Here is a 72,089-nt window from a genome sequence, read left to right on the forward strand (position 1 = left end):
GGGTTGCATCCAGATTTATTTATTTGTTGAAATAAAAGAAGAAAAGCAAGTTAAGCAAGTTGAGCTGCGATGTGGTGCAGAAAAGCTGGGTGCGCTCCATTTTCACATCAGCCTGTTCTTCTCTGAACTTCAGTCTGACTCTGGATCAGACAGCAGAGCCGTCAGTCGTCTCTATCGATCCACATCCACGCCAAGAGGCCGCGTGAGGTGAGAGGATCTGATGAGCCGACACAAAGCCTGCTCCACGCACGGACACATCGCCGGCTTCCTCCTCATCCTCAGCAGAGTGTGGCTTAATGAGGAGCTTATGTCACACCACTGTTTGATAGGAGCATCAGATCCCGTCAACCCCTCTCCTCCCTGCACCATCCAGCTCCCATTCCCGCCCTCCCCACCCCCACAACCTCTCATTTAACCCCCCCATCCTCCTCTTTTCCTCCACCAGCGACAAGCAGAAAGGCCACGATGAATTCTTGACGTCCCTTCGTGTTAATTACACAGAGTGCACATGTACTGCTGGAGATGTGTAATTATCACACCTCGGCATGTGGCAGGGCTGCGTTTTATCCTCTCAGAGAGAAAGAGCTGCACTTCATGCAGAGCATGAATGGCACCATCTCCATTTCACATTTTGTGTCAGCATATGTGTGTGTGCTGCGCGTGTTTACAAAGCTTTCCCATGAATAATGCAGTATTTATAGCCTGCTGGTGGAAGACACGACGGCACGAGTTGCATGTTTGTGTGCAACAGATCCTTGTTGCTGCAGGAGGACACCAACAAGTCACTTTGCCTTTCAAAGTGAGCACATTTAAATGTCTGAGAGAGAAAAGCAGGAAGAAGATCTGACACCAACCTCAAGTGAGATCAAGATCTGCCTTTCAGGGACTTTCTTCCTGCCTCTTCACACAATCTTTGCTACCATGCTGTCACACATAACTGGTTTAGGGGAGACACTGGCTCTCCAAACTAACACAGCCCTGAATAAGCATCGCAGAGAGAGCCGAGCGGCGTGGTATAAGCAACTCTCACCCGCCCACCGAGCCAGCATGGCTCCTAACACACGCGGGCTGCTCATCGCATCTGTTCACAAGACACCCTCGCCAACGGAGAAAACAGGGTCTGTGCATCCTGCCTCTCTCACTCCGTCTTTCTTATCTGCATCATCTCAGCTGCCTCCTCTTAAACGCCCTGCTCATGTCACACAGATCAGAATAAAGCAGGATGTGAGACGCTCATTTGCCAGGTGAAGAGCTCACACACTGATCTGGAACCATGAAGAGACCAAACAAAGTGAAGCCTGGAACTGCAGCAGCACCATCACCTCTTCCAGCCTTACAGCGGATGCTTGTCTGTCCAAAATGTTGCATTTGACCAAGCAGAATCATAGCTAACACACTTCCAGACCTCTTACATGCAGGTACGGCTTGCCTTCCTGCAGGGGCCTCAAAAGAGACACAAGTTTTAAACTTTTTAAGTTGCAGCTTCTAAATAACTGCTGCATGTAAAACATGTTTGCAACCTGCCAGGATCTGGTTTTAAGGAAAGCTTGTGTTTGTTACTCACGGGTGCCATCAAAGCGGGTGGCTATGGTGTCCAGGAAGGTGTTCTGCGGGGCCAGCAGCCCTCTCATCACCGGCATCCTGCTCCTGGTGGACTGGCTCCTCCTGGCGCGGCGCCCCGGGGCCGCGCTGGACTCCTGCTCAGACCTGAAACTCGGCAGGAAGCGGGAGGTGCCCGGTGCGCATCCCAGCCCCTGGAGGAGCGCACCGATCCGAGATACGCGCGGCGGCTCCACCTTGGCACCGCAGGGCTTGTGACCATAATCAAGTCAGCAGAGCGCGAGCATCAAGCGCGGGGTGCACCTGTGCACCCTGCACAAAATCTCATTAAAAGGTGTCCGTGCGCGCGCGCTGGAGAGAGAGGAGGAGGAGGATGGATGTGGAGACGCAAGTTTTGGTGCTGATGGTGCGTGGAGTGAATCTTATATCAGAAGCTCCTCCTCACCTCTCTCTCCCTCTCTCCCTCCCTCCCTCCTTCTCTCCCCGTTGCGTGGTTATAGTGCCACAACTGAGAGTCACGTGACGCCTTTCAGGTCCTGCCAAGCCGTGGTCCCGTTTCAAAGAGGAGGTGGGAGACAACAAAGAGATTCAGATTTGGAAGCCAGTGGCCTTTTCCCTTGATGTGACGCACACGACTCAGAAATCCCACGAGACCCAGGAGCTGCTGCAGAGGAAGAGGAGAGTCTGCATGGATGAAGAAAAGCCCAGATAAAGCTGAAGAAAGTCTCAGTCAGACACATTTCAGTCCGACTCAGTTTAACGCAGAAACACAGGAAGTCAGACAGGATGTGACTTATTACTCACTCCATCGTTTCATAGACAGACAAAGCAAAGGAAAAATACCAGAAGGTTTATTTTCTTCTTCTTCTTCTTGTTTTCTTCTGGACCACATGATGGATGCGGACTCCTGGACTTGCAGGGAAAAGACTCGGATCAATCTGCGCAATCACGTTGCGCCATCTTCTGGTCTCAATGCGCAAAATACAACAGCTCCGCAGCTCCAAAAGAAATGAATTAACGCTCTATCTATATATATATATATATATATATATATATATATATATATATATATATATATATATATATATATATATATATATATAGATAGAGCGTTAATTCATATATATATATATATATATATATATATATATATATATATATATATATATATATATATATATATATATATAGATATAGATAGATAGATAGAATAAAAAATCTATCTATTTTTGCTTCACAATTTTAAAGTCTTTTTTTTTTGTCAAAAAAAAATAATTTTTTTTCAAATAAGTAAAAATAATCCATTATAAAATTATTGTCATTTTTATTATTTTTATTGATCTTTTAACTTCTTGGGCGTTATAGCAGCAGAATGATGGTCTGGCTTATTGTGTTGTTTTTTTCCTCATTGAAATCAAGAAAAATGACGAGCAAAACAAAAGTTTTATATATTTCTTTTTCTTGTTTTTAATCTACAAATATCAGCAATTTCAAAGAATTGTGAGAATCGCAATTTATATTGAATTGGTACCCAAAAAAATCGGAATCGAATCGAATCAAAAACATATTGTCGCAGCCCTAATAAATAGATAGATAAAAATATCTATCTATCTTGCTAACATATATATAGATATATATAGATATATGGTATACATATATCTATATAGCCCTGCGATGGACTGGCGAGCTGTCCAGGGTGTACCCTGCCTGTCGCCCAACGCCAGCTGGGATAGGCTCCAGCTTCCCCGCGACCCTGAATTGGATTAAGCGGTTCAGAAGATGAATGAATGAATGAATATCTATATCTATATATATATATATATAATATATATATATATATATATATATATATATTTATCTCTCTCTCTCTCTATATATATATATATATATATAGAGAGAGAGAGAGAGAGAGAGAGAGAGAGAGAGAGATAGATATATGTATGTATGTATACCATATATCTATATATATATATATATATAGAGAGAGAGAGAGAGAGATAGATATAGACATATATATATGTATGTATGTATACCATATATCTATATCTATACATATATATATATATATATATATATATATATATATATATATATATATATATATATATATATATATATATATATATATATATATATATATATATATATATATTACCTTAGATATTAGATAGTGTCTTTGTGTCGGCTGCTCACAAGAAAGAACGTAGAGATCCTGTTTAAAACTGGTTCTTTAAAAAAAAAACTTCATAAGACTTCCAAGGAGTTGACGAACACAATCACTCAACATTTACAGGTGTGGCAGAAAGTTTGAAGCCAGATAACGTTAATCCAAGCAGTGCTTTTCTGCTTACTGAATAAATATGCACATAATGAAACAATTGCCATCAAACTGAAGATTTTCTGTTTTCTCCCAATAAAAAATCCATTTAGATGCGTTCACCACAGACAACTTAGCAGAACAGCCCTAACTTTTTATCTTGTTAAAATAACTGTACTTACATACCTAAATAAAAGCATAAGGCAGGGGTGTCCACCGCCGGTCATCGAAGGCCACAAACCTGCAGGTTTTCCATGTTCTCCTGCTCCAACACACCTGAATGAGTCACTGTGCAGAACTTCATTGGCTGTTGGATCTATTTAATGTGAGCCAAATGTGTTGGAACAGGGACACATGGAAAACCTGCAGGAGATCCGGCCTTGGACACCCCTGGCTTGAAGCACATCGCTCAGGTTAAAGGAGTCATAGGAGAGATTTTGGGGTTAATGTTATAAAGATTTTTTAAAAGACAACACTTTTAATTTCAAGGTTCACGGCTCATATTTAAAAATCAGGCTGTTTACTTTATCTTGTTTAGCTTGTCCCTTCTCTGCCTTATAAGAAGCTTAGAGAGGCTTTACTGCAAAGCTTTTCTCATGACTCAGATACCAAGAAACATCAGAGTCCTGATACAGATCACAATAAACCTGCTATATGTATAATAATTCATAGAGTTTCTGAAACCTTTTGCATGACTTTCTGTGTAAAATTAACTTTGCTCAAAACTCTGTTGTACACAAGCTGATGGTTGTATTCTGCCCCCTGGTGGATATCTTGTGTACTACTACTATGATTTCAGGTCATTATATTTATTCACGTTGTGTTAAAATCACAAATAAAGACTTTTTCTTGAGTCAGGCTTTAAACGATTTAGAGGTAAATTAAACCACAGCTGAGCAGAGAAGAAGACGTTTGTCTGACTCGCGCTCTGTTTTATGGGAAAACTTCAGGTAAGCAAGTCCATCCAAGTCCTATTTTTTAAACTTTTCATGGAGTCATTTATAGGCATAATATTCAAGACATTCAGCAGCACATTTTTTACAAATGAATGTAGATTATATGTTCAGCAACGCTCTCAAATGCTGCACATTCAAAGACGTGAAATTACAGATCAAGATGGATCACTTTTCTCTTGCAAAATGATCATGGATCATTGGGACTCCTCAGGGGGATCCTAAGATAATGGTAAAAATGTATAACCTATATTTATCTAATTAGTTTGGCATTGCTTTCAGGGTTTTTTAAATTAAACCAATAATTGAGAGATAAATCTGTGAAATTAACACCTCTTTTTAACAGATTACTGCACTCATATTTAATATATAATTTCTTAGCAGTTGGGCACAAATGTGTCATCACTCATAGCAGGTTGCTCATATGTAGTTCATTGTCGTTTTCTCTCTTAGCTTGTTTATATTTCAATGTTTTTTATTCTTGTTTTTAGTTTATATTACTTTTCCTACTAATATTTCTTTTGCACCTGTCCGTAATGTTTTTAATGTTGTGCAGCTCTGGATGGGAGATTGGATCAATGTTGAGATTGGATGCAATCTGTTGGTTCTAGGCTATTTATTATGAAATCAAACTGATGTGTTGCTCTGTAAGTGCCCTAAGGTGACATTGTTATTAAGTGGCGCTGTACAAATAAAGGTGAATTTAATTGAATTAAAGCCCTTTAAGTTGTTTTGTACATTAAATGCATTGAATAAATAATTTAAAACCATACAGTCTATGATCAAAACATGACAATTTTAATGTTCACTTGTTTATTTGTACATTTATTGTAATTTATTGTAATACTTTAGCAACTTTTCTGTGTTTTAAATTCTAAATTAATTTACTAATACAGCTGTGCTCATATGTATTCATCCCCTTTCATTAAAGAAAAGGCTGAATTTACAACAGTCACTCAAATAACTGGAGACTTAAAAAAGGAACAATAGCTAAAAATTTGCAAAAATATAATTTAGTAATATAAGACACTGTTTTTTCATTTAATTGTGTTGAAGAAAGAAAGAAAAAAAAACAAATGTGTCCTGGACAAATTAGAGCACTTTTCTGTTGAACAGTGGGACAAAATACCTGTCAACAGGTGCAGAAGTCTGACTGAGAGGAACAGAAAACACCTGACTGTAGCGGAAACATTAAAAGATTGTTCAACTAAATATTAGTTAATGAGTGATGTAATATGTAATAAATGATCTTATCTGTTTGCTTTTTTTTTTTTTTAAATGTTTCCATTGAACCAGAATTAGAAAATAATGTAATGATTTTCATAAAATCTTTATTTATTATTACTTTAGTCAATTTCAGCTTATTTTACATGCAGCTGTTTTTTTCCTTCTTTGATGAAAGGGTGTGAATAAATATGAGCACAACTGTATTTTAGTTAATTTTCTGTCTTTTAATGTCACTGCAGGCATTCCGTAGAACAGAACCAAAAGTGTCACTGTAAGGGTTTTTTTTCCTCCCAATTTTTTTTTATTACACAAACAAAACATACAGAACATAAACTGATAAGTCAGGGGGTCAAGAATTAAATGAAAAGAGGTACGAAGAGAATATAAAAGCTTTGGAAAATCCATATAAACTGAGTATCTTCACCTGTGCATACAGCCATACACATACACATCAAAGTATCAGTGAAATAAGAATTCATCCCAAATGCACGTAGTTTTTAAGGCCTTTGGATTTTCAAGCTCTCTAATGAGGGTGTTGTGTTCAAAAAGTTCTTGTGAAAACATTGCAAAGCTCAGCTTGTGTGTAAGACGTTCCAGATCCGCCATTATACGGTTTGTGGGCGGGCGCACTGCACCTAAGCCAATCAGCGAGTCGCGTCTGCCCCTCCTATTGTGTGAGCTCATCTGATTGGCGAACAGAAGTAAGCTGCTCTCTGATTGGTCGGCCGTCCTGCCAGAGCGCTGTGGATGTGGAAACCGGCTCTGCTGCAGCCTGATCCGCTGTCAGGTCACTCCGCTTCCTCACCTCGTCGCTGACAGTTTAAAGGAGCTTCACATAAAAAGGTAAGCGGTTTTTATTCCCATTTCTTCCTGCAGAACACCAAACAGGCAACGTACACGGCATTGAAGTGCCCGACAACCTTATCTGGATGCGTATCTTTGTGTTGTTGGTTTTCTGCAGTCTGCTTAGAAACCTGCAGACATTTAAAAACAAAGCTGGTTTATTTTTCTTTCTGTTCCTGCCTGTTTGTGTGTGAGTAAACAGATGTGAACATCTGCTGGGGGTTGTATGTGAGAGGAAGTGGCAGTAAGCAAACGGTGGGTCTTCAGGCCCTTTGCAGGAAAATCCTCTTCCTGGTTTCATGTTTCAGGCTGATATTTACCAGGAGATTTCTGCCTAGATGCGCCAGACAAAAGGCACATATGAGAGGTTGTCCGTGCGCTGTGTGTGCGTGGTCTCCTCTTCATCAAACCATGCAGGCAGAACAGTGTGTAATAACCCAAACCAGGGCAGAAGTCACTCAGCAAGCAGATCATACACACACACCAGCAGCAGGGTTTGCAAGTGTGTAAAATGCCTTTTACCCTCCAAACAGTTCCCCTTTCCAAATGCATTTATATATATTTATTATTAATATTTGTATATTAAACCAACATCGGCTTATGTTTGTCATATTTATTTACTTTATATTGCAGGAAACTGTTGCACAGGTCAGTTTAATAGACTTTCCATTTAAGAGGATTGTTTTGTAGCTAATCTTGGATATTAAACGCTGAGTCATTGCTCTCTACACACACACACACACACACACACACACACACACACACACACACACACACACACACACACAAGTCCATGTGAATGAATTCATTCATTGAAAGAATGGGAGAAAAACCCCAGTGTGTGTGTGGTGCTGTGTACGAGATAATAATCGTATTAGTCAAAGGCAGGGAGGAAAATCTGTGCTAGTGTCATTATCAATAATTTAGTTATTTAGTTTTAAGCAGAGGTAATCACATCAAATCAAACTTTATACACTGGAGAAACAATATAAAAATATATATTTTAAAAAAGGCAATAATATGTAAATAAAATAAAACAAAATCCCCTGAAAAATAAATAAATTAAAAAATATATAATAGGTTAAAAATACAGTTAAATAAGGTATAAAAGGAGATAATTAAATAGTAATTATAGTTTAAAATAATAATTAATTAAAAGCTTTCCTGAAACAGTAAGTCTAAAGCTTTTTTTTAAGAATATCAACCCTCCCAGGTGTCCTCAGGTGGTCCGACAGGCGGTTCCACAAAAGCTAAACCATGTCTCTCCGTACGCTTCAGTCCTCCCTGCAGGAATAAGTAACCGACCAGTCTGCGACCACCTGAGAGGTTCAGAAGCTAAAAACAAGCATGGTGAATACTGAGGACCTTTTTGACCTTTCAGAACTTTAAAAACTAATAAAAGTCTTTTAAAACCAACTGGGAAGCAAACAGGAAACCAGTGCAGACTGGTATGACACACAGTTTCTCTCGTCCGTCTCTGTTCAGGCTGGAAGATGTCTCAGAAGATCAAGGCCGGCTCTGTGGTGGAGATGCAGGGAGATGAGATGACTCGGGTCATCTGGGAGCTCATTAAGGACAAGCTCATCTTCCCATACCTGGAACTGGACCTGCACAGGTGAGGATGCGTCTCCATGCAGATCTCTGACATGTGCAGTCACCACATCATGCTGCTGTTTATTATAAAGCTCTAAGATCACGACCAAGATCCCAAGTTTTAGTTTGACTGATGCAAACGATAACGGTGGGAGGGGAAAGCAGGTGAGAGGTCCTGCAGGTTTTGTCCTTCTTGTTCAACTCGTTTATCTTGTATTTGCTCGGCGGAGTGTGTGAAAAGCGAGTCTAGCTCAGGGAGGAACTGAGAGTTGCACAATAAAAGCGAACTGACAGAGATTCTGCTGTTTTTCTTCTGTGGAAAGGAAAAGTTGCAGCTGTGATGAGATGCACCCAGCCGGGACGTTTCCTCACACACCTTCCTTTCTTTTTTTTTTTTCTTTTTTTTTGTCTTGTCCAGCATTTAAGCAAGCAGACTGATGTTCTGGATGCTGTGTTCTGCTGAGCAAATTTATTTTGCCAAGGGGAACTTTTATAGATGTAATGATCCCCTTGTATTTCTTGATTCTTATTTTATTTTTCTATTTGCTTTGGATAATAGTTAACTATTATTAACTATTATTATTAACTAACTATTAAATAGTTAATAGTTAGTTACAGAGTTTATGCTGCTGGACCGGAAAGGACAGGAAAGGGGCAGAAAGAGAACAGAAAAGAGAACAGAAAAAACAAAAAGAGATCAATGCATACATGTATATGCACATACATACCCACCTACATATATATGTATATACACTCGCACATACAGTATATACATACATACATATATATAGATAGATATACATACATACATACATACATATATATAGATAGATATACATACATACATACATACATACATATATATAGATAGATATACATACATACATACATACATATATATAGATAGATATACATACATACATACATATATATATACACACAAACATACATATATATACATACATATACACATACATATCCATGCACATACATACAGACATATACATACATACATATGTACACACACATACCCACCCACACACATAAATATATACACCCACACAAGAAACTAGCAAGTTAAATCAAAAAGACAGAAAGAGAGGTACCTGCTGTTAGTGAATAAACTTGCTGGATGACTCAGTGACTGTGACACATGCAGAACATTCATGCAGAACATTCAGAGTGGAACGTGTTCAGAGAAGAGTGATCATGCCAATGTGACCCCGCCCGCCTAGGGCTAGAGGCAGGCCAGGAGAACCCAGAGACCCGGGTAACCGACAGTCACCCCCAGGTACAGATCCCAACCCCCCCACTCCAGAGCCAGCCATGCATCTGCCCAGGAGGTGGCGAAGGAGGTGCCCAACCAGAGTCCCCCGCAGTCAGGGGGAACAGGCCCCAGCAGGCCCAGGCCGGCAAGGGCCGATCCCGCCGGGCACCGGCCACCCAGGGCAGACAGAGCGCAGGCCCCAGGGCCCCAAGAGCCCGTGAGCAGCCCCCCGCCCCCGCAGGCAGAGGGCACAGCCCACACCGACGGAGGACCAGGATCCCCAGACCGCCACCTAGCGGCAGCCAGGTCGCACCCCAGCGCACCAGCTGCGCTCCCTGGGTACAGGACACCACCCCACCACCACCAAACCACACACACATAAACATGCATACCCTCCCTCCCCCAACACGCACTCCCCTCTCAGCCCCCATCCACACACCCCTCCACAATCCACACACATCCCCCATCACACACACAACCCCACCCCACCTCTACTCACTCACCCATACCAAGTCACACGAACCCCAATCGCCCCCACACACGCTCACACCCCGACACCCCATCCCTCTACTTCTACCCAACCACACATGCCCCACCAAACACCCCTCCACCACCCACAGACACCCTCACTCCTCCAACACAGGCACACCCCATTACATACAACCCACCCACCAACATACCCCTCCACACACACACACACACACACACACACATCTACTCATCCGCACACATCCCTATCCCCTCACCCCCCTACCAACCTATATCCCCAACCCTAACCCCCCCCCAGCCACCGCACCATCCATCTGTAACCCCATACACCCACTCCCACACATCCTCACCTCACCCCTCCATCATGTCCCATGTGAGATGTCCCAGAGGGGGCAGAGGACAGGATGGCCCCGATCAGGGCCCCCATAATTACCGCCCACCACTCCCAGCGTCCCCCCCACCACTCCACAGATGCAGCTGACCCAGCACCCCCCCCGGGCCGGCGACAACCCTCCTACAGCCAGGTCAGCCCAGACTCAGGTCTAATGGATGGCACTCTTCCCCCACCCGTACCCCCCCCCAGTAAAGCCCCGAGAATAGGGGCATGAGAGGACCCTATCGCCCCTGCCTCCCCCCCGCTTATGACTGATTGTGAAGTATGTATTAGTTGCCTCACACACCTTCCTAAAGCAAACTGCTCCAGTCACTGACTTAACGTGTTTTATGAACGAGTCACTGCTATGTTTTTATGACTTCTGGACTTAACCTTCTTCCTTTGACCTCTTCTTATCTCCTCCATGAACTTCACCCTGACGTGTTATTTACACGACCTTCCTGCAGATCGCCACTCACTTACTGTACCTTTCTCTCTACACGCGTTCTTCCTTTTCACACATTTTAATGCATTTTGTTCACAATTCCTGCATGAGATCATAAAAGTTGATTTCTTGTGCAGCTGATTCTGGAGGCACACGTTCAGTTCTGCTGGTGTAATAACACATTTCTTACATGAATACTTTAGAACTTCGTGTTACACACCCTTCCAGTCACTGGAGCTGCTCTCAGTTGAGCGCAGAGTGATAAAACACCCCCGTGACGGGGTCTGATGCACGCCACGCTGCCCCTTCCTGACCAGTGATTTTAAACATTTAGACGCTGATCTTTGCTGCAGATGCACGAAAACTCGGCAGTCTGATATGTGCAGCTGTTTTCATCCACCTGTCTCGGGTCCTGAGGTGCATTTCTGTCAAGCCTTGGGAACATTTTCTGGAAGATTGCAAAAAGTTGATGTTATTCTGAGTTTTTAACAGCAAAATGTCTTCATTATTTTGCTAAATAGTAAAAAAAAAAAAAAAAAAAAAAGTAATTTTGGTGAATCACAAACTTCAGGTTTTCCATCTTCTTTTAGTTACATCAGACATGAGATTTCAGCTCAGATGAGGAAACTGTAGAAATATGCTGTTGTCTCACCTTCATCTCGTCAGTTGTGCAGACAGTTTCAACCTAATTCAACAGGTCCTTCCTACCATGACTTATAGATGTACAGTAGCAGATGTCTGAGGCTGATGCTCTTCTCTCTAACAATAAATATTTATTCTGACATGAATGTAATGACAGTACTGTTACATGATGCAGAGACAGAACCTGAAAGTTAATATTAATATTAATAGTAATAATAAAACATTTTATTGTAAACACCTTTCACCTTTTTTCCTGGAAACTTAAATCCGGTTCTGCAGTTTGATCTTTACTGCCGGGTCTCTAAAACTCTCTCTCTCTAAAAACCATGGGATTTTTACAAGACTTTTCCATGAGGTGGTTGAAAAGTAGTGCTACATAACGCCAGATATGTTGCTGGTGGTAGACTCTGATAAACTGATGAAATGATCATGTGAAAAACTAAGTGATCGTATTTGATCATATGCTCTGGACAGGTAAACAGAGATTAATTTTAGTCTTATGTTCTGTTCTTCTAGTCGGCCATACCTGTTAGAGTTTTCTTCTCAAACAAACATAATTAGAGAAAATATATTCCAGTCTTGCCAAATGCTTATAGGGTATTTCACAATGATTTATTAAAAAATATGACCCATTTTCAGAAAATCTATAGCTAGAAACTGGGAATAAGCTGGATAGTTTTTGTATTAAATTTTGACACTTTAACATTCTTTTATATCCAAATTGCAGTTTTAATTTTGAACATTTATTCTTTCTTTATTCAGTTATATTTGTTTATTTATAACATCATAATTATAACTGCTTTTCAAGTAACACAGCTGATCATAGTTTATAATTATAGTAGTATTACTGTAACAATAACATCTATCGATCCATTGTGCAAATAAAATACTTTGTTATAAATAATAAAATGTATAATTTATATAGTAATATAGATATTCTATTATTTAATATTTGCTGTTTTTAATTCTGGTTATACTAATGTATGTTAAAAGTATTTTTAGTAAAAAAAATTTTATTCTTAAGTGTTTTATAATGTTCTAAACTGTTTATTAAACCTGTTAAACCATCATGGACAGGCCAAGTGACTATTTTGGATCACTTGGTTTTCTTTTATTTTCAGTATGAAACTAATTACTTTTAAAGAACGTAACAGAATGAAAGTCTTGTTACGCACCAGAAGGACACTTTAAAGTTCAAATTTCTCATGTTAAAGTATTTCATTGAGTGCCTTACAAAGGGTAAATTAAAGGTTTTTATAACGTCCGAAGTGCAAAAAAACGATGAAGTTAGTCCAACAGAGAAGGGGGTTTTTACCTTCCCACTGTCGCCGTGTGCTTGCTCAGGATGGTAGATTGAGTTGGAGCCTCCAACTCAATCTGTTGGTTTCCTTATATAGGCTATTATGAATTGGCTTTCATTATGTTTTTGGTTTTTTTTTTCCTGTCTGTAAAGCGTCCTGAGATGGCATTGCCGTGATTTGACGCTATATAAATAAAGTTGAATTGAATTGAAGTTGAATTGAACAGAGGACGGTGCGTTCACAGCTTTTCCTTATGATGCCAAACTTGACTGGTTTTCTGACAAACATGGCTGGTTAGACGTTACAGGATCCACGTCCTACACGTTCAAGATCTTTACACAAGTTAAATAACTTCTTGCTTTGTCCGAATTTCACATCCTGCTTGAGTTTCATGAAACTTTTCACCAGTCTTGAAGCGACACTGGAAACTGGCCTCCTGGGGATGAAAAGTTCGAATGCTTTGGTTAAATCTGCGTCTTCCGCTCTGTTCAGGGTCCAGGTAGTCCTCGCTTGGTTTGGTTTCAGCTTTCTGAGGCAGGGAGGGAGAAAGTAGTCGAAAGGTGACCGGTGCTTTTAAACAAAGCCGGCTGACCCACACAAACACACCCGGCCTAATACCTGAAGGGAACGATAAGCACGTTTTCAGTCGGCACGGGGGATGTCAGCAGACAAACCAGTGTCAGCGTCTGATCGCCTCATTAAAGATGTGAATAGTACAGCACAGAGGATGAACAAGCGGTGCTGGGGAGAAAGTGGAATAAGGGCGCTGTGGCCGGTTGGACCAGAAGTGGAATTAGCTTCAGTCTGGCAGGAACAAAGTCCCAGCAGCAGTTTGACTTATTCTGGACTTTATGCAAGCTCACACTCTCTCAGCACTCATTAATGTGTTCTCTGACGTTCCACATGATGGTCGTTGCACAAAATCAGCCTTCGAGCCAACCAAAGCAGTGTCATATGTCCACTTCAGTGCCCGGTGAGTTCCTGTTCCAGGGCTGCTGCTTAAATAGCATAAATAATCTCATTAGCTAAAGCAGAGCAGCCCCCTTCAGGCCTCTGTTGCTGGGATTATTAGGGGTTTTTTTTTGTCTTGTGATTCAGCCACATTTTGCTGGAAGATGTGCAGTAAACCCACATCTGCCTCTCCTCAATCCCATCATCATCTCTGCATCAGTGGTAATTTAACGCATGGGAAGTCCTCAGTGGACACGGATGTCCTCCACACCAGCACAGCTTTCTGTCTCGTCTTTCCAACGTAGAAGCAGACGTCCCTTTTCCCCATAAGAAGCTGTTTCAGCACAGCGTTCCTGTCTGTTCTCCTCATGTTCTCCAGTTTCAGGTTCTGGTTCTGGATCTACTGGTGGACTGGTAGTTACAAGGCTTCTCCAAGGTCTTCCTGAGTCATGAAGGTTTTTCCTGCAGAGCTGCCTGAGGCTTATTGGTCCCGACCATCCAGCACTGGTTTCTGTCCTCATCCTTTCCACTGGGACATTTCCACACAATCCCAACATCTTTGGCCAACATTCCACACACACACAATTTGGCACACACCACAAGCCCGGCAAAAATAGTGATAATCTATGGTCCGCATACATTCCAATTTAAAAACTGCTATATAGCGCCCCCTAGATATGAAAAAAATCCCCCAACGAACTGGGTCTTGAAAGTCTAGTTTGTCGTATGGCAACAAAATTTGGCACACAAGTGTAATACCCCAAGACAAGCAAAAAAGTCAATCAAACATCTATTGCTATGGTGACGGGGTGTCCACCATCTTGGAGTTTAAGCTAGTTTTTTTTACCCCATTTTTCTACTTCATGGCCTTGTGTTTTGGTGAAGTAGTCTGAGGTGATTCATGTGATAGACTCCAAAATTGGCAGGAAGCTTCATGACAAGTTGGGGACCAAATGTTGTTGAAAACTTTCTAATAGGAGAAAGTGTATTACCATGGCAACCATGGAAAAAGGCTGGCTTTTATTATTATCATTAAAATTATGATTATTATTATTGATATTATTATTATGATCTTGTTCATATTCAATATAAACACTTCAAATGAAATCTAGCTCATCAAAGACCAAACCTTTGGCCGTTGCTTTTTTCTTTTTTTATACCCAATCCTGACACCCTCACTGCTGTAATCTCATTATAAAAACATCTTAGAAAATTTCCAAAGTTTTTAAATTTCCTTTTGAGTGTCCGGATGATCCAAAGCCTGTAACCGTGTACTCATTGAAAAGGTGTGTCAATCACGCCTTGCATAACAAGATGCAAGGTTTCTAGACAGTTTTATTGCCTTTGACTGGGAAAATAACGAGATCTTTGGATTTTATTTATAATTTAATTGCCAGTATGTATAGGATCAGATATTTCCAGATGTAAATGAACATGATTTAGATGTTTAAGAATTACAAAAGGATAAATTTACAGCAGATTTATCAGTTTGGTGCATGAAAACTTGTTTATCTTTCTGAAATGCACCAAATATTCTTCAGCGTTTGTACAGAAACTGGATCAGATATGAAAACCACAGGATTTAACTGCTGCACATGTGGTCTCTCCGTCTGCTCCTGCACAGCTACGACCTCGGCATGGAGAACCGAGACGCCACCGACGACCGGGTGACGGTTGAGGCAGCGGAGGCTGTCCGGCGCTACAACGTGGGCATCAAGTGCGCCACCATCACGCCAGATGAGAAGCGAGTGGAGGAGTTCAAACTAAAGCAGATGTGGCGCTCGCCCAACGGGACGATCCGTAACATCCTGGGAGGGACGGTGTTCAGGGAGGCCATCATCTGTAAGAACATCCCCCGCCTGGTGCCCGGCTGGTTGAAACCCATCATCATCGGCAGGCATGCGCACGGAGACCAGGTAGGTTCCACAAACTCCACTTCCACTGAACAAAGCTGCTACTGAAGCTCCCTGAGAGGTAATTTTCCACTCAGCTGCATTTTCTTTATGAGCTCAGTTAGTTAATGGTCAAGTCAGGCAATGGGGGAGGGGTGGGGGAGGGGGGGGGGGGGGGTGTTGCCTGGAAAGACAGGATCAATAATTATGTTTTATCAGCTGCTCTTTGGACCAGAATGACAGGCTGCAGAAGCAGCACACATGTGTGTGTGTGTGTGTGTGTGTGTGTGTGTGTGTGTGTGTGTGTCCTGCTAATGTGTTTATGACTGCCACAGTTGTTGTCAGGTGAACTTCGATCTGACATCTTTCAAGGCTCGTTACTTTTAAGAGCGAATGTTCATGTTGTTGTCGAGATTTAAATACGTTTATTACGACGCTTATCAGGATACAAACTGACTTTTCGTATGTTGTTTCCCATTTTTTAGTTTAAACATAAATAAATAAAATAAAAAATACAAGTGTTGGTGTGCTTGATAAAACTGTAAACCAGGAGACTATTAAAAAAAAAAAAAAGTTATAGAGGCAAACACGGACAAATAGCAACGATTTCACAGTGAAATGAACTGTTAGGGCGCCAGGACAAGGTATAAAAGGAGCATCAACCGAGGGTTAAGTCTTTACACCAAAAACCTATTTTTTTTAAAAAATGCTTAAAATCATCAGTTCTGTCGGTGAGTATAAACTGACTTTAAAGAAAAAGTTTCTGTCATCGCGGTCGCCCAAACCATAATGGATGGAGCTTCTTTCTGCATCCATATCAGAACGATATATGTTTTGCACAGATAATGCCATCAACGTGAGCTGCTCTTGACTTTTTTTTTAAAACCATCCACTACTTCTAAGAAGCCAAGAACAATTTATTTGTCGACATACCTGTCGACAAATTTTGTAACTTTGGACTTGAAACATAAAAATGAAGTTAATTAGCATAATTTTGCTTACACTTGACCCTTGCCAATGATGTTTTATTCAGTGTAACCGTAGAGTAATGTAACCTATGTATCAAACCATGTCTGGAAATGGTTGAATAGGAATGAACTTTATCTAAACTTTCCAGTTTTCCTCCGTAACTGGTCCTTCTAACTGGTCCCAATCATTCATATCTAACTGGACATCATGTAAAAATCACACTGCATGGCGTTAAACCTCCCTCAAAAAGGAGTTTAAATTATTTGGTACCGACTGCTCGGAGTTCATCAGATTAGTCACGACAATATTTATAATCTGTAAGTATAAAAATGAAAAAAATAAAAAATCAGCTTTCAGTCACGTGAAGATTATAAAGTTCTCCTGTTTGCTCTCGTCCTGCATCTCTCCACTGCAGAAATCCACAAATGAAGCAGAAGATGATGAATTAGCAGCTCTTTCATATTTGTTCCCGTATTTGAACCGCAGAGTGAATAAACGCCTTCTTTCCTCTTCTTCCTCAGTACAAAGCCACGGACTTCGTGGTGCCCGGACCTGGACGGGTGGAGATGATCTACACTCCCACAAACGGAGAGCCTGTGAAATACGTCGTCCATGATTTCCAAGGTAAGAAGATGTCCAACATGTCTAAATATCTGATTTATTTCACATTAATATTCAGAAAAAGATTATAAATGCATATAGAGTCTGAAGTGAGAAAAAACACGTCCCACTGGCGCACCGTGGAACATGTTTTATTTTCAATCAAACCCTCTTTTAGATGGTAAAATCTTATTTAGTTTAGTCAGCAGAGAGTTACAGCTGTAATCTGTGCTTATAGATCAGTGTGTGTGTGTGTTGTCTGAGCAGGTTGTGTTGTTGCGTCCTTCCAGGCACAGGCGGCGTCGCCTTGGGAATGTACAACACCGATAAGTCCATCAGGGACTTTGCTCACAGCTCCTTCCAGATGGCTCTGTCTAAAGCCTGGCCTCTGTACCTCAGCACCAAAAACACCATCCTGAAGAAGTACGACGGTCGCTTCAAAGACATCTTCCAGGAAATCTATGAGAAGTACGGACACACAAACATAACCCCATGAGCGCTGTCGTTTCTACTGTCAGCGGTGTCTCAGGAACGGCTGGATTGTGATGGATAGTTTACCCTTTCCAGGCATTTATATCCCGTTCAGGAGGTTTCCAATCCAGCTGCAAGATTAGTGCTTGTTTAGACTTTATATGGTAAATCCACAACGAAAACATCATTATTTCTCACATTTACATCATAAAAAAACACTGTCACTGTTGCACAAAAAACTCACTTTTGAAGTTGAATGCAAACTTTATGAACCGTCGCCATGTTCACTGCACACACACAGACACTTCCTTCCGTCCTGTCTGAGAAAAATAGCAAGACTTCTCCAGCTTTTACAAAAGTACATGTATGATAACAATGAATCATGTACAGAAGTATGAACCAAAACACAGTTACTGTGTTTTAAACTTAACAAACCATCTTTCAAAGAACTTAATGATTATCTTTAAGTATTTATTCTAAACACAATACTGTATTTCAAACTTACCAGTCACTACTATGTTGCTAAGAGATGTCTACTTTGATGTATTTAATATGCTGAAGCTACTTCTTAAGACACTTTCCACCAATCAGAGAGCTTAAACTGACGGTAATGTCCAATCAGGAGCAGCCAAAAATCAACAAATGATGAAAAAAGCAGGAAAATAATTATCCTCTGTGGCTGGAATAAAGCCAAGAAGACGTTTGGGGTGCAGCTGAGGTGGTTTAGGCTACGTACACACTACAGGCTGAAGTGACTTGGATATGTGATCCCAAATCCGATATGTATCTGACTTCAGCATGAACGGTCAGGTCGCATTAATCCGACACGCGACAAACGTCATTATTCTGTGTTTTGTTATGAACTCTTTATCGGTAAATGCGCTCACATCACTCTCCCACCAATCCTGACTGCGACTCCGTACCCAAACGTTTCTCTCTACAGTTGTTGCTGCCACAGCTCCACAAAAGGCCTCGACCAAAACTTTTGCTTTCCTCTTCCGTAAACGTCTCCTTAAAACGAACCCATTCACAACGTTGTGGCTACGGTTGGACTGAACGTTTAAAGTAGCAAATGCTCTGCTGTCGTCCATATTTACTTCTGCAAACACAAAGACGTCACTGCACGTCGCCGTGTCTTCTACACATGCGGGACACTTCTGGTGCGCATGAGGTTCATACAGGAGATCACATACAAGTCACGTTTGATCGGAAATGTGGACGGACTTTTAAAAAATTCGGATTTCACAAAAAAGTCCGATATGAGCAGCAAGTCCTGCAGTCTGAACGGAGCCTTAGTGAGGATAGCAGGTAAATAGTAGCAGAAACTTTAAGCTGCTATATCTGCGTTCATCTTTCTGCATGTTATCGTCTGAGTCTGACAACGGAGGCTGAGAACGTCTGGACGTTAACTGGAATTAAAAGGGCTGAATTTGGCGTTTTAAACGTTTCAGGTGATCTGTTGTGTTTCAGGGAGTATCGCGCTCAGTTTGAGGCTAAAGGGATCTGGTACGAGCACCGCCTCATAGATGACATGGTGGCTCAGGCCATGAAGTCTGACGGCGGCTTCATTTGGGCCTGTAAGAACTACGATGGGGACGTGCAGTCTGACTCTGTGGCACAAGGTTGGTGGAACAAACTGATCACAGGTTCAGTAATGAACTGTGTAGATCATCCATCCTATAGTGAATAAACTCTGTTTGTTTTTAGGCTACGGATCGTTGGGCATGATGACCAGCGTGCTGATCTGTCCTGATGGACGCACGGTGGAATCAGAAGCCGCCCACGGCACGGTGACTCGCCACTACAGACAACACCAACAGGGAAAAGAAACCTCCACCAACCCCATCGGTAGGAGGATCAACCTTTCTAACAGTAACTGTAAAAACCTGAATGGACTCATCCACTGACGAGGATGATGATGAGGATGCCTTTTTGCTTTAGCCTCCATCTTTGCGTGGACGCGGGGTCTGCTGCACCGGGCTAAGCTGGACAACAACGCAGAGCTGCGGGTCTTCTCTGAAGCTCTGGAGGCCGTCTGCATCGAGACCATCGAGGCTGGTTTCATGACCAAAGATTTGGCAATCTGCATCAAAGGCCTGCTAAAGTTAGTCCAACACGCAGTGCACATCTGCTGTCACGGCAACGTAACAGCGGATGCCGTAGAGATGCTGTTTACGGGCTGTAATTCCAGTCCCAGATTAGACCTGAAATGTTTGGTATCTGCTGATAACAAGTCAGGTCAAGGAAGTAAAGGTGCTTTTATTTTTTTATCTTTTTTATTTTTAATAGTTATTGATCTAAATACTCCAAGGGAATGCTTAAAAAGCAGCTAAAACTTTTTTTTTACACACACACACACACACACACACACATACATATACGCGGTCAGGCTGGCGGGCCCAAACGTGTTGTGAGGGTCTGCTGGGAACTCGGGGGTGGACTCTCCTATCTCTGGGGCTGAAGTCGCTGAGGTGGTCAAAAAGCTCCTTGGCGGCAAGGCCCCGGGGGTGGATGAGATCCGCCCGGAGTTCCTTAAGGCTCTGGATGCTATGGGGCTGTCCTGGCTGACACGCCTCTGCAGCATCGCGTGGACATCGGGGACAGTGCCGCTGGATTGGCAGACTGGGGTGGTGGTCCCCCTTTTCAAGAAGGGGGACCGGAGGGTGTGTTCCAACTACAGGGGAATCACACTCCTCAGCCTCCCTGGTAAGGTCTATTCAGGGGTCCTGGAGAGGAGGGTCCGCCGGATAGTCGAATCCCGGATTGAGGAGGAGCAGTGTGGTTTTCGTCCTGGTCGCGGAACAGTGGACCAGCTCTATACCCTCTTTGGGGTCCTGGAGGGGGCATGGGAGTTTGCCCAACCAGTCTACATGTGCTTTGTGGACCTGGAGAAGGCATTCGACCGTGTCCCCCGGGGGCTCCTGTGGGGGGTACTCCGGGAGTATGGGGTACCGGATCCCCTTGTACGAGCTGTCCGGTCCCTGTACGACAGGTGTCAGAGCTTGGTCCACATTGCCGGTAGTAAGTCGGATTCGTTTCCGGTGAGGGTTGGACTCCGCCAAGGCTGCCCTTTATCACAGATTCTGTTCATAACTTATATGGACAGAATTTCTAGGCGCAGCTGCGGTGTTGAGGGGATCTGGCTTGGTGGGCTCAGGATTGGGTCCCTGCTTTTTGCGGATGATGTGGTCCTGTTGGCTTCATCTGGTCCTGATCTCCAGCTCTCACTTGAGCGATTCACGGCCGAGTGTGAAGCGGCCGGGATGAGAATCAGCACCTCCAAATCTGAGACCATGGTCCTCAGCCGGAATAGGGTGGATTGCCCTCTCCGGGTCGGGGGTCAGGTCCTGCCTCAAGTGGAGGAGTTTAAATATCTCGGGGTCTTGTTCACGAGTGAGGGAAGGATGGAGCGCGAGATCGACAGACGGATCGGTGCGGCGTCTGCAGTAATGCGGGCTCTGCGCCGGTCTGTCGTGGTGAAGAAGGAGCTGAGCCAGAAGGCAAAGCTCTCGATTTACCAGTCGATCTACGTTCCTACCCTCACCTATGGTCATGAGCTGTGGGTCGTGACCGAAAGAAGGAGATCTCGTATACAGGCGGCTGAAATGAGTTTCCTCCGCAGGGTGGCCGGGCTCTCCCTTAGAGATAGGGTGAGGAGCTCGGTCATCCGGGAGGAGAACAGAGTAGAGCCGCTGCTCCTTCGCATCGAGAGGAACCAGTTGAGGTGGCTCGGGCATCTGGTCAGGATGCCTCCTGGACCTCCCTGGTGAGGTGTTCCAGGCACGTCCCTCTGGGAGGAGACCCCGGGGAAGACCCAGGACACGCTGGAGGGATTATATCTCTCGGCTGGCCTGGGAACGCCTCGGGATCCCCCCGCAGAGTTGGTAAATGTGGCTGGGGAGAGGGAAGTCTGGGCTTTCCTGCTTAAGCTGCTGCCCCCGCGACCCGACCCCGGATAAGCGGCGGAGAGTGTCTGGATGGATGGGGATACATACTGCAGGATTTCGTTCTTTCTGGTTTCTGCAGCTCCAGGAAAGGATACGCTGGACCATCCTCCCTGCAAGGGGATAGATCCTTTCAGTAGCAACTCCCTAAAAACTTCAATTCATGCCGTAGTGTTTTGTATTTATGCAAATAAATACACGCAGCTGTTTTAATGCAGTGATGAAATGTGCCACATCTGCAGCTTTTCTTTTCTTTTGCTTTGTGTTTCAAAGCGCCGACCCTGGCTGTGATTATCTTAAACCTTCTTTCTTCTTCTGCATGTCAGTTCTTTGTTCCGGCTGATGGTGAAGTGGTGTTTTAGATCTATGCTTCTTTGATGAGGCGCCCCAGTTATCACATGCTGCTCTCTTTCATATCTTCTATCATCTTCTACAGACTTTTCAAAGGAGAAATGTGACGTTAAAGTCCAGCTTTGATAGAGCAGCACTGGAACTACACCATCGTGTTTATCAGCTGATTTTTATCTGCTTCAGGCAACTGAACATTTCTACGCTGGAAGATGACAGTTGTAGACGTGATTTGTCTTGGTTTTTATATTTTCCTTTAGAGGTCCTCCACACACGTTTGGAGTAACTTTATGACATTTTTCACAAGAGTTGTTGATGGCGGGGCTGGGCGACATGACCAGAATCTCATGTCGCTCATTTTATATCCCCACATATGAAATCGTTTGTGTAATGTTGTGTCAGACATCAGTTATGTGTCAGATGTTGCTAGGCAACAGCAGCAGTGATCTCCTTCCATCTGGTGGAACTATGGCCGTATGACGTTCCACAGGTAAATACCTGCTGCAGCGTTTGGTCTGGAGTTTATTACGAGCTTTCGTCTCCACTTGACGCTGCTTTTGCTGCTTTTGCTGGTTGACTTTATTCTTTATTCTGTATTCTTTATCCTGATTCTTGAGCAGGTGATAAAATGAGTTAGTTGTGTCAGAGTCCGTTGTTGGGACTGTGAGCTAGTCTGTTGTCGGTTCCACGTCGGTCTTTTTATATCCAAACCGCATCCATGTCACAGAAATTTCCCTCTTTTAGGAACAAGATCATCAGGTTGGGTTGGCTGCTCATCTTTTAGTGAATTATCCTCTGAAACACGTCTGCTACCGTCTTCCTCCATGTTTGTTTATGTATTGCAGCGTACCGTAAAGCGGATCTTGACGTAAAATACTGCAGTAAAGCACCTTATCGTGGCGTAAACGATAAAGTCCAAACGATATATATCGTCATATCGCCAAGCCCTAGTTAATGATTGCTTCAGCTGCTCAATCAGGCTTGTAAATAGTCTCAACCCATGAAGCTCCAGGCTGGTTCTGGGTCTTCCAGCAGCAAAACCTCCTCAGATTTAATCAGTAGCAGCTGTTTGATCGAACTGACCTGGGCTGGTCCTTCTGATAAGAGACACTCGGTCCTTATCAGCAGGATTTCAGTCAGGCTTTAGTGAAAACAGTTTTGCTTGCAGCATTTGACACTGTTCCAGCCGAAGTTTTATCTGTCAGAGCTAACGCATCAAATGTGTCAGAGAGACAAACCGGCGTCACAGAAAGGGGTTTATGAAATAAAAACACAACAAATGATTAATCCATTTAAGGCAAAGTGGTTTTCTTAATACCCTTAAAATGTCCAACCAGCTAGGGGGCGTAAATAATTATCTTCCATAGAAAAAGTTGTGCAAAACATTTTCCTGCTGCTCTCTGTGCAGATAAGACACAAAGTGGCCTTTACCTGCATATTTACACATTTACATCAGGTGTGTCGGGTCAAAAAGGTGCAAAACTGTTGCAAATGTCCACTTACAGAAACACTGCAGCATATGGAAGTCATCAGGCTTTTTATTCTGATAGATGAGTATTTCTATTAAAGGGGTGCTATGATGGTATTTGGAGTTTTCTGAGCTTTCTACAGTGTCACAGTGTTGAATCCTCATCAGACATGTGAACGGCACTGTTTTTTTTTTTTGGTTTTTTTTTATCACCTAAAAGCATGTTTGAGTTTCGGCACTCTCTCCGTTCGGTTTCCATGGTAATGAAAAACGTATCATTTTAGAGAGTTTTTTCTACTTGGAAATCCTTGTGACGTCCCGGGGGATAAGGTTGGGTGATTGGATACCTTCTACTGGTTAACAAGGGCATGTACAAATACATCAGGCGGGTGGAAAACGTGGGATAAAGTTATTTCCAACGATGGCTGGTGAGTTTACCAAAGAGAGACATCCTGCTGCATTCGTTGCTGTGGGTTGCTGTTTTCCACTTCGTTTTCAGGCTCTGATTCAGGTTCCAACATGTAGGGCTGGATGCTATGTGTTGACATGGTATTTTGTTTTTTTTATTGAGTTCATATGAGCCTAATCCTTCTGTTTATGAGATGTTACAATGACGGTGAAAGCAGGTGCGGTGCGCGCTCCCGATGTAGTGCAGTGGCGGGAGGCGGGGCTTAATGCGGAAGAGTCTCAATCCACTCGTTTTGCCCGCAGGCTGATCTGACAGCCTACGGAGAGGGTCGGTCTGAAGTAAATAAAGCCATTTGTGACAATAACTCCATCAATCCCAGCCCTTCTGGTCTCAGAAATAAAAATAAATTAACTTGAAATGCACAGAATAGTTCCACTTTAAAAAAGAAAAAGAAAAAAAGAAACGAGAAGCAACTCTTTTATCAGTCCAGGTGCTGTACAATTTCCTCGCATTGGTTTCATGTCATCCTGCGCAGAGTTGTTCAAACCATCAGTTAATCAGCAGCGACCGCGTGAAGCTAAACGTTTCTGACCTTCTCTCTCTCGTGTTCGCAGCGTGACCCGCGCAGACTACCTGAACACCTTCGAGTTCCTCGACAAGTTGGCGGAGAATCTGAAGATGAAGCTCGCCAGCCAGCCCAAGCTGTGATGTCCCCTCCCAGCTGCAGCACTAACACACAAGCACACACAGTCCGTACACACACACACACGTCCACAAAGACATCTACACAGGAAGTGAAGCTACCGCCGAAGCGCTGAGGAGCATCCCGCAGGGGGTCTTTCCCCGGCGGGGAGGGAGGAGCCTCGTGGACGGGAACGCAGGCTTCTTCCTGCTGCAGCAGCATGGCGAGAAGCCGATCCTGTGAAAGGTGAAAACACACAAACGCAGACAGACGCCGCCCTGACCCGACGGCTCGCTGTCCTTCTTCACCCTGATTGCACTTAGCTCCCAGTCTGTGCTGGAAGGGAGCCGAGAACGTCACTGCCTTATCCATCCTGTGTCAAATCATCCGTCGATCGGCCTTGTTGCGTGCCAACGAGACTTCAGGCAGCTGGAACGCCGGACGGCGTGAAGCTCGGAGCTCAGTCAGCCTGTAGGACCTCTCAGCTCTGCAGCCGCGACCACATTCCACAATGTTACATGATGATGATATATGAACTGAAAGGAAGGTTGATGCTCCTCTCCTGCAGCTGGAGCTACTTCTAAACAATCAACTAAAATCTTTTCTTTTAGTTTTTTTTGTACTCATGAAGTTGTATAACATGTTTGTGTGTGTGTGTGTGTGTGTCAGCATTAAGAATCATGCTAACAGATTATTTACCTGAAATAAAACCTTATGTGGTTGTTGAAAAACTGTTCTTCCTGGTTTTATTGTGCACAAAGAGAGTTTTTTGGTTGATTTTTACAAGTTGTTAAAAGAAAAAAGAATAAAAGCCCCATTTCATATAAACACACACGCTGGCAGTACAAATTAGGGGTGGAGAAATTAAATCAAATAATCAAAAACCGGGATTTTTTGCTTCACAATTTTAAAATTGTTATTTTTTTAAAAAATTGATTGTTTTTAAATAGATAAAAATAATCATTCAGAAATTTTTGTCATTTTTATTATTTTTATTGATCTTTTTACTTGTCTTCTTGAGCATTATAGCAGCAAAATTATGGTCTGGCTTGTGTTGCTTTTTTCCAAATTAAAAAAAAAAAAAGAATTAGCAAAAAAAAAGGTTTTATACTTTTTTTTTTTTTTTTTTGCTTTTAATCAACAAAAATCAGCAAAATCGAAGAATTTTGAGAATCACAATTTAAATCAAATCAGCACCCAAAAAATCTGAATCGAATCGGGACAAAAACACATGGTCAAAGTCCTGGTACAGATACACTCAGCGGTGATGATGAACCAGGAACACACACTTTCACACTTTGACTTTTTATTCTTCTTTATTTTAGGTCCAAGTTTTGTATTTAATGGGCTTTTAAGTGAATAATGAAATGAAAGAATATTTTGGATTTGGAATAGCAATGCACCAATACGGATATCGGCTCAATACCAAGCATGTGTACTTGGTATTAATAAAAGTGTACTGATACCACACTAGTCAAGCCAGTGCAGATGTGTTTGATGGCATGCTTCGGACATGTTTTAAAGAAATAAATGCCTTAAATGTTAAAATGTGACATTTCTGTTCCACTAAAAGCCAGATCTTTGCTCCAAAACCACACAATTATAGTTGTATTTAGGTAAAATGTGCCAAATCAGAATAAAACTTGTTGAAATAGTTCGATCTGTAATGTTATTATAGTTGTATTGGTGAGGTAACTTCAGAAAGGATGGGTCATTTATTACAACCTGATGACATCTGACACGGTTATAACAGCAGTAATAACCAGAGTCACAATAATGTTCACATAAACAGATGTGGTATCGACAGATATTCACATTTCAGATATCGGTATCGGATCAGAACTCCCATAAAGTGGATCGGTGCATCCCTAGTTTGGGTCTCAGCTTATTGATCCTGTGTGGAACTCTGCAGTTTTTGCAGGATTTAAGGCAGAGGGGTGTTCATGTCTCAGCTGTGTGTATGAGCCTGTTCTTCCAGCAGATGGCGCTGTTTCATCAAACCCTCCCACAATGCCAGAGGCTGCGCGTGCACACTGACCTCAGATCTGCTGGCAGGTGACTCATGTGGCAGAAACCTCCAGTCTTTGAGTCTACCAGTGTCCACAGGATGGATCCTTCCAACCAAAAACCCACCAGAGACCAGCTGAAGTCTAGCGGAGACCACCTGAATCCGACCCCTTCAGGTGCGACTGGAAGCGCTGGAGGAAAACCAGTAGACGACAGCAACCAGCCGCGGTAGTAAGTTCCCAGTTTAACTCCAGTTAGCTGAACTGGAGCCGCTTTTCACGCAGAAACAGCATTTATTTAAATTAAATTCAAATCACGTCAAATCTGTAGCGTCAAATCACGGCAGAAACATCTCAAGACGCTTTACAGACAGAGAAAAACATCATGAAAATCATTATTTTTATTTATTTAGCTGATGAAGTGGAGATATTTATCTTGTCAGTGTTTGTTTTGTTTGTTTATCTGCGCGAGTTTCACTTTCATTTCTCCGGATTGGAAACGGGGCGTTCACGGATCCTCGGAAACTTTCACTTCTACAAAGAAAGTCTGAATTACTTTCTTACACGTGCTGTAAAAAGTCTCAGTTTAATGCACCGAGATTCAGTCTAAAGACATTTACAAATATCTACATAATGTTATAAATAAAAGATTTTGTACCTAGAAGAAAGACTTTGGATGTTTCCGCTTTCAGATGTAGCCTGTAAATAAGTGACTAAACCTTTTAAAAAAACAATAAGAACAATTAACTCACTTTCACAACCCAGTTAGTTTGGTTTTGTTACAGCCCAGTAAAAATAAACATAAAGAAACACTAAATATATGTTTTTAAAGTCATTTTAAGGCATCGGCAGCACCGTGAGCCGTGTAGTGGTTCCCAGCTTCCCTGAAAGCTGCATCATAAATTGTGGACAAATGATAAATAATTTCCTTTTCCTCTCTGTTTATGCTCTATGGTCAGAATATATTCTTGTTCTAAGCATTAATTCAGACTTGTATCAACACGGATTAAATAACTTTACCTTGAAATACACACACTGGTTGCCATCCCAACAAGAAAAAACTGGACAAAAGTATTATGCAACTTACGCAAAAGTATTATGTAACTGTCTTCAGCCCCATAAATATCATGTACATAAGCATTCCCAGGCTTTTCCATGACAACTAACTCCCACTTATTTACCTTGAGGTAACCTTCTTAAATTATTTGGTAAGGTGAAAGGCTAACTGTCTGAGACAGATAGTCATTTCTACAGTATGCCCGCCGTTACCTCCATTAGCCATAAACGGAAGAGGCGTGGAACCTCCAGGACTCTTCCGGGAGTGGAACCGAGCCGTTAAAGATCCAGAACCCGGAGGTCCTCCTGATGGAGCTGCAGCTTTGCCCTGTGGAGAGAGAAGAAGCTTCTCTTAGCCTGAAGCCAGGCGTCACTCATCACCTGGCCGGGACCAGCCGTACAGGGAAGCACGGTGGTGGTGGCGGCATCATGCTGAATGCAGCAACATCCTGGATGAAGCTCAGAGCTGGGGACTACAACCTGAAGCATCTTTCAGCTCCTGCTTCAGGAAATCACTGTCAGATCGGCTGCAGAGAGTTTTTCCAGTCCGGACTGGTTTTTGTGCTCCACTCGCCCAGTTCCTGCCAGGTTTTCAGCACTTTATGGATCAGTTTTCTGTTTTTCAGAGACAGCGCTACAGACATGATGCGTCTTTGTGACAAACTGCGAGAGAACTGTTAAGTTTTATGTGAGAAGAGAATTTATTTTTTAACACTAAGCCTCTTTTCTAAACGTCTCAATGGTTTTGGGCCTCGTGGACCCTGAAATCCTCTGGCACTGGGCTTCTTTATTCATTTATTTTGTTATTTTTGTTAAATAAATGTAGACATTATATTTTTCTAAAAACATTCCTTGTGCTTCTCTGGTTTTTCGGCTCGGTCCCTCACAGTTATATTTCATCATATCTTCTGGTGATTCCTCAGAGGGAGCTTCTGCACCGGGTGTCATGACAGCAGGGACGCCTTTCACGTCTTTTGACTCGTGCCTGTGCTGGTGTGGTCTGGTGCAGGGATCCTCACTCCGGTCCTAAAGGCCCAGTGTCCTGCAGGTTTTCCTAGTGTCCCTGCTGTATCACACCAGACTCAGACAAGCTCTGCACACGTCTGCTAAACACACATTGATGTGAATCAGGTGTGTTGCAACTGGGATGCCTGGAAAACCTGCAGGACACCGGTCCTCCAGGACCAGGACTGAGGATCCCTGGTCTGGTGGATCCCTGGTGCAGACGGCTCCTGTGGTAGACTAGGGGTCTGCATGACGATAAAGTGTTGGAAAGGGTGGGGCTGATGGATTATAATGTGTAAAGTGCTTTACAATTAAAGTTTGATTAGATTAAACTTAGTAGGTGAAGCATCAGAGCAACCGTTCAGACCTTTAGCAGCAGGATCACACCCGGGTTTTACCACCTGCACATCCCAGCTCATCACCATCCGGCTCCGTCTCTTTCAGCTCAGGCGGGTACACCGTGATCCCCCCCAACCAATCCCGCCGAAGCCAGATAACAACAAGTAACTATGCAGGAGTTTCTGTTTGGAGATTCATGCATGTTGCAAGTTTCTTTCTTTAAATAAGTGTTTATGTTGCTTCAGTGGCTCAGAGAGAAGAGGAGGAGCTGAGGAGATGGAGAGAGACACACCGACCTGCTGCTGTGCAGCTGAACCCGGAGAGGCTGGGTAAAGCAACACAGCGATGCCTTCTGTCTGTCTGTAAACACATTAAATCTACTGCTGTCTGTAAACTCTGTGAATCCATCCAGGCGGTAATGTGACATTAGCTGAAGCCCGACAGAAGCAGTTCACAGATTCCCGCGGCAGCAAGCTGCAGAAGAAGGTAAATTATCTCCAGCAACATCATCTTCATCCATAAAACACATGGCTGAGTTGTCGCCCAGATTAAACCCACACATCTCAATCTTTGCTTAAAAGCTGAAAAAGGAGGAAATGGAGAAGAAGAAGCGACAAGAGGAGGAGGAGGAGCTGCAGAAGATGAAGGCCAGACAGAGAGAGAAGGTAAGACTTTGCAAACTGGAAAAAAAAAAAAAAAAGACACTGAAGTTCAGACTTTTATCACAAACTTCCCAGCACTTCTTTTTTTAACTTTATAGTAATAATACATTTTATTTATTTATATTTGTATTCAAGAAACCCAAAGACACTTTACTTTGTTTATTTTACTTGTAAACAACTGCAGCGTGATAAAAGACTAGAATAAAACTGATGATATGAATGAGGTCAGAGTTTCTAAGCAAGTTTTTTTCCCTGGATGATCATGAGGAGGAAATTCCAGAGTTTAGAGACAGAGCAGCTGAAAGCTCCGGTTACCACGGTAACCATTAGAGGGAAGGAGACAGTGAGATGGAGAGAGGAAGAAGATCTGAGGGAACGAGACGTGACAGCAGCACAGATTAATATGGAGGGACGAGACTGTGGATGGACTTGAATATGATTGGTTAGAAGCCGGTGAAGTTGCTGGAGGACGGAGTGATGTCACTAAACGCCCGACGTTTCGCCACATCTGTAACATCTGCCTCCAGCGCCACCGGCTGGAGGACGGGACTGATGTGGCGAGACGTGGGGCTTGTAGTGGGGATGCAGGACACTGGACCAGTTGAAGCTTATGGGACAATCAGACTGGAGGGAGGGGAGTTACAGTAAGAGGCAGCAGACTGTGGCCCAGTGATGTTGGCGGATATCACTAAGATGAAAACATGTGAACAGAGTTGTTAGAAATCAACGACATGATGCTCTCTCAGCTGACAAAACGCCTCATTGTTCCACCTTCAGCGATAAGAAGAGCAATAAAATCACTAAAGGTTCATATTACATGTTAAACATTCATCTTTTTTAATTATTACATTATTTTACATTTTAAAATATACTTTTTTTTAAAAATCAGAAATAAAAATTTAAAAAATGAAATAGAAATGAAAGAAATTGAAAAAATTATACAGCGACAAAAAAAATCTTGAACAATTTAGAAAAATAATGATAGAAAAAGTTGTATGAAAATATTCTATGTACATTTGATAAATGTTAATATATTTAATAATGATATATATTTTGTTTTTCAATGTAAAATATACATAATTTTATATAAAAAATTATGTAAACACGTAACTGAGATGAAGCAGCAAAAACCGCTTGGAAATGGTTTGAAACTTCAGCTTTAGACAAAAACTACTCATTACAAGACTGAAGACGTTCTCTATTGGAGGAGCAACAGAAACACAGCAAACATGAGCAGAGTCTGACTGCAGGGCAAAGAAACGCAGAGATGAACACATGTATAGATGAACACATGCAGAGATGAACACATGTAAGGATGTGCTGAGGAAGAAGGAAAGCCAGATTTCATGTTTCCGCCACAGCGTGTAGTTTCCCGTTCTGCCTGTAGATGTCAGCAGAGACAAGCCGCCCAGATGGCGCCGTACGTTGCAAGCATGAGAAGCAGCAGACTGGCGGCTTTGTGGCTTTCCAGCTGATTAACACGACAGCTCCTCATTCAGACATCGTCCTCTCCACGTCTGGGTCACACTGTGGTTCACTAACTCCTTTGGTCAGAGGCAGAGGTGATGAACCCAGACGTCCAATCAGGTTCCCCGCAGACCGCGTTCTCGTTGCGCCATCAGACTTTGCTGATAATCCAGCAAATAAACACATGATGTGAAAGAGCTTTTCTCAGATCGTAGACAGGATTGAACAGGAAGCCTCTGGTTGGGAATCATCATTTACACTTCATATGTTTTTATTCTGCTTTATTTGAAGGAAACACACAAAACATGACTTTAAATTCAGCACAGACAGAATGAAGCAAAAATACATATTTTATCTTATTTGTCTGCTTGATTTAGTCACCAATAAGCATCAATTCCATCCAGCAACACAAAAGGTTTCCGAGCAGTGATGCGACTGAAGGAAGATGGTGCACGGAGCCATGATTTGGTCCAAAAGCAGAAAATGTGACACGTTGAGTGTTTTAAAATGAACAGGACATCTCCAGCAGGTCATTAAATGAGAGAGGAAACCTTTCAACTGTTTAAAAAGATTTTTCCTGTAAGAAATTTCAGAAGAGATTCACATTTTTCCTCCTCTGCAGAGTAGAAGATTGATAAAAAAAACTTCCACGCAAACTGGAGGAATTTCAGTGTCAAGACCAAAGAGACGAGCTTGACCTGGACGATCTCAGATGCCTCACTGCTTTAGCCCTGAAAACTCACTGTTGCTGTTTTATTTAAAAGAAAAAAGCAAATTGTGAGGCTACAATGAGGGGAAATGAGCGTATCTGTAGATATCCAGCAGCAGGCAAATGACCCAGAAAACCTCTACTGAGTTCATCACCACCATCTACCAGCTATCCTCACTGCAGCACCTCCACCTCAGCTGCATCCCAAACGTCTTCTTGGCTTTATTCCAGCCATAGAGGATCATTATTTTCCTGCTTTTCTCATCACTTGTTGATCTTTGGCTGCTCCTGATTGGACGTTACCGTCAGTTTAAGCTCTCTGATTGGTGGAAAGTCTGACAGGAAGTGTCTTCATCATCATGTCCAGGTGGAAATAGAGGTCTCTTAGCAACATGGTAGTGATGGTGATGAAGATGTGATAAATAATGGTGGATTTACCATCTAGAGTCTCTGAATAAACACTACATGTTGTGTCTGGATTGTAAACTTCCTGGATGGATAGAAATGCTGGAAAACCTCCATAGATCGGGTAAATAAGCAACACAATCGGGAACCTCTGGGTTACTGGTGATTTAGCACAACTTTAAGTGTAAATAAGTCAAACATTTACATGAAATAGAAGCAAGATGTAAACCTGGTCCAGAGTTCCTGAGGCGTCTCTGGCCTCAGAGGCATTGGGAATGGACCATCACATACTGGGAACTGTGGTTTGTGGTCAGACCAGTCAGTGTTCCAGATCTTTACAGAAATGGATCAGTGTCCAGCGCTTGGATCGGTGACAGTGTGGCGTTGGTTCTTCACTTCGTGTCCTCCAGTAGTAGTTGTTGGGAAAAGTAAAGGATGTTTATCGACAAATGTGACGAAACAATAAGAGCGAACGTCGGAGGGAAAGTAAATAAAAGAATCTTTTCTTTCTTATTAAATCTGAAGGGGAGTTTCCAGACGTTTTACTGGTACGTTACTGTAGGTTTATCATTTCTAAATAAAACAATCACATTTAAAGACCAAAATGCTTCTTTTAATCCACAAAATATGTTGAGATGTTATGAAGATGAAAGGGCGCTGAATATTTAGACATGAAATTTGGATTTTAGAGACTGTATTTTTTCTGGAAATCCCACGTTCAACTTTATTTAACACATTTTATGTGTAAGCTAACACCACTATGGTCTCGTAGAGAACGGGCAGACGTAGAATTACTGTCTCCAAACAGGAAGGGACCTTTATGTAGAAAAATCTGTCATTTCCTGTTGGAGAGGCTTGTGGGGGTATTTGATGTGCTGTGTTGTCCAGCAGCAGCAGCAGATTATATTTGGCATCATGGTTCCATGCTTGGTGATGTGTTGCAGTCTGAGCGTCTGCAGGAGAAGCGGCAGCAGGAGGACCAGAGGAGGTCGGAGCAGTTCCAGGAGGATCGCAGCAGGTCAGTCTGGGATCGGCGCCGCCTGCTCCAAACGAAGGAATAAACATCTACATAACCGTAGAACGTGAATAAGCAGATGAAGTCTACAGATACTGAACATTTGGCTTGACGCTGCTGATGGCTCATCGCGGCGCCCCCCCCAGGCAGCCTTCGTGTAGTTCTGACCGGACCGGCTCCTTGCCATAGGCCAGGGCTACTCAGCAGCCCCAATGGGTCGTTCTCTGAGGGGCGGTCCCGAGCCTGGATAAATGCAGAGTTCACATCAGGAGGGGCATGAGGGGCATAAAACGTGCCATGTGCCAACACGGCTTCCAAACCAGATGGTAACCGCCTGAGAAAGGGGTTAGGGTCCTTTTACAGACCTTCATGAGCCGCTGGATACGTTTCATTTGAGTCCAGATGTGTTGAAGCAGGGATTCGTTGAAACCTTGCAGGGCTGCAGCCCCCCAGGACCGAGTGGAGAAGCCCTGAGCTACGCTGAGGACGGACAGTAGTCGGAGCTACACCAGCGATACCAGCATGGACTTCACATCGCTGACTGAAACACTGCAGGTGATGCAGGACCAGCAGAACGCGATGGACCAACGGCTGCTGAAACAACCAGTCGTTTGTCTGATTCTGCCTGTTCGGACAGGATAGGGGGAGGAGTCTATAACGTATACAAACCATGAATAATTAATATGCTGTTGAGGGTCAGTGAATGATGAGCATGTGATCGACCATCTGATTGGATTATAAATTGGTTCAGCAGCACAGTGTTTTCTGGAAATTCTTTCACTTCACTTCCCTGAACTGGAGGTTAATTCTGTGAAGATGCTCAGCAATCCTTTAGTCCCGGAAATTCATGTTACAGATCATAAACTGCATACAATATATGGCAACTCTCATCATGCTGTATATGTTGGACCGATTTAACAGCAAAACTTCTGCTAAGTGGGACGTCAGGATTCCCGGTACAACATCTAGCAGAGGAACCTGTTTGCTCTGTTCTCCACCAGAGTTTGGAGGTTCAGGTGTTCTTCTGGTTCCAGTAAAGCTGCCAACTTGCAGGATCCTGACATCCAGTTTGATGGGATGTTCAGATGTTTAGTTTGCACAAAGCAGAATGTATTTATATTAATGTTTCTTATTCAGTCTTTGAGATGAGTTAAAACTCGGGTAGGTAATGTTGGGAAGCTAGCAGGATGTGAAAGTGGTGACGTGTCTTGGCTCCTCCCTCCATCTTGGCTCCTCCCCCTCTGGTTGTGCTCCTTGCATGATCCAAGGCTGTTTTATTCGCAGCTTTTTCCACCAATAATTTTCTCTTTCTCGGCTGTTTAGCAAATAAACCGAGCAGGGTCGGGAAAATCCTTCCGCAAGAAAAGAGTTCTGCCAGCCCGATGTGTCGAGAACTGTCTTCTAACACGTCCACGAGAAGAAAATGACGTCATTTTCTTCTCGGGGCCTCGAGAACAAGAAAAAAGTTCTCGCTTCTCATGGAGGATGGAACAGGCTTTAGAGGTGAGAAGCTCGGGGCTCCTCTTTATGGAGAGGAACCAGATGAGGTGGTTCTGGCATCTGGTAGGGATGGAGACCCCGGGAAGATCCAGGACACGCTGGAGAGATTATCTCTCGGCTGGGCTGAGAATGCCTCAGGACCCCCCCTCCCCAGATGAGCTGGCGAATGTGGCTGGGGAGGGGCAAGTCTGGGCTTCCCTGCTTGCAAAAGAAAATGGCTGGATGTCAACTGGGAGTAATATTTCTGTGGAAACTCTCCAGCTCCACTACTCTCCTGGTTTTCTGCCCACTGCAGAGACCAGGTTTGTCTGCTTTCCAGGCTCACATGATGAGAATTTATGCAAGAATTAAAGGATATTAAATGAAATTAAATGGAAAAATACTTTAGTCTTAAGAGGGGAAGTGCTAATGTTGTTGTTGGGTTTGTGGCGCTGAATTAACGCCCACTCGTTTGCGTTTCCATTCAGAGCTTGGAGGACCATGCAAACAAAATTACCATCAGGAACCTGTAAGTACATTATTACAGTACGAAGCAGCGTGAAGTTACAGCAGGTGGTTTAGATGGAAGTTAACCTGAATTTAAACCAGATGCTGCATCGTTTGTTGTCCTGCTGCAACACACCTGAATCCAAACAAATGATTTTCCCAACATGTTGTTGACAAGTTCTGCAAATCCCAAATATCCACTGATCAGTTAGAATCAGGTATCCTAAAACTTGCAGAATGATGGTCTTCAACATCCATCTCTCATTCAGAGCCTAAAAGCCAGAAATCTTAAGATCACTTCTGTAACAAACAGGAAGCCAATCAGCCACTTCCACATGTAAACAACGTCCCAGTTGGAATGGATACTGACATTCCAGGTGTGAGGAAAAGTTAGAAGTATTGGAAAATGTCATTCCAGCAGCTCTGCATCCAGAGTGAAAAATGTTTTAATGATCAGTATTTTCATGGAAAGAACTCACAACATGACCACAGCTGCTACAACTGGCTGCTGTGAGTGCAGGGCTACCCCAGCAGCTATGAGGTGAGAGGCAGAGTACACCCTGGACAGATCAGCAGTTAATCGCAGCACCAACACAGACAAAAAGTCATTCTCGCTGCTAGGGATAATCTGACTAGGTAACCTAAGGGATGATTTGAATGAGGAAGAACGGGGATGTAAGAGACTGAACGTGCCATGCGTGTTGGTCTGAGTATTTACGAAGATTTTCACACACAACCACCTCTAGTGTTTACAGAAAAGGTCTGAAGAAGAGAAAATATTCAGATGATGTCAGATGAGAAAGGACAGACTGGTTGGGGATGACACAAAGCCAACAGGAAAACCAGTAAGCACTGGTTCCAACCAAGACATTAAGATCATCTCAACACGTCCAGCCTGTTAGCAGATGGTTTCCAGCAGCAGAAGACCACACCGGGTTCCCTCCTGTCAGTAAGAACAGGAAACTGAGGCTACAATTCACACAGACTCACCAGAACTGGACAATAGTAGATGAAGAAACGTTGCTGGTCTGATGAGTCTCCAGTTCAGCTCCACATTCACATGGTAGGATCAGAATCTGCTGGAAACATCATGACAACATGGATCCATCCTGCCGTCAGGATCTGAGTCCTGCTGCTGACCATGTCCATCCCTTTCTGAGCACAGTGTAGCATCTTCTGATGGAAACTTCCAGCAGGATGATGCACCATGTCACAAAGCTCACATCATCTCCACCATGACGATGAGTTCACTGTCCTCCAACGGCTCCACAGTCACCAGATCTACATCCAGCAGAGCAGCTTTGGGATGAGGTGGAACGGGAGATTCTCATGGTGATGAGGTGGAACGGGAGATTCTCATGGTGATGAGGTGGAACGGGAGGTTCTCATGGTGATGAGGTGGAATGGGAGATTATCATCATGATGAGGTGGAACGGGAGATTCTCATCATGATGAGGTGGAACGGGAGATTCTCATCATGATGAGGTGGAACGGGAGATTCTAATGGTGATGTGGTGGAACGGGAGATTCTCATCATGATGAGGTGGAACGGGAGATTCTCATCGTGATGAGGTGGAACGGGAGATTCTCATGGTGATGAGGTGGAACGGGAGATTCTCATGGTGATGAGGTGGAACGGGAGATTCTCATCATGATGAGGTGGAACGGGAGATTCTCATCATGATGAGGTGGAACGGGAGATTCTCATGGTGATGAGGTGGAACGGGAGATTCTCATGGTGATGAGGTGGAACGGGAGATTCTCATGGTGATGAGGTGGAACGGGATATTCTCATGGTGATGAGGTGGAACGGGAGGTTCTCATGGTGATGAGGTGGAACGGGAGGTTCTCATGGTGATGAGGTGGAACGGGAGGTTCTCATGGTGATGAGGTGGAACGGGAGATTCTCATGGTGATGAGGTGGAACGGGAGATTCTCATGGTGATGAGGCGGAACGGGAGATTCTCATGGTGATGAGGCGGAACGGGAGATTCTCATGGTGATGAGGCGGAACGGGAGATTCTCATGGTGATGAGGCGGAACGGGAGATTCTCATGGTGATGAGGCGGAACGGGAGATTCTCATGGTGATGAGGCGGAACGGGAGATTCTCATGGTGATGAGGCGGAACGGGAGATTCTCATGGTGATGAGGCGGAACGGGAGATTCTCATGGTGATGAAGCGGAACGGGAGATTCTCATGGTGATGAGGTGGAACGGGAGATTCTCATGGTGATGAGGTGGAACGGGAGATTCTCATGGTGATGAGGTGGAACGGGAGATTCTCATCATGATGAGGTGGAACGGGAGATTCTCATGGTGATGAGGTGGAACGGGAGATTCTCATGGTGATGAGGTGGAACGGGAGGTTTCTCATGGTGATGAGGTGGAACGGGAGATTCTCATGGTGATGAGGTGGAACGGGAGGTTTCTCATGGTGATGAGGTGGAACGGGAGATTCTCATGGTTATGAGGTGGAACGGGAGGTTTCTCATGGTGATGTGCAGCAACTGTGTGATGTTTCATGTGAATATGGAGCAAAATTATCAGAGGAATGTTTCCAACACATTGTTGAATCTATGACACCTAGTTTTAAGGCAGTTCTGAAGGTACTAGCAAGATGGACCTGAGGAACAAATGCAGCATGGTGTGAAGGTGGAGATGGAGATAGAAAACTCTTCTGGGAGTAGCTAGCATGATGTCCTGTTTAACCTTATAAATCCTGGAAATGAAGCTAATATAAGATGATGGTTAATCTGTTGAAACAAAAGTGAATCATTGTCTTCCAATTCCTTTACAGTGGGGGTCAGATGCTCATCACCATGAATTAACTGGCATGTAAGACTAATGTTGTGCCTCATTCGAGCACTCAGGCTTTCATGTTGGATGCTGATTCTGAAGAGACTTGGAATGTCTGCTGTACAGTATGTTTGTGGTTTTGGTCTGATATTCCCCAGTTATGCACTGGACCACTTTAAATCAATTACCCTGACAACCTTAATGTTTCTGGAATCCATAACCACCACCAAGGAAAATTGCCTGTCAAGTAGCATCTCTGGCTTCCATACAAGAGACACAGAAACAGGAGACGGCAGACCAACGTGCGAACCTAAAGGAACAATGAAGATATTTAGGAGATGAATGGGGAAAGTGTAACTGATCAGACGCTTCGTGGACGGGGACGGCAGTGTCAGGAGGGGACAAACAAACCCCATCGACCTTGTGGGATCGCCTGTGGAGGAAATAAACACTCCACCAAGTCTTGTTATTTCTGTGGGGTTTTGTCTGAAGATGTTCTGTTTGCTTTTTGCAGGAAGACTGAGAGTTTCCTGCAGAGGATGGAGAGGAGCGCCCCAGGTCCATCCAGCAGTGCCGCACACACATCGTCCAGTCAGGTGAGCCGCCCGCCACACGTATGTGGTTTGTTTCCAGACATGTGGACGCGCACGTTTGCTACGGGCAACTTGGTGTTTCCATTACATTTTTTGGCTAAAGAAAGCTACATTTGTACGTTTTGACAAACAACAATTGCGATTTCCGGGTGTTTCCATTGAACAGTGTTTAGCGCGTTAGCCTCAGTTCTCGTAAAATCTCACTCAGTTGACATTTGCGTAGAATTTTTTCTACGGCTTTTCGAAGTTTTTCTCTCTCATTTTCTTTTCTAAAACTCTGACATTCGCTGTTTGTTCCACACCGTTCCATCTTTACCGGACATGAACTGGTCACAACCCCCCTCGTCACGTTCAGTACCATTACACTTTTGCGATATACTTCTATGTTAAAATGTCTGAAAAACCACTTCATAAGAGCGATATTTCATTCTTTTTTCACAGCAAAAACTGAAATCTAAGATTAAAAATCTTAAATTGAGTACACATTTGCTTATTTTCTCTCAAGGTAAAATAATTCTTAGTTTTTATGCCAGAGAATTCCTCTTGTTTTAAGAGTATTTTCACTTGTTTTGGGAAGTCTTGACAAGCCTAATTTTCTTGGCATTAAAAATTTGGCTTTCCATAAATTTATCTTTAATAAGATAAATTAAAATAATTTCTTATTTTAAGCAACATTTACCGAATTTTTGTATATTTTTTCTTGTTTTTTATGGCTGAGTTTTTGCAGTGTTCGAAATGCAGGTGTTTCCATTAGCGCTTTTTTATTGCAATATTTAGTTTTTGCACATTTCTAGGTGTCATGGAAACGCAGCTACTGACTCATTTCTGGAGAATGAAAGTCGGATTTATTTCACACCAGTAGATGTGCCTCTGTTTTCTGAGTAAATACATTTTGGCGCAGAGTTTTCATCATCAGAGGCCGGCAGGGTGTTCAGCTCTATCCCCAACAGGCCGGGTGGAGGTGAGAAGCCCGATACCCAGACAATTACCTCCTGCTTTCAGGCATAACGGCCTCTACTCTGGAGTGTTGTCCATCTGTTGACCCCTTTTTTTCTTTCTCTCAACCTCTCTTCCCACGAATGTTGGTTTTCCTGGGAGGGACGGAGGGGAGTGCTAGCAGAGTTCAAGGGACTTCCCAGAGTTCATGTTAAGCCGAGACACTGAGTGAAAGTTCCTGCAGAAGACAGAGTCGCAGAACAACCTGTGCTGGTGAAAGTACCTGCAGGAAAACCACAGACCTTCACCGACAAGTCCGTGTCTTGTCAGTTAGAGAGGTCACGTTATTCTTCTGGGTTTTTCCCTCTCATTCAGTGGGTTTTGAAGATTTACATGCTGCTGGGGATCTCTTTACTTTATGGCATCAACATTAAGAGTAACTACCTACCGTAGCGAAGCGAATGTGAAGGGCTGGTGCAGCGCGTGCAGTACAAGAAAACAACGTCAGCCTGAAGTACAGTCCAAAATAACAAATATTATCACGGAAATGTGCATTTTGTGGGATCTGGAATTTATGCAAATTTTATAGTTCTACAAGAATGAAAAAGAAGAAAAAGAAATGCTGACCAATACAGTATAACAAGTTTTAAAAGAGTTACTGAGGAATTAGTTGATTAGGTGATTAAAGATGATCTACAGCTCATCCTTAATGTTTTAGTAACATATCCCAGTAACTCCAGTTGTGTTGCTTCTATCCAGACCCATCCTATAACTTTCTGTGTTCTAATAATCACTTTTATTCCCACTGTAAGGACCAGTTCTGCTCCTCAGAACGTCTCTCCTCCATTCTGCTTTAACTCAAATGCAGTAACTTTGTCTTTGTGTTGCATTTTTATGTGACAGAAAAAATTGGCAGGAAAAGTGCTTTCCCTTTTTTTATTTCTTTATTAATTAAGTCATGAAGTCAAAATGATTTAAATTTGGGTTTTTATCCAATATTTTGGCATTAAAATATATTTCCTTGAAATAAAATATTTATATATGATCTGAGAGCTATTTAAAAACGTTTTTTGAAAGTTATATACAAAAGTAGAAACTAAAACATAAAGGGTAAATATATAGATAAAAAGTAAATAAGAGAAGAATATTTTAGTATATTTCATAATAAATAAAACTAGTGGGAATCAAAGTAAAAATGTGGATAAACGAAGAACATTTCGTCATTTAATTAAAACAAAACATTACATAGAAACAAATTAAATTCAGCAAATAAATAGTTAGTAAAAAGATGTTTCATGCAATTTCAAGGTGTTTACAATCAATTAAAAATAGTAAAGGTCTAATATCTCATCAATCTTCTCCCTGCTTTCTATAAATACACTCTTCCTCAACAAACTGACTTTATTTAGATAATTACAGCCATAAATTTTCAAATATAAATATTTGCTGGTCTTAAAATGCAGATGTCAGAGTTATTTTAAGCTCAGAGAGCGCTTATTGCAGAGTGTTGACAGCATCTGTCAGAGTCCCCCATGGTGCTGACGGCGTGCACGCTCCTCCACCCTGCCCCACCCGTCCGGTGGTGTTACAGGGAGCAGGACACGGCCTGGTGGTGAAACTGCTCATGCAGGAAATGCTTTCCTATCTGGGCTTTTCCCAGACTTCACCGATGCAAATCCTCCTGCATGCAGAGAACGGACGAGACTTTGGGTCAAACTAAGGAGACGGTTTGCCACCGATGAGGACGTCTGGTTTATGCTGGAAGACGCAGACCAGCTGATTGGATGATAACGTTTACTTTCAGACAGAAACAAAGGCTCAGCTCATCTTCTTCTTCTCCTTTTCTACTGCCTCATTAATTCTTTCCTTTTCACATGTTTTATGTCCTTTTTCTTCTTTTCACCTCCTTGTATTTCCTTCTCCTGCCCCTGACTTTCCCATCCCACCCCCCACCCCGCGCCTGACGATCCCAGGCTGCAGCTTTGTCTGATAGACGTCACAGATTAAGAGATGAAAGCCTGCGGCTGCAGAGCAGCAGAAGTCAAACGTCTTGATGTGGTTCTGACCAGGACCCCGGGATCTGTTGTTCTTTCAGTGTTGGCTCCAAAAGACAGACAGATCTCTCCCCTTCATATCCTCTGGCTGTGTGTGTGTGTGTGTGTGTGTGTGTGTGTGTGTGTGTGCATGTTTGGTGTGTGAATGAGAGGGAGATTTGATGCTGAGCTTTGGTGGGAGCAGAGTGCACACACAGGTGGGCTGCATTCCCTCTCCGACCCGTCAGCCCTTCAGGGAGGGAAAGCTGAGAGAGAAAACAAAGGAGTGTTTGTGTGTGAACGAGGAGATATTGGACTTTGTTTTGGTTTCTGGCTTTTCACTGGGAGATAACCAGTTTATCTCTTTGTGTGGTGTATAAAATCAGAGTTATGATTATCTGTGAAGTAAAATAAGGAGAGAAGATGCATAAGAATGTGCAGTAATGGCCGGAGGTTTAGAAATCTGCAGTTCCATCTTAGAGAAGCAGGTGTGTTCAGCCGTTTGCACGTTCTGCAGCAGTTTTTCTCATCTGTGCACCGTCGTATGAGCTTCCATTCAGATTCATGCACAGTAAACATCGATCTCTGGTCCATGGTACAGCTGAAGATGGAAATGTTTCAGTTTTAGGATCACAGATGAAGATGTTGTGGTGAATTGTGGAAAAAAGATGAAGTTAGGATTGTTCCCTACGGTTTTTTCTCAAAGAAGAATCTTGTGAACATAATTCCTTTTTTCCCATCCTGAGCATGCACGGTGCAGCCCTGAGCAGGAAAACTCCCGTCAACTGGACAGAATCTCCAGCAGAACCTTTTCTGACCTTCATGATCAGCTTAAAATGAATGAAACCAGAATCATGAAGTGCATGAGAATGAAAGCATTGTGCAATTCCACTGACGCACTTTATTACATTGTGTAACGTTTGCATTTGGCACATTAACCCTTTGGTGTTCCGATGGGTTGCAGGCGGGACGTTTTCCGCGTTCCTACAGGATTGCAGGGTGTTAAGGGGTTAATATCCCAATTTAGATCCTGGTGGACGGGGAACTCCTTTCTGATCTGAGACCAACTATTTTTGATAATTTTTTTTACTTATTATTCTTCTCCTCACTTTTCTGCCAAGTGACTAAACATGGAAACTATCTTTATTTACATGTAAAATAAAATGCATTTTTACTCATTTTATTATAAGGATGATAATAACATATAATAACATAATATAATATAATATAATATAATACAAAATAATACAATATAATATAACAATATGTATTATTAGGGTCCAAGCCATGTGAAGTATGGCAGGTCCCTATTGTTATTGTTTTATTTTATTATTTCCTTATTTTCCCTTTCATGCATGAATTAATAAAAAACAATGCAACATTTACTACAGTATTTTACCTCTACAGACATATGAAATAATACTTTTTTGTATATTAGTGATATTTAGAATTTATCATGATTTTTTCAATGTATTCTATAAAATATTTTTAAAGTAATATTATAATTATATGATGTAAATCTAATAAATATAGCTGCATCATTTTCTTTTCCTATTTATCACAAAAGCAAACCTGTTCAATTACATTATATTCAATTATATCATATATTCATTAATTCTGCAGTGAGTGGAAACGTATTGGATGACTCACTAACATCCACTGAAGTAGTTTATTTCCAAAAATACCATCCTGACTCATGGATATGCAAGAAAAAAGCTTGTAAATAGGTGTCCACCATATGGCCACTGTGCATAAAAGGGTTAAAGCAACATTACAGAATTTTCAGACCTTTAACCCTTTATGGGGCAAGTAACTATTTTTTTATCACTTTGTTTTCTTTCATATTCAGCATGAAACTATTTATTTTTTTGTTAATGTAACAGAATGGAGGTCTTGGTACATACCACAAGGACAATTTTAGGTTAAAATTTCTAATTTCAAGGTATTTCATTGATGGTTAAGTTCTGCTTCTGAATAACTTTGATGGTACAAAGTGATGATACACATTCCTGGGGTCGTCCTGAGGCTGAGGTACCACACTTCCAGCCCGGGGCATCGTGTGACAGCTGTGTTTTACTGTTATCTACGGCATCATGCCACATGGCAACAATGAGATATCATTTAAATGCACACGCAGCATGCAGAGTGTGGTTATGGGGAGAGGGGCGGGGCCTAATTAAACTTCATTAGTTAAGTCCACAGGCGGCAAAGTGAACATCTAGAGAGCATCCAGCGAGGTTTTTACATGAGGAATTCGTAGAGTGGAAAAGTAGCTGCTGATAACGTTGCTTTAGACTTTATAATCAAGATGATGAACCACAACAGTGTGTAAGTTAACGCTACTACAGGCTAATGAAGTTCGCAGTAGTTGGCTTAAAAAACAAACATCAGCTGCAGGTGTTTGTTGTTGGTAACAGCCCACAGAGCAAAAAGATAAGACAAGAGTCAACATCAGACAGACTTTTACTGGCCAGAGAGAGCTCTGAAAGGAGACAGGATGCAAGACAGATGCTGAAGTAGCCGTCGTCAGGAGGCACCTTGGTGAAAAAATCTGTCAATGTTCAGTAATAATAAAAGAAAAAGGTCAAACTTAAGTACAATGTGGAAAGGCAGCCATTTGCCTCAACCGATTTGGTGCCCTTCTTTAATGGAGATACCAACCCAGTACTTGTAAGGTGCATCTAGAGACATTATTGACACTAAATAAAAATGTTTCCATGTTTTGTATGATTTCTATCTTGCTGCATTGTGATGATATCTTATTTAAATGTAAACAGAATATAAGTGTTTTCCAAGATCCATGAAGGTGTTTTCTGCACATTTCAATGTTTCGCCACCTTGACACAGATCCATACTGCTCAGGGTCAAGGATCCGGCAACTCGCAATAGTTTGATGTTTTATTAAGAAGGAACGGGGGAAACACTGGCGTACTGGAAGTGATTACATGTGTTTACAGCCACCAGCATACCTCCAAGTAGGGCTGGGCGATATATCGAATATACTCCAGATATGGTGGCTAGTCCCCTGTACGATATAGAAAATGCCTATATTCGTCATATTGGAGTATCCTGTTGTCACGCAGGTGTTTTTAGCTGTGGGTGGGGTTTCCTCACTCCTCCTCGACTCTGCACCGCTTTGCACAGAGAGTTAAAACGAGCGCACCTCGTTACGTACATAACGTGAGCTACGTGCTACGTCATGAGAGGCAGCATGTAGCCACTTTCTCGCTAAATTTGGCGACTTTTTGTGAAAAGCGACACATCTAGTGACTTTTACTGGAGTTATTGGAGACTTTCCTGGTGTTTTGGCGTCTGACTTTAAAGCGCATATTGTAAAGTTATTGTCAGAAGGAGAGTCTCTCCCCGTCCTAAAGCACTCAGTCGCTCCGGCTGCAGCTGCAGCCAGTCAGAGGAGCAGAGAGGACACCTGCACGACTCCACCTACAGTCACAATGAACAGCCAAATCCGCCACTGATCCCGCTCTGGATTACAGAGTGGGACGTAAATTACAAAGTTTTTCACGTCACGCAAAAATAATTAATTCTATTTGATTACATTCACAGCCTCTGTCACTTACTCACCTCATCCACTGTGTGTGACACAAGCATATTTATCTAGCTCCTCATGTCTCTAGAAAGTACAGAAAGCAGTGGGAATCAAACCCTGAATTAAAAACTGGCTGAAGCCGTTTATTGGAGACGATACGAGGACATTCTGCCTGGATTATAAGACTGATTTCTACGCTAAACTCTGCGATTAAAAAAATACACGACAACTCAAAAACGTGTCCATAAAGCAAAGCCTTATAATAGTTCATCATTTGAAAAGTCACTCCTAGAGCACCTATTTTCATACGTTGCATTTGTTACATCATGCAAAGTCACTTTATTTTGTTTTAAAATGACATGTTTCTGCCACTGCTTTAACTGTTCAATAAATACGGTTTTGATCAGTTTGCTTCGTTACAATTTCATCCTTTTGGCATAAATGTTTAAAATCAGCATATCTTAATGCAGTATGAACAATTATGTTTTAATGGAGACACAAAATCATCTTACTGATGTGATTGTATGCACCAAAGCATTAATTCAAGGCTGAGGTAAATATCAAGATATATATCGTATATCGTGACATGCCATAAAAATATCGGGATATTACTAAAAGGTCGTATCGCCCAGCCCTACCTCCAAGTGGTGGACATGTAATCACTCCTTTAAATACTCAAACTTTGGTTTGTCTTCCCTCTTTTGTCAGAATGAAGATGTGAATAAACAAGGAGAGAAACTGCAGAAAAGTTTGAAAGAAGTGCAGCTGGAACACAAGAGGTAAACTGCACATTACAGAAGAAGTCAGCTTTAAGGAGATCTGATGAAAATGGAAAACTGTTTGGAGTTAAATGGAAAATACACAGACAAAAAAACCCAAAACAACATAAGTCAAAGAGAGATTAATGGTTTCTTTTGCTTATCCCTTTTGGAATCAAACCAGAAGAGGCTGGCCGGGCCAGTAAATACTAAGTAGAGGTAAACAGTTTACTAATTTCACTGTATTATAGTGAGTAGAGAAGTTTAAAAAGATGTCAAACACTCAGACCTCACTGTCGTTTGAGCCTGCAGGCACGTCGGAGTGCAAAGCACAACACTGGCAGGCTTTAGAAGCAACACATTATTTTCCTGCTTTATTTTGACAGGGTGAACGCGGCCTTTCTGGACCGACTCCAGGGTCAAAACAGAGGAAGTGAGGAGAGAAAAGAGGAAAGCAATGAGGAGGAAGAGCGTCCTCGTTTGGCCTATGATGACTTCAGTAGCAGTATGACAGCCGGACAAGTCCCCCTGACTCACCTGAAAGGTCCAGAGCAACGTGCATGGACAGAGGAAACCGGTGAGCTGATGTAGACGTGTGAATAAGCCACAAATCTACCGTTTCTCACACTGTTTTAAAGAAAAATCTAGTCAACACTGGTTAACCAAACTTAAATCAGACATGTGACGATTGTCCACCTCATCCCTTCTGTGATTGTCTGTTTAGTCTGCGTTAAATCAAAGGCTTGACGCGCATCAGAAATGCAGGCAGGAAGTTATGCGTGGTACGTAGTGACACCGTCGCTCCCGGCATTTAAATCCTGCTGATACCTGTAGTTTATGGGAAATGTGCGTGTGTTTGTCCATACGTATGACTAAGAATGCTTTTTCCAGGATTTTTCCTTTGCACACTATGATTTGACCAAAAATATCCTTCAGATTTAAGTGTGTGAATTTGCAGAGCATCATGCCGCAACATAAACACACACAGTTTGCTGTTAAGCAAATTTTTCTGGAGCGCTGAAACCCGGCTAGACTGACGGACTCGGCCCGCAGCCAAGTAGACACGCCGACAGGTACAGCCCCACCTCTTTACAGTTTACCCGGCTTCAACTGACACTTTTATTAAAAGCCTCTCACACCCAAACCTACAGGGACGACAAACCGCCTGCTGTGAGCTCATAAAGACAGACTTAATGTGAACCTGCACATGAAGACATACTGTAGCTCTGCAGCGTGGAAGAGGGCAGCAGGAAAACAGCATTGAATTAATTAATTATCCTGTTAAAATTGCAATATTTAAATAATTATGTACAAGAAACAAACACATTTGATGGTTTAAAAGAAAAACCTTAAAAGATTTCTGCTTTACCGAAGCAGCAACCTCCAGTGGTTAAAAGTGAAGCCGTTGCAGAAGTGCCTAAAACTGCAGTTCCCCTTTCATCCACTAGGGGCTGCAAAACAGAGGAAATCCCCATAGACTCCCATGTTAAAAAGACCAACTTCACAGTAGAAATAAACATGTTTACAGCAGAAATAAACATGTTTACAGCAGAAATAAACATGTTTACCGCATAAATAAACATATTTACAGTATGGTACAAAAACATTTTAGGTTTACTAGGGTGAATTTTTTCCAACTCCTCCATTTAGAAGTAATTTAATCTCAAAATTTGGCATATTTATGGGGCGTGTCCTGTTGATTGACAGTTACCGATATTCAACTGCCAGAATGAGGAATGTCGAACAACCGCGGTTTTTAGCTGGTTAACAACGTGACTTAGCTTTAGCCCGCTTAGTCGCTTAGCCGGTTAACAACGTGACTTAGCTTTAGCCCGCTTAGTCGGTTAACAACGTGACTTAGCTTTAGCCCGCTTAGTCGGTTAACAACGTGACTTAGCTTTAGCCCGCTTAGTCGGTTAACAACGTGACTTAGCTTTAGCCCGCTTAGTCGGTTAACAACGTGACTTAGCTTTAGCCCGCTTACCTCCATTAGCTGGTTAGCTCCTCTTATCTCGGGGTTACCTCGGTTAGCTTTTAGCTACAGAAAGCTCGGAGTTCGCTCGATGTCAATCATCCACCATGACACTTACAGCCCCCCTCTCAGCTCCACCTCTTTGCCCATATTTGTATTTTCCGGGTGAGATGACACGCATGCCCCTGCCAAGATGACGATGGTAGGAACCGCCCACCGAGCTTCAACTCAGCTCTTCAGAAACCTACGGGTGACGTCACGGAGGCTCCGCCCATCTTTTTATATACAATCTATGGCTGTACTTTTGTCCTTCTGCGGTTGAGAACAGATATTAAAGATGAATTTTCTTCCAAGATTGAATGTTTTAGTGTCTTCTATCCCACTGTTTATTAGAAATCTTGGTCTGACAATATCAACAGAATGTTCTCTTCCATTCTATGGAAAAATAAAAAACCTAGAATTAGTTGCAAAAAATTGTCCCTACCAAGAGACAAAGGCAGTTTAGGAATTCCCATCAATCAGAGAGGCAAAGAGTCAGTTGTAGACATGCGCAGCGTGAAGCCGTCGTTCCTTTTTTCATTCGTTCTTTCACCACCGTACTGATGAAGCATTCCTGTCAGAATGTCTGAATTTCGGTTTTCTAAGAAGGAAATTTTAACCAGAAATCCTCTCCAGGTCATGTTTTAAACACAGAAAAACCAAAACAGTGCTGAAAAGTGTAGAAAGATTAGTTCATTTGGTGTGTAATAAACTATGTCATTATGTAACCTAACATGCGACTGCAGCTCCCGTTTTTGTTTTCCTAACTATTGCTGACAGTTTTCCTCCAGATTCCTGGGAAAAATTCAAATGTGAAAAGTACATTTTACATGCATCAGATTTATTAATGGTTTGATATAAATTTGATATAAATAAGAGTGGAGATAAATTGCTGGAACCGGAGGATAAAGTAGTATAAACGTAGCCATGGTGAGAGGAAACAAACCCTCAATGGGAAAAAAAAGATGCATGAAAATCCTGGTTTTTGTTCTCATTTCATATCACCCTGAATCATAATCGACTGGACAGAGGTGCCTACGATGGCGCACTCCTTGTTTTATCCAGAATCCTTATAAAAGCTGAGGTCCCCCAGTTGGGGGACTTTGACAACAAACGATGCCAAACTACTAAAATGTTCATTTTGGAGACCTCGTCTGAACTGTCTGCAATAAAACCTCTGATTTCATTCAGCTTTGCTTTATCAGAGTTGGCCTTTGCAGAGATACTGTTCACATATTGTTCTGTGATCAGATAAAGGTTTAAAGCTGCAGCTGCATCATTCTAACGAGATACTAATATTCCTCCGGGAGAGTTTTCTTTTTTTTATTTATTTAAAGCAAGCCTGAAACTACTGTATGTGCTCCCTTTATTATGACTCCAGCGGTATTAAACAGACTTTGTGGTGCATTATGAGTGCAGTTTATGAGCTCAAAAAGTAAAATTATGAAGTCAAGTAATATTTCCTTGAAGTAATTTTTGTATTGCTTCTAAATTTACTCCTTTACACCGAAGTGTTGACTGTCTTCTATTTGTTGTCTAACTACGGCTACTACTAGAAAATTTATGTAGTTATGTTTTCATCATCTGAAATACTATCTGCCTCATCTTTTGGAGAAAAATAGATCATTTTATATCCTTTCATCTCCTCCTGCCTTGAATATTGCACCAGTATTGTTACGACTCAGCTATTAATCAGTTACAGATGGTTCAGAACTCAGCCGGCAGAAAAGAGAGCACACTGCACATTTAGCCTCTTAGCATGGGTTTCAGCATGTTTAACAACGGATTTAAAAAAACTCACCATTGACCTTTTAAACTCATGCTTACTTTTGTTTGTTCCGGAGAATCGGTTTCAGACCACGAGCGACAGAGCATTTGCAGTCAAAGCCCCAAAACCCGGGAAACAAGCTGCCAGAGGAGCCCAGATAAGCCTCAACCTCCATTTTTTATGTCCTTTTGAGTAGTAGGCCCATTTCCAATTCCTCCCTTGGCCTTACTTTCCATTTTACACAGAAAACATGCTGTTTTTCCTTGGTACCATTGGTCATTAAATACTCCAGCACAGCACTGGAGGCTTATTAAATTGCTAGGTGAGCATGTGGAAGGGTCCTGCCCTTTATTTTTGGAGAAATCCAGGATTTTGCTTTAGAAGCAAAGCGATGCTGATCAGTCTTGTCACTAAACTGCAACCTCTGAGAAGCTAGATGTGACATAGGTTGGCTTTTTATGCACAAACACCGAAAAAAGAGTGGCTGGGAACTCAGTCTTTGAAATATATAAGCAAAACTGTGGTAGAGGGTTATTGTTTTGGTCCTGATGGTGCTGCAGCTCAGAAGCCCCTCACATCATGTCAGATGTGTAGGAAATGTACGCCTTCATCAATCCCTGGTTTTTGTTTTTGGCCTTAACAAAGAATTTCATTTCTAAGAAACATTATTGCATGCATCAGGAAGCTTCGCTACGTCTCCATCGCTGCTTATTCTTGACTAGCTGCCATCAGAACACTTGCCACAGCAGGGCGACTTCACTAGTCCAGGGTTAAAGCCAAAATACCAAAAAATATTCCAAACATTCAGCCTGCCATTGTGGGCGCAGTTGTGCACGTCGCAATCCCACAACATCCTCAATCCATGACGGCATACATCCGCCAAACCCAGCCTGTGTTTCACCAGCATGAAGATACTGTTTTTCCATCCTGCCATAACCTGTTTGTGACAATCTCCAGCTTGGATGGATGGCTCATTTCCTCATCCTATAACTGGATCAGCCGATGTCACTCTGAACCAACGGGACTCTGATCCAGTTGAAGATGTGACAAAGGGACGGTACAGGACAGCTGTTAAAGCAGCAGAAAATAAGTGACAACAAGACTATTGTTTTAGAGCATTTCCTTCATCATATAAATAAAGAAAGATCCTGAAAAGAATCTTGAGCAATAAGAGGTCAGTGTGACATACATGATACATAGAGTTTCTGACACATTTAGCATCACTTTATGGTAAAAACTTAGCTACTGTTGAACTTAAGTCTAATTTAATATACAGCAGAAAGCAGAAGATTACACTATAAAAGGTTTGACTTGCCAATAAACAGTAAATATCCCAAAAAAAAAAATTGTTAAACAATTTGTTAAAAGAAAATCATATTTTAAAAATTGGACTTTTTTTTTTTTTACCATTTTTTATTAATAGTATAAATGAAAAGTGCACAACCCTTATTAGGCGCTTTCTGGGAGAAATAAGAAATAAGATTCCTGAGACTCCTGAGATTATTTGTTTCATTCCTCTGTGTTTTCCAGACCCGGATCCGGACTACGACTGGGCCCTGATGAAACTGATGACCAGTTTTTCACACTGCTCCACAGACTTCCTAGAGGAGATCCTCACCCAGTGCAACGGGGATTACAAGCAGGCTTACACACTGCTCATCTCCACACTCAGTTGAATCATAAACATTGTTTATTAGAAAAACTGGTTTATATCATTTTGCAATGGCAACTTTAGCTCAGGGGTGTCAAACTAATTTTATTTCAGGGTTCATTTTCAATAACAAATGAGTCAGATGGGTAAAATTTCAGCATAAAATCCTAAAAAATAATGACAACTTGATTTATCCTCTATGCTTTAGTGCACAGAAGTACATTATCAAGATATTCCCACTGAATACATTTCCATCCTTTTCAAGTTGTTCATGTTTTAAATGTCAATAAGATTTAGATTCACAATGAATCTAAAAGAAAAATTCCATTTAATCACTTAATCATATTTAATACTTTTCATATCCAGAAGTCATTTAAAATGTACATACCTGTACATTTCCATTTGTGTGAATTAGTCCCGAGTACCTGAACTGACTCGCCTTATGATCAAAGCTAAAGTCAGATTTATTAAAGGTACCACGTGTAACTAATTTGGCATTTGATTAGTAAACCTAAGTATTGCACTAATAAGTACATATTTATTAGTCAAATCATAAATCACATCCAAATTAAAGCTTTTGCATAGTTTAGAATGAGTAATTTATAAATATTTATGTGTTGGTGCACCCAACAGAATGTCACCATGTTGCATCACCATCTTCAAATACGGTAGCCAAAAGTGGACAAATTTGTCAGCATTTAGGCGTTTTAGCTGTGAATCCCCAAGAGAGGGGAAAGCACAGCTAAGACTGCTGTGTATCATTCAGCTTGCCATTTTTGATTGAAATAGGGGATCATCCATACTCTTAGCCTCGCGAGAGGGGAAGAAATAATGGAGCTAAGAAATTAAATCAAATAACTGGGAGAAAAGAACTCTATATGGATGTAGCATTTACCAGATGGAGACAGTGGATAGGTATGCAAATTCAATCGAACAATAGCTGCAATTCCATCACACCTTGAATTGCGCAAAAACTAGATAAAAAATACAATAAAAATTAAAAAAAATTCTAATGGAAATACCTACATTTTGAGAAAAAGTCTCAAGTACTTCTAAAAGGTTTTTTACGCTCTCATTAGGTGATTTTTCAGACGTTTCGATAGAGAAACTTATTGCAAAAGTGTACGGAAACATTTTTCCTGCATTTACGTGTCTGCTGATATGACGCGGAGGGTCATGAACAGTTCATTTCTGATAAAGATGGTGCAGTATGGAGCAAACATACAAATTTTTGAGTTTTAGAAAAAAAATGAGGGAGAAAAGTTTTAAAAAGCCTTAGCAAATGCAGCAAGTAGAGAACCTAAAAAATAACACTATACGTGGCTACCTTGCATAAGCCGCAATTGCGCTAAACACTTCAATGGAATCACATGCAAATCACAATTGTTGTTTTGCGAAACTTACAAATGTTGTTTTTCTTTTGCAAAAAATGTAATGGAAACGCAGTTAGTGACGTTTATTTTGACGTTATGTTGGGATATTTGATTTTTTTTTTTTTATTAACCTAATATACCGATTTTGTCCAACTCTTTATTTCCGTTACCGATATCAATCACTGCCAATATTTTTAGAGCGAGTTGTGCAAAACAATCAAAAACATCAAGAAAAATATACGACATTGCTTATATTTAGCCATTTTGAGTAAAAGGAGACTTTGCTGAAAAGTTTGATTTATAATAATAGCATGTTGTGTAAAAGTTATATCATTGAAAATGTGAAAAAACAATACTGATAACTTCTGATATTGCATTTTAATGTTGATATTGGCTGATAATATCGGTATGCCAATGATATTTTACATTGCATTATGCTAAAAAACAGCAGGTACCCCAGCAATTACTTTATCCTCCCGTTTGAGTCTAACAATTTACTGTTACATATCATATAAAATGGCAGATTCAGCTAATTTGTTCGTAAACTACAATTATCAGTTGCTGTTTCTCTTCACAGAAATAGCAGCAGGCGACTGAGTGCTTCTTTCTGCTTTATTTTTCCCCGATTATTTCCAGGTGACTGCACGGTGGCACAGTAGTTAGCATTGTGGCCTCACAGCAAGAAGGTCACTGGTTCGATCCTTGGCTGGGGAGGGGTCCGGTCAGTGGCCTTTCTGTGTGGAGTTTGCATGTTCTCCCCGTGTATGTATGTATCTCTCCAGGTACTCTAGCTTCCTCCTACCATGCAAAGACATGCATGTTAGGTTAGTTGTTAATTGGTTACTCTAAATTGGACCCTGGGACATATGTTTGACATCCCTGCTTTAGATAATGAACCAGAATAAAAAGGTATGACCACTGCTCAGGTGTTAAAGGCAGGTTTTTACAGCGGTTTGCTGGACAAAAGCTCTGCTGACTGATGCAGAACAGCATGGTGTAGACACCTACAAAGCAGCTTGTGTTTGCTCTGATCTGTTTTTCATTATGTCGTTAATTACTGAATGTTTAGCATCTTGTATCTGTCTGGATGCACGTCTGGATGGTGAGTCACGCTGGTTTTTCGCCATGAATTGATGTGCGTTTTCGTGATATTTGGTTGATGGTCATCGCTTCATGACTCACAAACTTCAGATCAGATTTTATGTTTTTAATTAAATCAGTATGTTCTGAAGGAAGAAAACAGCTAGCCCAAAATTTAAGATGTTTTTTGTTAATTTTAGAATTAAAGTGGTGTAAGACCACAATAAGATGCAGATTTGAATGATGCTACACCTTTTACTGTTATTTGTTTATCAGTCGTGTGTTTCAAAGCTGCATTAATAAAATTTTTTGTGTTTTATTGATGGATGGATGTTTCCAGCAGGGCAGTTGGTTTTGAGCTGCCGTTATGGCTTTAAATGTCACTTTCAGTTCTGCCAAACTGGACAGCAGAGATTATTATCACCTGACCGAAGCGCGTGAAAACAATGGGTGGTGCTGTCCACAAGAGGGGCTGAAAATCCCCTTCTAATTGAGCATGAAGTCATGTTTACTATTGATGTCATCTAACAAATGTCTTTCCTCCAGAGATCAACAAGGGACAACAGTTCTGCACTGAAAAAGTCTGTAAAACTAAGTTTAAGTGATGCTAAATCTCAGTTAGCTGGAATATTAGGTGCAAGAAAACAATGATATCACACTTAAATTTCATCACTTAAACCCTGGCAAAAAATTCATTGATTTAATTTGGGACTGGTAAGAGCGACTACATAAAGAGTGAAGGTCCATGTTTTCATGGACACCTTTTAATTGATTTATGTGAAGCTGTTTAAGCTACTGGTGCTCCCCTGTCATTTCTTGCAAATTAACAAACCTAAGTTATTTGGTCGAAATGCATCAAACTTTACATTTACAAACATAGTAATACATCAGGATGAAGCCTTAGTCTGAACACAGTGCTACGTGTGAATTTGCTTGTTATAGCACTGTTATTCTAAATTGACTAATGCTGATTTGTTGTAATAGGATCACATTGGATTTGCTTGACTTATTTTTTCTGTAAAGTGCCTTGAGATCATATTGCTGTGCATTGGTGTTATGCAAATAAAGCTGAATTGAATGTACACAGCATTTTCTGATCGCCTCAACCAGCATATAATGTCAAACATGGAGTAGGAAAGTACATGCAACTGACATTAAAAGTATTTTTTACAGTGCACTTTTTATTTTGGGAATTAATGATTCTGACATTTATCAATCCAAATTGGCCCCACTGCTCTGCTAGAAGGGATCGATAACACCTACTTGTTGATATCCTAAAGCATAGAGACACCTTACATTTGCAAAACAGGAAAGTAGGGCGATGGGAACCTAAGATTTGGAGGCTGGGAACTCACGCCTCCAAATCTTAGATTCCCATGGAAAAAATTTCTATCAAATGTGATAAAAGGATCGCTGTAAAGCTGGATATATTTGGGTCAAATGTTCTGTAATCACAACATAAAACACAAAATTAGACTTCACTGATCAACAGGGTTTGAAAAAGAAACTACATCTATGATGAAATATAAAAATGTCAAACACAGCTGAGATAATCTCTTGTATTAGCATGTTGTACCACCACCGTGACATGAGGCATTGTGGTGTCTAGACTACTCAGACAGGAGAAGAGGAAACGTTACCAGACAGGGTACAGACAAAAGTAAAATTTATCGAAAAGCCTACTAAAAAGACAATGCATTCACTGCCGCTAAGATGAAAAAAAAAAATGACTAAAGTGTTAATAAAAAGCCAAAAGTAAAGTGATTTTTTCTTTTTTAAACTTTTTTTTCCCTTCTTTACTAGAAACAACCTTTAGGTCCGGGGTTAAGATTATGGTCCTAAAAACTAAATATACAAAATCATCATTATATCCCTAACTGGAAACTTTAAAAAATACATTTGTTAACTTTGATGTCACAGATATAAAAAACAAAATTAAAACAGCACTGCATAAGAAGATGGTTAGCATAGTCGATGCTAGCGTGCAAAGCTAGCTTTACAGTTTCTAAGCTAACTTGTGCTGAGTCATACAGACAGGTTAACAGGAACAGAAAGGCAATATTTTTTAATTATTTGTTTAACTTTACTAGTTTTATGAAATGTTATAATCGATAAAGGAAAATTAAATTAAATCAGTGTATCTTGTTAAGTAAGGTTAGCATGAAATGCTAGGTCATAAATGTAAAACCCGAAAAAAAGTTTTACCCAACATGATTCACATTGTGGATGTCACTAAAAATAAATTTAATAAGGTCTCATCAGACTTTTAAATTGGTTTCAGGTTTTAAAGTCTCGTACTGTGTTGTAGCTAAAGTCTGAGTAAAGGTTAAGGCACGGTGGGGATCGGTTGTATCAAGGCTTAATTTATAACATTGACAAGTAATACAAAGTACATTTGTTTTGCTTAATATTGGCACAGTTTTTAATGTATCACTATCAAGTGAGCAGAAAAATCCTGGAAATGACCTTGCTGTGAGCACAGATGTGTGGGAGAGAGGTTGGGAGACACCACTGCTCTGTCGCCTAATCAATACAGTTCAGTGCTGTCTGTGAGCTGACGAGATGATGGTGTGGGAAGGTATCGGATGATGTCTTCTCGGGGTGTGTGAAGCTCATTTAAGACAAGTGGAAATCGCTCTGGGGCTGTGGCCTTTTCCAAAAAGCAGGTTTACAGAGTTATCTGGATAAAAGCACAAAATCCAGTCAGATTTATTTCATGGACTGATGAAGGACTTGTTACACTTAGGAAAGTATTTCAAATGGGCCAAACAGTGTATTAGAAAAGACCCTGAACGTTGCTTTGTGTGTGTTGTGTGTGTTTTTTGTGAGTTTCAGGGTTATGGAAGTGGATTTATTAGTGTTTCTAAGGGAAAGTTTGTGTATTGGGCTTTGTGTCTGCTGCTAAAGCATGTCTGTTTATGGCTTCCTCTTGAAACTGATGGCATTAGTCACTGGTGCAGACGTTCGAAAACAACTCTGTCTGTTCTCAGGGCCAAAGCTGAAGGTAGCGTGACTATTATTTAGGAGGGGGCTGGGAGAGAACGCATGGGCCCACAGAGTACGTGACCAAAGAGACCTTAGATTGCTTCAGATTTTTGACAAATATCACGACTGTTGACCACAAACCTAATTATTTTATTGATATAAATTATATCCATGCTTGAGCACTTTGATGGAAGTGGACAGTAAATGTAAAATGGAAAAAGGCATTCTGTTAGCAGTAGTAGGCAGGCTTGATGTTTGGGATTGTAATGATAATCAGCCATGAGCTCTTTGTCTACAATATGACTGACTGGTATCTGAAGTGGTGATTGAGCTTTTCTCAATTTGCCATATTTGATGTACAAGATGTCACCGCATTCAAGGAGAAGCGAGACATGTGTTGGTGTGACCCGTCATTTGAGGCCAAGTGGAAAGAAATGGACCAATCCTATTTTGACACTCCTCTTCAGTCCATGCTTGGTGACAGACCTCTTCTTAAAAAATATTTAACTTCACAATTATTACCCATTTGGATAGTTGTACCAATAAACACTTGGTTTAAAATACTTAAGGACAGCGACACTGAGAGGAGTGCCAAATTTTTACGATGGCCAGCCTATGATTCTGATTTTTTGCCCTCAAAGATAGATACTGGTTTTACACGGTGGTCACAAAAAGGTATCACAGGATATTGGGCTATCTCAGAAAAAAATGTTCTAAAAAGCTTCTCACAACTTTCAGAGACATACAGTCTGGAAAAGCATGATCTATACAGATATTTTCAGTTACGGCATTATTTTGATAAGAACGTTAAGCTCCCAAAGAAAGAAGAAGTAGGACTTGTTAAGATTTTCTTGAAATCTTGCAAAGGTAAGACTCCAAAGAAGCAAATGTCAAAGCTGTACACTTGTTTACAATCTTTAAAAAAACATTCAACTATATATATTAAAAAAGCTTGGGAAAAAGAAATTGATGTGATAATTTCTGAAGATGACTGGTTAAATATGTGTAAAGTTGCCATGACTACTTCCTCTTCTAACCTTTGGAGAGAGTTTACATGGAAAAACATTGTACGTTTCTTTATATCACCTTATATTACAAGTAAACAATGTAAAGATCCAGATAAAGCTTATTGTTGGAGAAACTGTGGAAATGCTTGTGCAGGACACGTTCATGTTTTTTGGGACTGTGCCAAGATTGCACCCTACTGGGCAAAAGTTATAAAATAAATTAAGAACATACTTGGGCTGGACTTGCCATACGACTTTATAATCATATATTTAGGCAATGTACCTCAAAAACTAAAGAAGTCGGACAAGTACTTGTTATCAATACTGTTGGCAGGGGCAAAGAAGGCCATAACACGCAAATGGTTACAAGAAGATGTCCCCTCTACACTAGACTGGATACAAATTGTTTCTGAAATTTATGACATGGAAAGACTGACATTCTCTTTAAGGTTGGCCGCAGAAAAATGTAAAAAATATTGGGAAAAATGGGACAGTTACACGAAAAAAAGGACTTTGTGATGGACTTTTTTGGAAGAAGGGAAGAAAGAAAAAAGAAGAGAAGGAAAAAGAGGAAGAGGGAAAGAAGAAAGAGAAAAGGGGAAAAAAAAAAAGGGGAAAGGAAGGGAAAGGAAAGAAAGAAAGGTATATGTATAAAACCAATTACAATGTTCATGCCTTGTCTGAATGTGTAGATGTACCCTGTATGCTGTGTTTTTGTGTTTATTTATTATGTAGTGGTCTGCATTTTTGTTTTGATCAGTTTAAAATTTAAAAATGTCACTTTTAAAAATAAAGTTTAAAAAAAAAAAAAAAAAAGGCAGAACAGCTGCAGTTATCTGGAAAAAAAAAAAAAAAGGAGAAGCGAGACAAATGAAAGCTGAAATGCACAATTAGCTTGTAGAGATTAAGTTAAATTCAGATTTATTGAGATTTTTCTCTATATTGACATGAAGCATCACACCCTTGCTGCACATCACGATGAGAATCTTCCGTTGCATCCAAGCGGCAACCTCTGGCGGTTGAAAGAGAAGCCTATGCGGAAATGCATAAAACTGCACTTCCCCCTTCATCCACTAGGGGCTCCAAAACAGAGCGTATCCCCATAGACTCCCATGTTAAAAAGACCGACTTCACAGCACAAAAAAAAAACATGTTTACAGCCTGATTCAAAAATCAGTTTCGGTTTATAGATCAGGTTTACCTTCATGACAACTGTGGGGGGAGTGATTTTTTTTCTAACTCGCTCGTTTAAAAGTAATTTAATCTCGAAGTTCGGCATATTTAGGGGCGTGTCCTTTTGATTGACAGGTACCAATCTCCCTCTTCAAGTAAGAAGAACATAGAACAACCGCAGTTTTTAGCCGGTTAACAACGTGACTTAGCTTTAGCCCACTTACCTCCATTAGCTGGTTAGTTCCTGTTATCTTCGGGTTAGCTCTGTTAGCTCTTAGCGACAGAAAGCTTTGAGTTCGCTTGATGTCAATCATCCACCATGACGCTCCCAGCCTCCCTCTCAGCTCCACCTCTTTGCCCATATTTGTATTTTCAAGGTGAGACGACGCGCATGCACCTGCCAAGATGGTGATGGTAGGAACCGCCCACCGAGCTTCAATTCAGCTCTTCAGAAACCTACCGGTGACGTCATGGAGGCTACATCCATCTCTTTATATACAGTCTATGGTTGCGCCTCATCATCATGAGAATCTTCCGTTCCACCACATCACCATGAGAATCTCTATGAGTCACAAGTCAATGGAATTAGGAAAAAAAAGGTGAAAATGAATCACAGGAAAGAAGTTTAGGAGTAAAATCTTATTAGTTCTGCTGGATTTTAACAGACATGAAGGCCATTGAAGGTGGTAGGAATATAGATTGCTAGGCTTTTAAAAGCAGCAAGCCACATCAAAAGCAAAACAAATTAGATAAAATACCACAACATGAGTCAGGCTGCTTATCATTCAATCACCAGCACATACTGAACATTTCTCTCCTGAGTAAACACAGCTCATGTGCTGACTCTTCCCTTTGAGAGTTCACATTTCTCACTCCTTTAGATAGTATTAGTAGATTTTCAATCATACTTGTTGATGTTGGAGCAGAGAAAGCCAGATATACATATTGAGAGGCTAACCAATGAGCTCAAATGAATAGCTGGACCTGGTTGAAGGTTTACTGAAACAGAAAAGCTTTATATCTGTGAGCAGAAGCTTTTCTGTAATTCAGTGCGCAGAGATGACACGGTGACATACTTCTGTCCACGTTACAGGGTTTAATGTGTGGAAGGGAGGTGCCAGGAAGGAGAAAGCTAATCCCACACTGACAGCAGCTTCATTTAATACTAGAACAACAATGCATCGGATAACGGTGTAAACCATGTCAAAGAGTTGGTTCATAAAGTTTGTGTTCTAATCTACAGTCACATTCTATAGACGCTTTTATCCAAAGAGACTTTCGTGTGAGAAATGATCATTTAGTGATTATCTTAACACACGTGTCTGTGGGTGGGAGGAAGCCGAGGTACCTGGAGAGAACCCACGCATACACGGAACATGCAAACTAAAAGGCCGCTGTTTAAACCTCCCCACAGCTGAGGCTCGAACCAGCGACCCTGCTGTGCTAACCACTATCCCACCGTCCTGCCCCTGTAGACGTCAGCTTAGAAATATGTCAGCCCAATCTTTACATCTTTTTTCTGCTGTTGCTAACTGGCTAAAAGCGGTTTTTGTGGCTTTGAAAGGGTTGTAGTAGATGGATCACTGCAGATGTCTAAAATAAGAACTGCCGCCTTGCGTCTACTCGCCCTGTCACTGGATCAGTCAGGTATTTTTTCTTGATGACAACTGTGCATAACTTAAACCTTGTAATTTTACTCTAACCTCAACCACAGATGTTACAGCATCTGAAAAAAAAAAAGGCTTGTGTGAGTCATTTTAACCCTGACGGATGACCTACTTTAGCCTGTAGGTATGAGACCAGTCCCTTAGACGAGAAATCTCTGTTCTTGTTTCAATAAGAGGGAAGTTTGGTCCAGCCGGAGGAAGAAGGGGGCAGGTGCAGGAGGCAACAGATTCTTTCCCAGAGCTTCAAAGTGGAGTGGTTTTTTGCCTGAACTGCATCCAGAATGAACAAAGTAAACACATGTTTAGCACACATGTGCAGCACCAACACACAAGCTGACACACACAACACCCACCTCTCTCCCACCAGAGTGAAGGATCCTTTCCTGTCTGGTCACCAGCGCTGGTATGATGTTGTTCTTGAATGGAGATAAATCACCGGAAGGAAAACTGCCTGTTCGCTCTCATGCTAATACTGTCCACGAAGGGCTTACATTTCCGTCTGTTAGCCACTTCGGCGCACAAGCATCCTTACAAGTGTGTGTGATAAATGGACTCCAGTAAGATCAAATGAAAGTGGGATTTATTTAAACAGACTCAAAGGCTTGAACTTGCATTCATTACCTAAAAACATTAATGTCAGGCCTTGCAGCTGTAAAAACCATCGCAGCTCAGCTTGTCCTGGCAACAAAAACACCGAAGCCTGTGCAAGGAATTAGTTTCAGGTTTGAAGTGTTCTTGTAGTTTTTTCTGCACCTTCAAGCTGCAGTCAAAGGACCACCCAACAGTTGTTTCTGAGGATGAGCTGTCGTCTGAGGACGACCATTACCTCAACATATGGCAGAGCTTCACTGATTAACACACACACATGGATGCAGTGGCCTACAGAGACCAAGAGTCGGGGGATTCCCAGAGGGTGGTTCACAGTCAGAATGAGGTCACCTCGTTCTGTAGTGTTGCAAACACAAACCCCAAAACTTCTGGGTGAAAAATATATTAAAACACGTCCACTTCAGATACACCCCAACAGTCACACAGCCATGAAGCTCTGGAGAATATTAAACATCGGTCTAAAAGGCATAAAGCATCTTGATATGTTGGGAAGCACCTCCATTTGTTTTTTATAGCTCTGGAAATTGGGTTCTTTGAAAGAATATTCAACACTGAGCTACAATATGAGCTCATGTGTGATCAAGTCACGCATTCACTTTGTTCCCCTGCCAGACAAACCAGTGTTCCCCTCAACCAGTGGGAGGTGGGATCCCCTACCCCTCAAAAACAGATTAAATGGGAAAAGAAGCTAAATGAAAATAATTCACTTCTTTGCCTAAAAGCTGTTCACTTGTTTCATTCAACCTCATTGCGGAATAAAAGCTTCCAAACATGCAACGAAAAGCGGCTCTTAAACTGGTTTGATCATGTTATTTGTTAGTAAGACCAATAAACATCATTCTTATGAAGCATCATATCTTGCAGAAAAACTTTAGCTGTGTCCCAGATGCAAAATTAGATCCTTGAAGGTATATCCTAATAAACTGGCAAATCCCAGATCGATGTTGATTTATGACACGGGTCTAGTCTATGGAGGATTTGTGATAGAAGCTGACAGAAGACACAGAAATCAATCTGCATAACCTGCATGCTTCTAAAGTCTACATAACTATCCAACCTTAAAACTGTGTTTCTGTGTTACTTATCTTGAGGCCGCATTGACATTCATTGTGAACATTATTGGAACCATTGTTGCCCTGCAGCCTGCAGTGGCTGAGAAACAACTTTTTTTTCTTTTTCTTTTGTTTTTTTATTTCCAGCCAAGACGATGACCAGCCATGACACTTTTATAGCACTTCATGCCATCACACCAGCAAGTGGATATCTTTCAGCTGGCTGAACCATCAAATCGAAATCGTATTTGTATCGTACTTTTCATGCATGAAGCAGCACAAAGTGCTTTACATATATTAAAACAACGAAAACAAACAGACATATAATCATTCTCACACACACACACATACTGAACACAACCTTGAATCCCATGTTGCATGGCAAAACTAAAAAATAATCTGTTTCTTTAACCCAAAAAAAGAAAGAAAAAATAAACATCTAGCTTGGCAAACTACAAGAGAGCATCACCACTGGAACGGCCACAGCTTAGGGTAGGCCCAGATCCACACCACAGCCATATGGCTACAATGCAAGGGCCAACCTGTTAAAGGCTATTCCCATTACAACGACCTGGCAAATTGAGTAGACATAGCCCCCATTGGATCATCAAAGAAACACAAGATGACATTACTGCAGAAAAGGAGGCAAAGAAATTAAGTTACAGAGCAAGATATAAGAGTCAACTTTGGACTGACTTTTACTGGCTGAAGAGAGCCCAGAGAAGAGACAAGATGTAAGATGGATGCTGAATTAGTCGCCATTAGGGGGCACAAATGTGCAGAAATCTGCAAAGTTCAGTAGTCCTGCCTCAAATAAATAAATAAATAAATAATAAAAAAATGTAAAAAAAAAAAAAAAAGTAGTACTGCCTCAAACAGCAGCTATTGTATGTTCGTGTAACAACTAGCTAAGATGGCTAATAGTTGAGCATATAATATAACCAGACGTTGTATGTAATTAGATATATTTATACCATGGTCTGGGTGAATACTCTATTCTGATTGGTTGCAGGGTGTCCGTTAAAAAGTGATTTAGGACACCAGTTAAAAAAAGTTCTGTCAAATAGCCTAAATATTACTTCTAGAACTAGAAATAGTTCTAAATCATTGCGCTGGCTCAAACGTCATTTGGTAACCGTGGCAACAGAAATGTTAGCAACAAACGGACAAAACAGAAAGCAGAAAAAATATCTGGAAAGACTGTCAAACAGCGGCCCATGATGACTAATGAATGTATCTGCCAGTTTTTAAGCTATTTTATTTTTTCAGGTTAATTTAGACCATCAGTTAACAATAACCAGAGTAGAAAAGGGAGAAAGGAAAAAAAGTCTGCCGATCCCTCCCCATCTCAGTACTGTATTATGTTGATGTTCTACAGAGATCGTTAGTTGAAATCAGTCACTGCAGATAAAATATCCATCATATTGTTTCAACCCTATTAAAAAATATTTAATCAGTTTGTGATGAAGTTCCAGATCTCTCAAAGAGGGACAGAGCGGCTCTGACGTCACCCTGCAGCGGTGCAGCTGACTATCTGTGTGTTTCTCTGCATTAATGCTTCCGTTCAACACTCTTATCTTTCAGGCTCGATCACCTGACGGTGCGCCGAGCGCACACACTCACTCACGTTCATACACACTGAGCTCCCTGGACCACATAGTCATACACATCCCGCAACACTATCATATTTCACCATCATCAGTGACGTGTTGTAATAGTGTCTGCTGCCGAACGAGCAGCAGGTGCTGTCAATGGTGGTTACCTTGGCAATGCCACAACAAGAGACATTGAATAGTCTGCTCAGCCGCTTCTTGTTAAAAACATTATTTTAACAGTAAAGACAACATTAGTAATTGATCTTATATTTACTTTGTGAGTAATCATGGAATAAACGGGATACTGCCCTCTGACGTGTTAATTATTAGAAATTAATAGACTTCGGGGAGGCAACCGTCAGACATAAAGCAGAGAACTGTTCCCGCCACCACGTTGTCCATTAATTTCTGATAATGGACACCTTGTCGGGCATTATCACTTTCTTAATCAAGCATGGCAAATGCTTTTAATATTGCTTGCATGCTTAAAAAATTGTGCAAATGTGTCTGACAAAAGCCGCAAAGATGCCAAATTTTTGCTTTGGACAAGCACTACTGCGGACATTTACTTAAGAGAACAAAACAACAGGAAAAAAACATGAAACAAAAGAAAAAGAAGCTCAGAGAAGCGTTCTAGCGATGCTCGAGTATTTAAGGCTCAAACCTTTAAGTATGGACCTTTGGTAGATTTTCGGACCTAGCCAGCCTCGAATGACAGCATCCGTCTTGCATCCTGTCACTTCTCTGAGCTCTCACGAGTCATTTAAACTTAGTCTAACATCGACTCTTGCCTCATCTCTTCTTCTGCTAATTTCTCTCTTTCTTTATTTTTCCAACAATGTCCTCTTGCGTTGATCAACCATCCAGGGATGTGCATTAAAAATGGCAAATGCTGACATCCAGTTGCTGGCATGTGATGCAGGTGACATAAAGCAAAACACAGCTGTCATGTGGTGTCCTGGTCTGAAAAGAAAAAACCTTCAGGACAATACATGGCAGTGACACCTCCAGAAATGTGTTCAACGAATATCAAAAGTGCCATAAAAAAAAATTCGAGTAGAAGTTTTTTTTTAGTTCAGAAACTTATGTTGTGTTTCGTCAAACTGCTGGATTTAAAAAAAAAAAAAAAAAGAAAAGTTTAACAGCAATAGTCTTTCGCAAACAATGTCCTAGTCACTGTGGATAATCCACTAACCTCAACGCATGACATGCACATCTCTTAGAAGTAGAATTTACGTACAATAAAAACTCTTCACACTTAAGTGTGTGGATCATCCAGAGCAACTAGAATACCATTTCCCGGAACAGCTGTTCAGTTTTTACATGTAATTTTTCAACACCTCGAACACCACAAGCAGAAACTCAGTTGCCTCTTTTTTTATATTGGAGGCAGCAACAAAAAAAGTCTATTTCAAAACATCAGCACATGAAACCAAAACTATCTGCATCGTTAGCCGTCGGGTTGTTGTTGGCTGACTTTGGCCTTTAGGTGCATTCAGCATAAGACTATTTCCTCATCCAGGGGTCCGGCAGTATGCTGTCTGGGAGTGTTTGGGTTTCGACAACACCCTGCATGCTTCTCTTAGACTTTACATATGGGGCGTAGTGGTGTGAAGTCTGTATCAACTGTCATAAAACATTAACAACAGTAAAGGATGAGAGGTAAGTGTATTTTAGGACAGCATTAAACCTCAAACTGACCTGAGCGAAGCACGTCAAGCCTGGAGCTCAGGCGTGCAATCACTTAAAAATGTTTGAGCACACAAATAGATGTACACAGGAATGTAAGCACACAATGTGCATACAGACACTTCTTTTCTTACTCTGTATCCTCCCTTGACACACACACACACACACACACACACACACACACACACACACACACACACACACACAGACACACACACGTATGCACTCAAAAACAATGTCAAACCACAACTGAGTCACTTTGCTTCCTGAGGGAAAACTGGCTCCACACAGAGGGCAATGAAGGCACTCCGCTGTTGGTCGATAGCGCTGACAGCAGCACATGTGTTGCGCTTTCCCATACACTCCGCTCACACTCGTCTTGAGCTTCATGCATCGTCTGGTCCCGGGAATCTACAGTACTGCACATAAATTGTAGGCATTATAGACGTTAAAAGGTTCTTATCCATCATATAACACCAGCATGGAGGAGTCTGATCGAGTTACTCTGCAGCAAGACTTCGAGCCAAACCTGAGCCAAAGTCTTAAAGAAGAATAAGTAATCTTTCATCTGACTAAGAGTCCTGATCCCAGCAGCATGGAGTCAGACTGGGGTCACATGAAGAGGCAATAATCCCCACAGTTTGAAGAGGAGTTGGTGAAGTTGCAGAGAAACAGAACTTAAGCTTCTGAAAAGATATAGCAGTGCACTGTGTTTAGGTTTTATACATCAGAGCTGGATACAAAACCATGTGACTTTTATTACATCTACATCAGCTGGTACCAGACATGTTGTGGGCAGATTCTTAAAATCTGAATATATGCTCACCATTCCAGTCTGCAATCAACATTATAGATTGACTAAGCACTTATTTCAGATCAATTGCAAATGCAATTTATCTAAAGTCCTACTGTATTCCAGTAGCAGACAATACTGCAATCTAAATGCTCTTGTTACATCAGCAAGGGCCAGTAAAACAGTTGGTCCACAACCGGTCTTTTATCTAATAAAAAAAAAGGTAAAAATTGGAGGGTTTTAAATCGTTAAATGTGCAATGGAAAAATGCTGCAATGCTGGAATGCTGCAGAAACCAAACGTTACGTTGTAGAAAACAGTGAACCAAAATTCCTCCACAACCACGATAAAAGCTCAAAACGTCGTACCAAAATCCACGACTTACTGCACCAAATGGTGCTTCAACAAGCTGCTGCGTCATGGAGTGCATTTAGTTTTCCAACACTGTGCCCAACATTTGGCTGTGTATTTGTTTGATTTATTCTACAGTCATTTAGCAGACACTTTTATCCATATATACTCTGATAGGCACATTGGGGGACAACTTAGGGTTCAGTGTCTTGCCCAGGGACACCTCAGCACACAGTCAGGGGAAGCCTGGCATCAATCCCCCAACTTTCGAGTTGAAAGACGACTGCTCCACCTCCTGAGCTACAGCCCCCCAAAAATAATAATAAATAAAGCTGCATGCTTTATAATGACACAGTGTAATACGTCGCAGTGTTCTGGCTGCAGATAAAGCATTAATCATGTGTAAACTTAGTTTTTCGAATGATGTCAGAAGTTTTAAGGGAATTTATTTAGTTTATTGCCCTTTAACTGTTGGTGCTGTTTCTTCAGATGGTCATGCACAACCATAGACTGCATATAAAAGATGGGCGGAGTCTCCATGATGTCACCCATAGGTTTCTTAAGAGCTGAATTGAAGCTCGGTGGGTGGTCCTACCATCGCCATCTTGGCAGGTGCATGTGTGTCGTCTTGCCCGGAAAATACAAATATGGGCAAAGAGGTGGAGCTGAGAGGGGGGCCGTGAGAGTCATGGTGGATGATTGACGTTGAGCGAACTCCAAGCTGCCTGTAGCTAAAAGCTAACAGAGCTAAACCGGAGATAACGGGAGCTAACCAGCTAACAGAGGTAAGTGGGCTAAAGCTAAGTCACGTTGTCAACCGGCTAAAAACCACGGTTGTTCTACATTCTTCTGACTTGAAGCGGGAGGTCAGGTACTTGTCAATCAAAAGGACACGCCCCTAAGTATGCCGAACTTCGAGATTAAATTACTTTTAAACGGGCGAGTTAGAAAAAAATTCACTCCCTCCACAGTTGTCATGAAGGTAAACCTGATCTATAAACCGTAACTGATTTTTGAATCAGGCTGTAAACATTTTTTTTTTTTGTGCTGTGAAGTTGGTCTTTTTAACATGGGAGTCTATGGGGATACGCTCTGTTTTGGAGCCCCTAGTGGATGAAGGGGGAAGTGCAGTTTTATGCATTTCCGCATAGGCTTCTCTTTCAACCGCCAGAGGTTGCCGCTTGGATGCAACGGAAGATTCTCATCGTGATGTGCAGCAAGGGTGTGATGCTTCATGTCAATGTAGAGAAAAATCTCAATAAATCTGAATTTAACTTAATCTCTACAAGCTAATTGTGCATTTCAGCTTTCACCTAAAATGGATTTTTTGAACCAGGCTGTAAACATGTTTATTTCTGCTGTGAAGTTGGTCTTTTTAAGTCAATGGAGATTTGCTCTGTTTTGCAGCCCCTAGTGGATGAAGGGGGAACTGCAGTTTTATGTACTTCCACATAGGCTTCACTTTTAACCGCCGGAGGTTGCTGCTTGTGCACAACAGAATCTTTGCAATCCATCAGTCCATTTTCTACACTGCCTAGTCCAACTCAGGGTCACAGGGAAGCTGGAGCCTATCCCATTAATTAGCAGGCAAGAGGCGGGTACACCTGGACAGACGCATGCATCCTGCAGGCTCATCAATTTGAGGAAACATCTACATAAATAAAACAAAACTTAAATAAAACAGACGGGACAGAAGCTCTTAGATCCCAAAAAGTTTCTAGAACATATCCATCAGCAGAAGAAAGCTCATTAAAAAACACAAACACAACCCTGTAAACAAAAATATTTCCAAAATGTTTAAGTGAAAGCAGTCACAACAAAGATAAGGCTGCATTGGGATGTTCTCATCCTTCCCTGTGTGGTCCACATCATGTGTCTACTGTTACACAGTCCTCGTTCTGTCCAGCATGGATTAAACACACACAACCCGGGTCAGAGCACAGATATTACGTCCTAATGATGATTTATGAGCTAATACATGACTGTGTGACAACTTAGAGAACACAGAGCAGTAAGACAATATGCACTCGACTGTTTTAACTCAATCCCTTGGCCTCCGGATGCGTCCAAGTCCGTGACACAACTTTACAGTCTGACTGCTTTTCACTTGCACCACAAGTCCATCGGATATCAAATGTGACCAAAAGCAATAACATGAGAACGTTGCTTAAATGCAACCAAAGCAACAGGAATATCAGTTGGTTCCCAAAGTTCCCAGAAATGGTGGATGAAGGATACCGCAGCCAGCGACAGGGGAGCTGTGCGTCAGCTGGTTTGTTTGGATCGCCAGAACCATGACCTGACGTCTAACGAACACGACTCACCGTGTTTAGGACGGCACACACACTCGCCTAATCATCACCTTTAAAGCAGATTGCAAGTTCAGTTCCTTAAGCTATGCAGAGATCGGGGTGAAGCAGAGGTGAAAGGCTCCTGGGTTCAGATTCTCGCAGACATGCAGCGACTAAGCTTCAGACACACACACATCTCAAAATGTTCTGCTGATATCAGAGAAACACGTGTTGTAGCAATTCCATCCTCATGCAAAAGCCAAAATAACATCTTTCCAGCTTAGCAACTGTCAACAGCGCGACCAAAGGCCATGTCATCATCGGACTGCTTCTAAGTTTCCTCCACCCACAGGATGATTTGCCCGGTGCCCCGTTTCTATTTTACTGCTTACACTCAGGCACAAACAAACACACGCAAACACACATGTGGTGGGATGAAAATGACTAAAGCCACTAATCATTTCAGGCCCACTGTGTCGATTCCCACTAGTGGAGAAATGCAGCAAGAGGAAAAATATATATAGAAGGAGAGCTGTTGGCTGTGTTTGAGCAGGTTTCGGCTTCGTATCCTCACCTCCTGACCCAAACACAGAAACGGCGGTCATGCTAATGTCTCGTCTTTCGGCAGCTGTGTCATTAGCTTGTTGGGAGGGGTGTTAGATTGCGCTGTGGCTGCTCCTATGTGCAGCTCTGAGTGGACTTTTGGGAACTGAATGGACAAGTAAGACACACACATAAAGAAAGACAGATAAGGAGATGACAAAGTGTGCAGACCTACAGTGCCGTGTGGCTGGATGGCGCAGTGTACAGTATGTGGTCCAGTGGGAGGTGACTGGGTGTATAATTAGAGGCCTGATTCAAGTGGAGCAGACCTTACAGTAACATGGCTGTGACGGTGACAGATTGATGGTGTGTAATGGGAGGTTAGGACAACAGCGGAGGTCCTCCTCATGAATGGATGAGCACGTTACCTACTGTGCTGCAGCGGGAGCTGTCTCCGAGTCTGGGAAATAACTTTGGGAAAATCCCACGGGGCTGCAGATGTGCACACGCAGCCGTTGCTGTGTTCATGTATTTTTGTTCAAATTGTCTAATGCAGCCAGAAAACATAAGCAGCACAGAAACAAGTGACTAATAGCCCTCCTGCCATGTCCTGTGTTGAAATGAAACTAATTTGTCCCTGTGTAACGGTGGTGTGGCACAGGAGAAACATTCCAGCTCAGGCTGCACAGTTAAAAGGATTAATGAAATCTGAAAAACCTCTGTGGGTCTGTGGGAAAATAATTTGCCCAGTTTCTGTGGTCAAAGGCTCTAGAATTGTACAAATTATCATGTGCAGAAGCCCTGATAACATTTCCAAACATCTACAGTTCTACCAGTCTTGGACCACATCTAATTTCTTTCCATTTTCTTCCACGGAGTCAGACTTGCGATCTTTTAAAGTGGCCTTAGGCAACGGTTCTCTGGATTTCTGAAGGTCTTTTAAAGCTTTTATTTGGATTTTTCACTCAATTTCAGTCCAGTTCTTACCGCTGATCAATGTCAGGAGAGTCGAGTTGTTTTTAGAGCCTTTTCACACCGACCTATGAATCATTCAAGCATAAAATAATTCTAGACTCAAGGGGTTAACCAGTGTTGACAAAAAATAGAAATAGAAAGGATTTTCAGGCTGTTATTCTCGTTTCTTTTGTTGTATTTATGAAACACAGTAAAGAAAACAGTTTAAAAGACAGAAAATGACGTTTTTGCAGCAAAAAGGTGATTCCTGAAGAGCCGCTGGCTTCATATCTCAACATGATGTGCAGAACCAGACAAATGGAGGACGCAAGTCAGGACTGCAGAACTCTCTGCAGAATGAATAGGATCGGAACAAATCCAAACACAGGACCTGAGAGATGCTTCTGGACCTTCAGTTGAGCCAAAGCCTCAACAGAGATGGTCTCCATGGAAACGTGGCTGTCAAGAAGCCGTTCTAAAGGAAGGGAAACGGGGAGCAACGGCGGAGGAATGTCACATGACACAAGAACTGGACAAATTCAGTGGAAACGGTCTGATGGAGGGATGGATCCTCCCCAGAACCAAGACCATAACGTTACTTCTGGACAGGCAATGAAACAGAAGCTGAAACATCCAGAGTGAAATTCCTACAACAATCCTGGAGAACTACTCCTGATGAGCAAGGAAAGAAAGCTTTGATGAAGTGCAAAGCTGCTCCGACCAGAAATTCCCCTCGAAGAACCGCATAAACGCCTGTTTTTCTTAATGTTTGTGCTCTTTATGTTCCTCGTTTTCCTGTAGATGAGTTAAAATATGAGGTGTTGCTCCAGGCTTTTGCCCTCCACCATCAGCTCAGGCAGATAGAAAACTCCTGCTTCACAAGCAGCAGAAAGAAAAAGCACAAACAACTTACAGTACAATGAACCCAAAAACGCGGGTCAGCTCCTTCCCTGAAAACATTCCCTGAAACAAACTCAGCGGCTTAATATAGCCGCTCCCTTCGGACTCTGCCCTGACCCAAGCTTGACCATGTCCTGACCACCGAGGTCCTCGCTGATGACTTTCAGCAGAACGTTGGCTCGGCGGGCTCACTCCATCAAGTCAGGAGACTTGAGAACAACCCACGCGAGCTCGGGCATGCGTGCACGTATGCAGACACCCAGCGTTGCTCTCAGCATAATGTAGAGGGCTAGATTTGCGCAATTCAAAGCAATTATGGTTTTCCTGCTAAAACAGGTCTCAGAAGGCCGCGTGTGTCCAAGCGCTCGGCACAGAGCATGGATCGGACACAATCTGGACGTATACTTCCTCATGGTCCTCTCCTGCAACGCTGGATCCGCTGCATCATGCAAATATTTCCTGACAAGAATCTTAATGAGTTTTGAAAGAGTGTCCACTCCCCCTTTCTGCCTCTTTGTTGTGTTTACGCTGTGGTTGT

The 72,089-nt window shown here is 41.8% G+C and overlaps 3 protein-coding genes across 3 annotated transcripts in view; 2 read left to right on the plus strand and 1 right to left on the minus strand.

The window, feature by feature from the left end:
* Positions 1–1,640, minus strand: part of kcnh3 (potassium voltage-gated channel, subfamily H (eag-related), member 3) — a gene marked incomplete at both ends in the record, with an annotated part of 246,651 nt that extends 245,011 nt beyond the window's left edge. Inside the window, one exon of the mRNA XM_079253829.1 lies at positions 1,565–1,640. Coding sequence (XP_079109955.1) covers positions 1,565–1,640 — 76 coding nt within the window. The remainder of the gene's footprint in view (positions 1–1,564) is intronic.
* A 5,166-nt stretch (positions 1,641–6,806) lies between these two features.
* On the plus strand, positions 6,807–25,420 carry idh1 (isocitrate dehydrogenase (NADP(+)) 1). Its single transcript, XM_079253825.1, has 9 exons — positions 6,807–6,900; positions 8,386–8,515; positions 15,586–15,877; positions 17,344–17,446; positions 17,713–17,890; positions 19,364–19,515; positions 19,601–19,741; positions 19,835–19,997; positions 24,677–25,420. The coding sequence occupies exons 2-9, from the start codon at positions 8,394–8,396 to the stop codon at positions 24,768–24,770; spliced, it is 1,245 nt and encodes a 414-aa protein (XP_079109951.1). The 5' UTR covers positions 6,807–6,900; positions 8,386–8,393; the 3' UTR covers positions 24,771–25,420.
* A 1,431-nt stretch (positions 25,421–26,851) lies between these two features.
* On the plus strand, positions 26,852–52,138 carry epsti1 (epithelial stromal interaction 1; the record flags this gene model as incomplete). Its single annotated transcript, XM_079254298.1, has 10 exons — positions 26,852–26,982; positions 29,256–29,314; positions 29,396–29,479; positions 29,563–29,636; positions 29,732–29,815; positions 33,338–33,411; positions 38,707–38,788; positions 46,010–46,080; positions 46,446–46,636; positions 51,369–52,138. The coding sequence occupies 10 exons, from the start codon at positions 26,852–26,854 to the stop codon at positions 51,512–51,514; spliced, it is 996 nt and encodes a 331-aa protein (XP_079110424.1). The 3' UTR covers positions 51,515–52,138.
* Between the last annotated feature and the right edge of the window lie 19,951 nt (positions 52,139–72,089).

This window comes from Telmatherina bonti, assembly GCF_933228915.1.
Source record: "Telmatherina bonti genome assembly, chromosome: 15".
Lineage (NCBI taxonomy): Eukaryota > Metazoa > Chordata > Actinopteri > Atheriniformes > Telmatherinidae > Telmatherina > Telmatherina bonti.

Bases quoted from the DNA above. Each gene is read 5' to 3' on its own strand.
- idh1 (XM_079253825.1), top strand. From the start codon at position 8,394: ATGTCTCAGAAGATCAAGGCCGGCTCTGTGGTGGAGATGCAGGGAGAT. The intron at 17,447-17,712 runs GTAAGAAGATGT...GCGTCCTTCCAG, and splicing joins CGTCGTCCATGATTTCCAAG to GCACAGGCGGCGTCGCCTTG. The intron at 19,998-24,676 runs GTTAGTCCAACA...TCGTGTTCGCAG, and splicing joins TGCATCAAAGGCCTGCTAAA to CGTGACCCGCGCAGACTACC.